The 72089-nt window shown below is 46.2% G+C and overlaps 1 pseudogene; it reads left to right on the top strand.

The window, feature by feature from the left end:
- Positions 1-17345: 17345 nt before the first annotated feature.
- LOC147086884 (NACHT, LRR and PYD domains-containing protein 3-like) lies at positions 17346-67727 on the top strand (annotated as a pseudogene).
- Positions 67728-72089: the final 4362 nt, after the last annotated feature.

Here is a 72089-nt window from a genome sequence, read left to right as displayed (position 1 = left end):
AGGGTGGTAAATAGCGAGGAGGGTAGCCTCAGTCTGCAGAACGATATAGATGGGTTGGTCAGATGGGCGGAACAGTGGCAAATGGAATTTAACCCGGAAAAGTGCGAGGTGATGCACTTTGGGGGGTCTAACAAGGCAAGGGAATACACAATGAATGGTAAGACCCTAGGCAAGACGGAGGGTCAGAGGGATCTGGGTGTGCAGGTACACAGATCCCTGAAGGCGGCGGAACAGGTGGATAAGGTGGTAAAAAAGGCATATGGGATACTTGCCTTCATTAGCCGAGGCATAGAATATAAGAGCAAGGAGGTTATGATGGAGCTGTATAAAACACTGGTTAGGCCACAGCTGGAATACTGTGTGCAGTTCTGGTCGCCACACTACAGGAAAGATGTGATCGCGTTAGAGAGGGTGCAGAGGAGGTTCACCAGGATGTTACCAGGGCTGGAGCGCTTCAGCTATGAAGAGAGACTGGGCAGATTGGGTTTGTTTTCCTTGGAGCAGAGGAGGCTGAGGGGGGACATGATTGAGGTGTACAAAATTGTGAGGGGCATAGATAGGATGGATGCTGAGGAGCTTTTCCCCTTAGTAGAGGGGTCAATAACTAGGGGGCATAGATTCAAGGTAAAGGGAGGGAGGTTTAGAGGGGATTTGAGAAAGAACTTTTTCACCCAGAGGGTGGTTGGAGTCTGGAACTCACTGCCTGAAAGGATTGTGGAGGCAGAAACCCTCACAACATTTAAGAAGCATTTGGATGAGCATTTGAAATGCCATAGCATACAAGGCTACGGGCCAAATGCTGGAATATGGGATTAGATTAGACAGGGCTTGATGGCCGGCATGGACACGATGGGCCGAAGGGCCTCTATCTGTGCTGTATTACTCTATGACTCTATGACTCTATGACTCTAATGGACCCAGTCTGATCAGAGAGTGTGTAACCCTTGGAGAATGGGCCCAGTGAGATCAGACTGTGTGTAATCCGGGGTGGATAGGCGCAGTGATATCAGACAGGGTGTAACCCGGTGAGGAGGGGTCCTGTGCGATCAGACAGTGTATAACCCGGAGAGGATGTGCCCAATGTGGTCAGACAGTGTGTAACCCGAGGACGATGAGCCCAGTGAGTTCAGACAGTGTTTAAACCGGGGAGGATGGGCCCCGTGAGATCAGAATGTGTGTTCCACGGTGAGCATTGGCCCAGTTTTATCAGGCAGTGTATAAACCGGGGAGGATGGGCCCAGTGCGATCAGACAGCGTGTAGCTCGGGGAGGATGGGCCCAGTGAGATTACAGAGTGTGTAACCTGGTGAGGATGGGCGCAGTGATATCAGGCAGTGTGGAAACCGGGGAGGATGGGGCAAGTGAGATCACACATGAATAACCCGGTGAGGATGGGCCCAGTGAGGTCAGACAGTGTGAATCCTTGGAGGAACGGCCCAGTGAGATCAAACAGTGTGTAACCCGCGGAGGATTGGAACTGTGAGATGAGGCAGTATGTAATCCGTGAAAGATGGGCCCGCTGAGATCAGACAGTGTGTAACTCGGGGTGGATGGGCCCAGTGAGATCAGACAGTGTGTAACCCTGTGAGGATGGGCGCTGTGAGATCAGACAGTGTGTAACCCAGGGAGGACTGGCCCAGTGAGATCAGTCAGTGTGTAAACCTGGGAGGATGGGCCCAGTGGGACTCGACAGTGTGTAACTCGTGGAGCATGGGCCTGGTTTGATCAGAGAGTGTGTAACCCTGGGAGGATGGGCCCAGTGAGATCAGACAGTGTGTAATCCGGGGAGGATGGGCCCAGTGAGATCAGACAGTAGGTAACCCTGGGAGTATGGGCCCAGTGAGATCACACAGTGTGTTATCCGGGGCTGATGGGCCCTGTGAGATCAGACAGTGTGTAACCGGGGAGGATGGACCCAGTGGGATGGGACAGTGTGGAACACGGGGAGAATGGACCCAGTCTGATCAGAGAGTGTGTAACCCTTGGAGAATGGGCCCAGTGAGATCAGACTGTGTGTAATCCGGGGTGGATAGGCGCAGTGATATCAGACAGGGTGTAACCCGGTGAGGAGGGGTCCTGTGCGAGCAGACAGTGTATAACCCGGAGAGGATGTGCCCAATGTGGTCAGACAGTGTGTAACCCGAGGACGATGAGCCCAGTGAGTTCAGACACTGTTTAAACCGGGGAGGATGGGCCCCGTGAGATCAGAATGTGTGTTCCACGGTGAGCATTGGCCCAGTTTTATCAGGCAGTGTATAAACCGGGGAGGATGGGCCCAGTGCGATCAGACAGCGTGTAGCTCGGGGAGGATGGGCCCAGTGAGATTACAGAGTGTGTAACCTGGTGAGGATGGGCGCAGTGATATCAGTCAGTGTGGAAACCGGGGAGGATGGGGCAAGTGAAATCAGACAGTGTATAACTCGGGGAGGATGTCCCTAGTGAGATCAGGCAGTGTGTAACGCGGAGAGGATGGGCCCAATGAACTGAGACAGTGTGTAACCCGGTGAGGATAGGCCCAGGGAGATCAGACAGTATGTAACCCGGGGAGGTTGGGCCCAATGGGATCAGACAGTGTGTAACCCGGTAGGATGGACCTCGTGAGATTAAACAGTGTGCATCCCGGTGAGGATGGGTCCAGTGAGATCAGGCAGTGTGTGACCTGGGGAGATTGGGCCCAGTGAGATCAGACAGTGTGCAACCTGGGGAGGACGGGCCCAGTGAGATCAGACAGTGTGTACCCCTGGGAGGATGGGCCAATGAGATCAGACCGTGTGTAAACCGGGGAGGAATGGCCCAGTGAGATCAGACAGTGTGTAACATGGGGTGGATGAGCCCAGTGAGATCAAACAGTGTGTAACCCGGTGAGGATTGTCCCAGAGAGCTCAGACAGAGTGTACACCTGGGAGGATGGGCCCAGTGAGACTGGATAGAGTGTAAATCGTGGAGCATGGGCCCAGTGTGATCAGAGAGTGTTTAATCCTCGGAAGTTGGGCCCAGTGAGATCAGACAGAGTGTAATCCCGGGAGGATGAGCCCAGTGAGATCAGACAGTTTGTAACCCTGGGAGGGTAGGCCCAGTGATATCAGACAGTGTTTATCCGGGGAGTACGAACCCAGTGGGATGAGACAGTGTGTAACACGGAGAGGATAGGCCCAGTCTGATCAGAGAGTGAGTAAAACGTGGAGGATGGGCCCAGTGAGATCAGACTGTGTGATACCCATAGTGGATCGGCGCAGTGAGATCAGACTTTGTGTAACCCGAGGAGGATGGGTCCAGTGCAATCAGACATTGTCTAAACCGGAGAGAATGGGCCCCATGTTTTCAGACAGTGTTTATCCCGGGGAGATTGGGGCCAGTAAGATCAGCGAGTGTGGCACCCGTGGAGGATGGGCCCAGTGAGATCAGACAGTGAGTAACCCGGGGATGATTTGCCCAGTGAGATCAGACAGTGTGTAACCCGGGAAGGATGTGCCCAGTGAGATCAGACAGTGTGTAACCCGGGGGGGGGTGAGGCCAGTGGCATCAGGCAGTGTGCAGAGCAGGTAGGATGGGCCCAATGTAATCAGACAGTGTGTAACCCGGGGAGGATGTGCCCAATGTAATCAGAGAGTGTGTAACCCGGGGAGGATGGGCCCAGTGAGATCAGACAATGTGTTAACCGGGGGAGGATGGACACAGTGAGATCAGACACAGTGTTATTCGGGGAAGATGCGCCCATTGTGATCAGAGAGTGTGTGATCCTGGGACTATGGGCCCAGTGAGATAAGACATTGTGTAATCCGAGGAGGATGGGAGCAGTGAGATCAGACAGTGTGTATCCCGTGGAATATGGGCCCAGTGAGATCAGACTGCGTTTAACCCAAGGAGGATGCGCCGAATGAGATCAGACAGTGTGTAACCCGTGGAAGATGGGCCCATTGAAATCAGACAGTGTGTATCCCGGGGAGCATGGTCCCAGGGAAATCAGACAGTGTCTAACCCGGAGAGGATGGGCCCAGTGAGGTCAGACCGTGTGTTAGCCTTGGAGGATCGGCAGAGTGAGATCAAACAGTGTGTAACCCGCCGAGGATCGGAACTGTGAGATGAAACAATGTGTAATCCGTGAAGGATGGGCCCGTTGAGATCAGACAGTGTTTAATCCGGTGTGAATGGGCCCAGTGAGATCAGACAGAGTGTAACCCTGTGAGGATGGGCGCAGTGAGATCAGACAGTGTGTAACCCAGGGAGGATTGGCCCAGTGAGATCAGACAGTGTGTAAACCTGGGAGGATGGGCCCAGTGGGACTAGACAGTTTGTAACACGTGGAGCATGTGCCCAGTTTGATCAGAGAGTGTGTAACCCTGGGAGGATGCCCGCAGTGAGATCAGGCAGTGTGTAATCCGGGGAGGATTGGCCCAGTGAGTTCAGACAATGTGCAACCCTGGGAGGATGGGCCCAGTGAGATCACACATGTTGTAATCCAGGGAGGATGGGCCCTGTGAGATCAGACAGTGTGTAACCGGGGAGGATGGACCCAGTAGGATTAGACAGTGTGTAACACGGGGAGGATGGGCTCAGTCTGTTCAGAGAGTGTGTAACCCTTGGAGGATGGGCCCAGTGAGATCAGACCGTGTGTAATCCGGGGTGGATAGCCCAGTGATATCAGACAGGGTTTAACCAGGTGAGGAGGGGTCCTGTGCGATCAGACAGTGTCTAACCCGCAGAGGATGCGCCCAATGTGATCAGACAGTGTGTAACCCGAGGCCGAAGAGCCCAGTGAGTTCAGACAGTGTTTAAACCGGGGAGGATGGGCCCATTGAGGTCAGAATGTGTGAACCACGGTGACCATTGGCCCAGTTTTATCAGGCAGTCTATAACCCGGGTAGGATGGGCCCAGTGAAATCAGACAGTGTGTAACCCAGGCTGGATGGGTCTAGTGAGAGTAGACAGTGTGTATCCCGGGGAGGATGGGTCCAGTGAGGTCAGGCAGTGTGTAACCCGGGGAGGATGGTGCAAATGACATCAGACAGTGTGGAACCCGGTGAGGATGAGCCCAGTGTGATCAGACAGTGTGTAACCCGCGAAGGATGGGCCCAGTTAGATCAGATAGTGTGTAACCCGTGGAAGATGGGCCCATTGAGATCAGACAGTGTGTATCGCGGGGAGCATGGGCCCAGGGAGATCAGACATGTCTAACCCGTTGAGGATGGGCCCAGTGAGGTCAGACAGTGTGAATCCTTGGAGGAACGGCCCAGTGAGATCAAACAGTGTGTAACCCGCGGAGGATTGGAACTGTGAGATGAGACAGTGTGTAATCCGTGAAGGATGGGCCCGCTGAGATCAGACAGTGTGTAACACGGGGTGGATGGGCCCAGTGAGATCAGACAGTGTGTAACCCTGTGAGGATGGGCGCAGTGAGATCAGAAAGTGTGTAACCCAGGGAGGACTGGCCCAGTGAGATCAGTCAGTGTGTATTCCGGGGTGCATGGGCCCTGTGAGATCAGACAGTGTGTAACCGGGGAGGATCGACCCAGTGGGATGAGACAGTGTGTAACACGGGGAGAATGGACCCAGTCGGATCAGAGAGTGTGTAACCCTTGGAGAATGGGCCCAGTGAGATCAGACTATGTATAATCCGGGGTGGATAGGCCCAGTGATATCAGACAGGGTGTAACCCGGTGAGGAGGTGTCCTGTGCGATCAGACAGTCTCTAACCCGGAGAGGATGTGCCCAATGTGGTCAGACAGTGTGTAACCCGAGGACGAAGAGCCCAGTGAGTTCAGACAGTGTATAAACCGGGGAGGATGGGCTCAGTGAAATCAGGCAGTGTGTAACCCAGGGAGCATGGGCCCAGTGCGATCAGACAGCGTGTAACTCGGGGAGGATGGGCACAGTGAGATTACAGAGTGTAACCTGGTGAGGATGGGCCCAGTGATATCAGGCAGTGTGGAACCCGGGGAGGATGGGCACAGTGAGATCAGAAAGTGTATAACCCGGGGAGGATGTCCCTAGTGAGATCAGGCAGTGTGTAACGCGGAGAGGATGGGCCCAATGAAATGAGACAGTGTGTAACCCGGTGAAGATAGGCCCAGTGAGATCAGACAGTATGTAACCCGGGGAGGTTGGGCCCAATGGGATCAGACAGTGTGTAACCCGGTAGGATGGACCTACTGAGATTAGACAGTGTGTATCCCGGTGAGGATGGTCCAGTGAGATCCGGCAGTGTGTGACCTGGGGAGGATGGGCCCAGTGAGATCGGACAGTGTGCAACCTGGGGATGACGGGCCCAGTGAGATCAGTCAGTGCGTACCCCGGGGAGGATGGGCCCAGTGAGATCAGGCCGTGTGTAACCCGGGGAGGAACGGCCCAGTGAGATCAGACAGTGTGTAACACGGGGTGGATGAGCCAAGTGAGATCAGACAGTGTGTATCCCGGTGAGGATTGTCCCAGTGAGTTCAGACAGAGTTTGAACCTTGGAGGATGGGATCAGTGAGACGAGACAGTGTGTAATCTGGGGCGGATTTGCCTACTGATATCAGACTGTGTGTAGAACGGGTAGGATGGGCCCAATGTGATCAGACGGTGTGTAACCCGGGGAGGATGTGCCCAGTGAGATCTGACAGTGTGTAACCGGGGAAGGATGGACCCAGTGAGATCAGACACAGTGTATCTCGGGGAGGATGGTCCCAGTGTGATCAAAGAGTGTGTAAAGCTGGGACTATGGGCACAGTGAGATCAGACAGTGTGTAATCCGGGAAGAATGGACCCAGTGAGATCAGACATTGTGTAACCCGGGGAGGATGGGCCCAGTGAGATCAGACAGTGAGTAACCCGGGGATGATGTGCCCAGTGAGATCAGACAGTGTTTAATCCGTGGAAGATGGGCCCAGTTAAATCAGACAGTGTGTATGCCGGGGAACGTGGGCCCAGTGAGATCAGACAGTGTGTAACCCGGTGAGGATGGGCCCAGTGAGGTCTGACAGTGTGTTGCCCGGGGAGCATGGGCCCAGTTAGTTCAGCATGTGTGTACCTGTGGGAGGATGGATCCAGTGAGAAAAGACACAGTGTAACTCGAGGAGGATGGGCCCAGTGTGTTCAGAGAGTGTGTAACCCTGGGAGGATGTGTCCAGTGAGATCAGACAGTGTGTACTCCGGGGAGGATGTGCCCAGTGAAATGAAACAATGTGTAACCCGGGGTGGATGGGCCCAGTGAGATCAGTCAATGTGTATCCCGGGGAGCAGGGGCCCAGTGAGATCTGACAGTGTGTAGAACGGGTAGGATGGGCCCAATGTGATCAGACAGTGTGTCACCCTGGGACCATGAGCCCAGTTAGATCAGACAGTTTTTAACACGTGGAGGATGGGCCTAGTGAGAACACATTTTGCGTAGCACGGGGAGGATGGGCCCTGTTGATCAGAAAGTGTGTAACCCGGTGAGGATGGGCACAGTGAGGTCAGAAAGTGTGTAACCAGAGGAGAATGGGCCAAGAAAAAACAGACAGTGTGTAACCCGGGGAGGATGGGCCCAGTGAGATCAGACAGTGTGTAACCCAGTGAGAATGGGCACAGTGAGATCAGGCAGTGTGTAAACCGGGGTGGATGGGCCCAGCTTGACCAGATAGTGTGTAACCCAGTGAGAATGGGCCCAGTGAGATCAGACAGTGTGTAACCCGGGGAGGATGGGCCCAGTGCAATCAGACAGTGTGTATTCTGTTGTGGATAGGCCCAGTGCGATCAGCCAGCGTCTAACCAGGGGAGGATGGGCCCGATGTGATCAGACAGTGTGTAACCCGGGGACGATGGGCCCAGTGAGATAAGACAGTATGTAACGCGGGGAGGATGTGCCAGTGAGATTAGACAGTGTGTAAACGGGGATGATGGGCCCACTGAGATCAGAGAGTGTTTAACTTGGGAGGATGGGCCCAATGAGATCAGACTGTGTGTAACACGGGGTGGATGGGCCCAGTGAGAACAGACAGTGTGTATCCCGGTGTGGATGGGCCCAGTGGGATCAGACACAGTGTAACTCGAGGAGGATCGTCCCAGTGTGATCAGAGAGTGTGTAACCCTGGGACTATTGGCCCAGTGAAATCAGACAGTGTGTAACCCGGTCAGGATGGGCCCTGTGAGATCAGAAAGTGAGTAACCAGGGGATGATGTGCCCAGTGAGATCAGACAGTGTGTAACCCGTGGAAAATGGGCCCAGTGATATCAGACAGTGTGTATGCCAGGGAGCATGTGCACAGTGAGATCAGACAGTGTCTAACCTGGTGAGGATGGGCCCAGTGATGTCTGAGTGTGGTTCCCGGGGAGCATGGGCCCAGTTCGTTCAGACTGTGTGTAACCGGGGGAAGATGGAGCCAGTGAGAAAAGACACATTGTAACTCGAGTAGGATGGGCCCAGTGTGTTCAGAGAGTGTGTAACCCTGGGAGGATGTGTCCAGTGAGATCAGACAGTGTGTAATCCGGGGAGGATGAGCCCAGTGAGATCAGTCAGTGTGTAAACCGGGGAGGATGGGCCCAGAAAAATCAGACAGTATGTAACCCGTGTTGGGTGGACCTGTTGAAATCAGACAGTGTGTAACCCGGGCTGGATGAGCCCAGTGAGATCAGACAGTGTGTAACCCGGGGAGGATTTGCCCAGTGAGATCAGACAGTGTGTGAACCTGGGAGAATGGGCCCAGTGAGACTAGACAGTGTGTAAACTGGGCTGGATGTGCCCAGTCAGATCAGACAGTGTGTCGTACAGGAAGGATAGGCCCAATGTAATCAGACATTGTGTAACCCGAGGAGGATAGGTCCAGTGAGATCAGACAATGTGTAACCGGGAGAGGATGGACCCAGTGAGATCAGAGAATGTGAAACCCTTGTAATATGGGCCCAGTGAGAGCAGACAGCATGTAATCCGTGGAGTATGGGCCCAGTGAGATCAGACATTGTGTAAACCGGTGAGGATGGGCCCAGTGAGATCAGACAGTGTGTAATCCGTAAAGGATCGGCCCAGTGAGATCAAACAGTGTCTAACTCGGGGAGGATGGGAACCGTGAGATGAGACAGTGTGTGACCCGTGAAGGATGGGCCCGCTGAGATCAGACAGTGTGTAACCCGGGATGGATGGGCCCAGTGAGATCAGAAAGTATGTAACCCGGGCAATATGGGCCCTGTGAGATCAGACTGTATGTAACCAAAGGAGAATGTGCCCAGTGAGATCAGACAGTGTGTAACCCGGGGAGCATGGGCCCAGTGAGTGCAGACATTTTGTAACCCGGTGAGGATGGGCCCAGTGAGATCAGACAGTGTGTAACCCGTGGAAGATGGGCCCAGTGAGATCAAACAGTGTGTATCCCGGGGAGCATGGACCCAGTTAGATCAGACATTGTGTAACCCGGTGAGGATGGGCCCAGTGAGATCAGACAGTGTGTTATGCGTGACGGATCGGCCCAGTGAAATCAAACAGCGTTTAACCCGGGGAGGATGGCAACCGTGAGATGGGACAGTGTGTAACCCTTGAAGGATGGGCCCGTTGAGATCAGACAGTGTGTTACCCGTGGTGGATGGGCGCATTGAGATAAGACAGTGTGTAACCCTGGGAGGATTGGCCCAGTGAGATCAGACAGAGTGTTCACGTGAGAGGATGGGCCCAGTGAGACTGGACAGTTTGTAAATCGTGGAGCATGGGCCCAGTGTAATCAGAGAGTGTTTAATCCTGGGAGGTTGGGCCCAGTGAGACCAGACAGAGTGTAATCCCGGGAGGATGGCCCAGAGAGATCAAACAGTTTGTAACCCTGGGAGGGTGGGCCCAGTGAGATCAGACAGTGTTTATCCGGGGAGGATGGAGTCAGTGGGATGAGACAGTGTGTAACACGGGGAGGATAGTCCCAGTCTGATCAGAGAGTGTGTAACACTTTGAGGATGGGCCCAGTGAGATCAGACTGTGTGTAATCCGGGGTGGATCGGCGCAGTGAGATCAGACAATGTGTAACCCGAGGAGGATGGGTCCAGTGCGATCAGACATTGTCTAAATTGGAGAGGATGGGCCCAATGTGATCAGACAGTGTTTATCCCGGGGAGAATGTGGCCAGTGAGATTAGACAGTGTGGAACCCGTGGAGGATGGGTCCAGTGAGATCAGACAGTGAGTAAGCGGGGGATGATGTGCCCAGTGAGATCAGACAGTGTGTAACCCGTGAAGGATGTGCCCTGTGAGATCACACAGTGTGTATCACGGGGAGCATGGGCCCAGTGAGATCAGACAGTCTGTAACCCGGGGGGGATCGGCCCAGTGACATCAGACAGTGTGCAGAGCAGGTAGGATGGGCCCAATTTAATCAGACAGTGTGTTACCCGGGGAGGATGGGCCCAGTGACATCAGACACAGTGTAACTCGGGGAGGATGGGCCCATTGTGATCAGCGAGTGTGTGACCCTGGGACTATGGGCCCAGTGAGATCAGACATTGTGTAATCCGAGGAGGCTGGGAGCAGTGAGATCAGACAGTATGTAACCCGGGGAATATGGGCCCAGTGAGATCAGACTGCGTGTAACCCGAGGAGGATGCGCCGAATGAGATCAGACAGTGTGTAACCCGTGGAAGATGGGCCCATTGAGATCAGACAGTGTGTTTCCCGGGGAGCATGGTCCCAGGGAAATCAGACAGTGTCTAAACCGGTGAGGATTGGAACTGTGAGATGAAACAGTGTGTAATCCATGAAGGATGGGCCCGTTGAGATAAGACAGTGTGTAACCCGGGGTGGATGGGCCCAGTGAGATCAGACACTATGTAACCCTGTGAGGATGGGTGCAGTGAGATCAGACAGTGTGTAACCCAGGGAGGATTGGCCCAGTGAGATCAGACTGTGTGTAAACCTGGGAGGATGGGCCCAGTGGGACTAGACAGATTGTAACTCGTGGAGCATGGGCCCAGTTTGATCAGAGTGTGTAACCATGGGAGAATGGGCCCAGTGGGATCAGACAGTGTGTAATCCGGGAAGGATTGGCCCAGTGAGATCAGACAGTGTGTAATCCTGGGAGGATGGGCCCAGTGAGATCACACAGTGTGTAATCCAGGGAGGATGGGCCCTGTGAGATCAGACAGTGCGTAACCGGGGAGGATGGACCCAGTGCGATGAGACAGTGTGTAACACGGGGAGGATGGGCCCAGTGCGATGAGACAGTGTGTAACACGGTGAGGATGGGCCCAGTCTGATCAGAGAGTGTGTAACCCTTGGAGGCTGGACCCAGTGAGATCAGGCTGTGTGTAATCCGGGATGGATAGGCCCAGTGATAACAGACTGTGTGTAACCCGGTGAGGAGGGGTCCTGTGCGATCAGACAGAGTCTAACCCGGAGAGGATGGGCCCAATGTGATCAGACAGTGTGTAACCCGAGGACGAAGAGCCCAGTGAGTTCAGACAGTTTTTAAACCTGGGAGGATGGACCCAGTGAGATTAGAATGTGTCTACCACGGTGAGCACTGGCCCAGTTTTATCAGTCAGTGTATAACACGGGTAGGATGGGCCCAGTGAAACCAGACATTGTGTAACCCAGGTTGGATGGGCCCAGTGCGAGCAGACAGCGTGTAACCCGGGGAAGATGGGCCCAGTGAGATTAGACAGTGTGTAACCTGGTGAGGATGGGCCCAGTGATATCAGGCAGTGTGTAACTCGGGGAGGAAGTGTCCAGTGAAATCAGACAGTGTGTAACGCGGGGAGGATGGGCCCAGTGGGATCAGACAGTGTGTAACCCGGGGAGAATGGACCTAGTGAGATTAGACAGTGTTTTTCCCGGGGAGGGTGGGTCCAGTGAGATCAGGCAGTTTGTAACCCGGGGAGGATGGTGCCAGTGATATCAGACAGTGTGGAACCCGGTGAGGATGAGCCCAGTCTGATCAGACAGTGTGTAACCTTCGGAGGATGGGCACAGTTAGATCAGGCAGTGTGTAACCAGTGGAAGATGGACCCATTGAGATCAGACAGTGTGTATCCCGGGGAGCATGGGCCCAGGGAGATCAGACAGTGTCTAACCCAGTGAGGATGGGCCCAGTGAGGTCAGACAGTGTGAATCCTTGGAGAAACGGCCCAGTGAGATCAAACAGTGTGTAACCCACGGAGGATTGGAACTGTGCGATGAGACAGTGTGTAATCCGTGAAGGATGGGCCCGTTGAGATCAGACCGTGTGTAACCCTGTGAGGATGGGCGCAGTGAGATCAGACAGTGTGTATCCCAGGGAGGATTGGCCCAGTGAGATCAGTCAATGTGTAAACCTGTGAGGAGGGGCCCAGTGGGACTCGACAGTGTGTAACTCGTGGAGCATGGGACAAGTTTGATCAGAGAGTGTGTAACCCTAGGAGGATGGGCCCAGTGAGATCAGACAGTGTGTAATCCGGGGAGGATGGGCCCAGTGAGATCAGACAGTATGTAACCCTGGGAGGATGGGCCCAGTGAGATCACACAGTGTGTAATCCGGGGTGGATGGGCCCTGTGAGATCATACATTGTGTAACCGGGGAGGATGGACCCAGCGGAATGAGACAGTATGTAACACGGGAAGAATGGGCCCAGTCTGATCAGAGGGTGTGTAACCCTTGGAGGATGGGCCCAGTGAGATCAGTCAGGGTGTAACCCGGTGAGGAGGGGACCTGTGCGATCAGACAGTTACTAACCCGGAGAGGATGGGCCCAATGTGATCAGACAGTGTGTAACCCGAGGACGATGAGCCCAGTGAGTTCAGACAGTGTTTAAACCGTGGAGGATGGGCCCAGTGAGATCAGAATGTGTGTACAACGGTGAGCATTGGCCCAGTTTTATCAGGCAGTGCATAACCCGGGGAGGATGGGCCCAGTGAAATCAGACAGTGTGTAACCCAGGGAGAATGGGCCCAGTGCAATCTGACAGCGTGTAACTCTGGGTGGATGGGCCCAGTGAGATTAGAGAGTGTGTAACCTGGTGAGGATGGGCCCAGTGATATCAGTCAGTGCGTAACCCGGGGAGGATGGGCCCAGTGAAATGAGACAGGGTATAAACCATGGAAGATGTGCCTAGTGAGATCAGGCAGTGTGTAACGCGGGGAGGATGGGCCCAATGAAATGAGACAGTGTATAACCCGGTGAGGATAGGCCCAGTGAGATCAGACAGTATGTAACCCGGGGAGGTTGGGCCCAATGGGATCAGACAGTGTTTAACCCGGGGAGGATGTACCAAATGAGATTACACAGTGTGTATCCCGGTGAGGATGGGTCCAGTGAGATCAGCCAGTGTGTAACCCGGGGAGGATGGTGCCAGTGAGATCAGACAGTGTGGAACCCGGCGAGGATGAGCCCAGTGTCATCAGACAGTGTCTATCCCGTGGAGGATGGGCCCAGTTAGATCAGACAGTGTGTAACCCGGGGAGGATGGGCCCAGTGAGATCAGACAGTGTTTAACCCGGGGAGGATGTGCCCAGTGAGATCAGACAGTTTGTAACCCTGTGGAGGATGTTTCCAGTACCATGACACTGCAACTGTTTATCTAAAGCACAGATAGCAAATTGCACATTTGCGCCCAAAACTCTGGGGTTATTCAGGAATCCGGACTGAGGATCTGGTGAATGTTATAAAAATACTCGGCCTTCAAATTTAATTTTTAGTAAGCAGAATAAATACTATATTACATTTTTTCACGCTTTCAATATTCTCATTTTCTCCTCTGCTATAATTAGATCTCCCGTTGCATAATGGATTGATTGAGGAAGCTGGAAGTGAACAGAGACTGCAAATTGAGGAACAACAGTAGATGACCAGCACAAGATTGTGAGAGCATCAGCCAGAGAGAACATGTCCGATTCAAAGGGTTCCAGAGATCGACTGGGGATAAAGGTGAGAGAAAATCTTATTGACTCAGGTACACACTGGTCCTGGAGACAGTACATAACGTTTACAAAGCGAGGCAGGTCTTGTGAGAATGAGAGTCTGACCATCGCACTCAATTATCCATCATGACGCCGTGCAATGGAATGTGAAGAGAAATCAGTTTCTGTCTCTAAATGCAGTAACAAGTAAATCTTAAAATAAAAGGGTTTGATCTAAGAGGTGACTCTGAGGCAGAGCCCAGCAGATGGACACGTGTCTTTTTGTTAGGTGGGGCTGAACTCACACCGACACCATCAGATCTCTGTGTTAAAATAGTTCAGATCTGGTGACCAATCAAGGGGAAATATTGAACAGGGAAACTAATCAAAATCAATTCATTGAACATGATTCAGAGACAAACCTATAGCCTGTGACCAGCAGGTATGGAGTATTGTCAGATCGTGATTGCTGAGCGCAGCGTTATTATACAAGAAGGAGGAGCAGGAGTAGGCCACAATGCCCCTAGGGCCTGTTCCACCATTCAATAAGATCATGGCTGGTCATCGACCTCAACTCCACTCTCCCGCCCGATCGCCATATCCCTGGATTCCCCATGAGTCCAAAAATCTATCTATCTCAGCCTTGAATAGACTCAAAGACTCAGCATTCAGAGCCCTCAGGGGCAGAGAATTCCAAAGATTCGCAACCCACTGAGTGAAGAAATTCCTCCTAATCTCAGTCATAAATGGCCGACCCCTTATCTTGAGAACATGTATCCTAGTTCTAGACACCCAGCCAGGGGAAACTACCTCTCAGCATCTAACCTTCAATTCTCTTCAGAATCTTGTATGTTTCAATGAGATCACCTCCCATTCTTCTAAACTCCAGAGAGCAGCGACCCATTCCACACAATCCCTCATCATAAGACAGCCCTCTTATCCCAGGAATCAATCTAGAGAACCTTCTTTGCTCCGCCTCCAAGACAAGTCTATCCTTCCTTGGATAAGGAAACAAAAACAGCACACAGTACTGCAGGTGCGATCTCACCAATGCCCTGTACAATCAAGACTTCCTTACTCTTTTACTCCAACCCCATTGCAATAAAGGCCAACATGTCATTGCCTTCCTTAGGTTTGCTGTACCTGCATGTTAGCTTTCTGTACGATAGCAAAATAATTCGGATGCTGGAAATCCGAAATAACAACAGAAACTGCTGGAAAAACTCAGCAGGCCAGGCAACATCCGTGGAGACAGAAATAGAGTCAAGGTTTCAGGTCGGAACCCTTCGTCAGGACTGAAAAAACACAGGAAATGAAACAGATTAAAAGGTCAGTTTGGGGGCTGGGGAATGACAGAACGAAAGAGAAGTGAATAGTCATTAAGAGGTATTCAAAATGAGACGAGATGGTGATAGGACTAGTAAAGATTCATATGACGGCTCTAGTTTAGGTGTGAAATGCGCTGTCAGACTGAGAGACAGCTGCCATGTGGGAGAGAGAAAAGGGGGAAAGGGCACAAAACAAAGGTTTGGATAAAAGATATATGTAAAAATGTAATGGGACCGAAGTTCTGATCTGAAATTGTTTAGGGTTATGGAACCAAGGCAGGGAGATGGAGTTAAGATAAAGCTCAGCCATGATCGAATTGAATGGAGGAACAAGCTAGAACGAATGAGTGGCCTACTCCTGTTCCTACGTTCCTGCACCTCTATTTATAAAGCCAATGCTCCCATATACGTTTCTAAAAGGCTTCTCGTCCTGTCCTGCCACAGTCAAAGATTTCTGTATATATACCCCCAAGTTTTATTGTTGCTGCAACCAGTTTAAATTATACCAGTTGGTTTAAATTGCATCGACTCATTCTTCCTTCAAAAATGCAGCTTTTCTCACTCCTCTGCACTAAATTTCACCTGCCATGTCACAGAATCACAGAAACCCCACAGTGCAGATAGAGGCCATTTTGGCCCATCGAGCCTGCACCGACACATATCCCACCCGATCCCCGTAACCCCTACACCAACACATATCCCACCCTATCACCCCACGTATTTAATCCCCCTAACACTAAGGGTGAATTTATCACAGCCAATCAACCTAACCTGCACATCTTTGGACTGTGGGAGGAAACCGGAGCACCCGGAGAAAACCCACGCAAACACGGGGAGAATGTGCAAACACCACACAGACAGTCGCCCGAGGTCGGACTCGAACCCGGGTCTCTGGCGCTGTGAGGCAACAGGGCTAACCACTATGCCACCGTGCTGCCCGTGTGTCTGCCCATTTTACCAGTGTCTCTATTTCCTCCTTGTCCATGTCACTGAAATATATCAAAAAGAGCAGCAGTCCTAATACTGACCCCTGGGGATACTGTATACTTCCCTCCAGTATCGGTTCACAACCACTGTCTGTTTTCTGTCCTTTCGCCAATTTAGTATCCACGCTGCCACTGCTCCTTTAATGTTGTTAACCAATCTATTTTGAGGTTCTTTATCAAAGGCCTTCTGAAAGACCATATACAGAACATCGACTGCACTACCTTCATCAACCCTCTCCTATTTCATCCATTAGCTCATTCAAGTCAGGCCTTTAAAAATAATCCATTTTGTCTGTCGCTAATTAACCCATGTTCTTCCAAGTGACATTAATTTTGTTTTGGAAATGTTGTCCCGGGGAATTTCCTCAACACCGATGTTAAGCTGAGTCACCTGTAGTTATTTGGTTCATCACTCACTCCTTCATTCAACAGGGAACTATCGTTTGCAACCCTCCCGTCCTCTGGCACCTTTCTCATATCCTAGGATTGGAAGATTGTGGCAGAGCCGGTGACATTTATAATTTGAGCCCGGTCAACCATTTTAGTACATCGTCCTAATCGATTTATATCCTCTCCAATTTCTCTACCACCTCCTCCTTTACTGTACGATTGGAACCATCCTCTGCTTTAGTGTATACGGATGCAAATTGTTAATTTAGTACTTCAGCCATGTCCTCTGCTTCCACAAGATGAATGCCTTTTTGGTCCTGAATCGGCCCCACCTTTCCTTGAACTATTCTTTCACGCTTTATATGTTTATAAAAGGCGTTAGTGTTCCCTATTATATTACCACTACTCATTTCTCAGACATTCTCCTTGCCCCTCTGTTACTTCTGTGTGTTTATTGCACTACTGGCAGCGTTAGTGAAACAGCAACGTACTGAATATTACAAACACTCAGACTTGTACTGAATTAACTGAATCGCTTTTACATTTCCACAGTGGGGAAAGGAAAGGCCGCTGATTGATAGATTCAATGGACGCACGTGCAAGGGAAAGCACAGAATGGAGAATTATGATTGTAAAAGAGCATTCAACTCAAGCACTTGTACATTCATGGCGTTTTCTGAGATTCCAGAGCTACCAGCGGCTGTGCTGATGGGGGAGGAGCGACCTGATATCATGTTTAACAAGGCAACGTTCTCCTTCTCATTTTAATATTTCCCAGGAACACTCCTATTAATATTATATTTGTTACAGAGCATCAGAGCCTGGGAACGCCTGTCAGCACCATGGCTGAAGGTCCAGACAGGGGAGAAGATCGAACATCTTCAAAAAGAATGAGAATGGAAACAGGTAGGCTCAGAAAATACTTTAAAATACAATTTCTGTCCTGACGAATGGTCCAGATGTATTGCCTGAACCTGCAGCTCTCACATGTCGAGGGAGCAGGACAGGGGCTGAGTACAAAGAGGGGAGTTAGTGACCATCTAGAGGGACACCGCAGTCACAGGTGGAGGGAGCCCCTGAATACTGGAACTGTCCAATATATACCTGGCATTGAGGACTGTAAGGTGGATAGAGATAGTGACTCAGAGCTTCGCAGTCAAAGGTGGAGGAAGCCCCTGAGTACTGGAACAGTCCAAAGATGCCTGGTACTGGAAAGTGAAAGGTGGAGAGAGACAGTGACTCAGAGAATCGTCTTCTTGAGTAAACAGTGTGAAACCAGAGAGCAGGAGGCCACCCAGCGGGGAGAGAGTGAGAGGCAGGTGGGACACAGGAATAGGAGAGCGGTACTGGTGGTAGGTTTTATAGTCGGGGGAATAAACAATCTGTTCTGCAGCCGTGAGCATGTCCCGAATGGTTAGTTACCTCCCTGGTGCCAGTGGGAAGAACATCCTTAACCGGTGGGACCACCTCTGGGAAGGAATGGAGAGCAGAAAATAGCCATGGTCGGAGCCAGTAACCTGGATAGAAATACGTTTATAGAGGGAGTATTAAGACTGAGGCACTAAACTAAGAAACCAGGCCTCAAGATGTTGATCTCCGGATTGTGTTTCACTGGGCTGCTTAAGGAGGGAAATATGAGACTGGTCAATTTGCGGCTGCAGGGCTGGAGCAGGAGTGAAGTGTTCACGTTCTTGGGGCACTAGAGTGAGTACAGTTGGAAGTGAAGCGACGCATGCGACCTTTACCGACGAACAATAATGGTTTTACAGAAAAGATGAATGGAGCAGTGGGAGAGTATCAGGGGATGTGACTGGAGATTGTGAAATATCGGGAACTGAGACTGGAGAACGGTATTAATAAAAATGCTGAAGTTGAAACAGAAGATATAAGAAATACTGAAAAGTTATTGGCAAGAAAAAGGAAAGACGATTTGAAGTAGTGAGAGTTGTAGTTGTGTTTATAAAAAGAAGGAACGAGGACAAGTCAACATTTCAAGTGTTGGAGCTAGTACTGAGTTGTGTGTGAGTATACAAATCATTCCAAACATTCAGAAGCATGAGAGCTGTGATCTAGTATCTATAAACAGGGCCTTGGTTTTCACAGGACTCAGAGGGAGGTGCTTCTGGTGTTAACATTTTGAGGGATGAGCAGAAAATTTGTGGACGCCAGTATTAATAAAGCCTTCTACGACAGTGCATGAACAACAAGAACAAACTGGTGTTTATATAGCGCCTTTAAGGTTGGAAAACCTCTCCAGGTGCTTCACAGGAGGGTTGCCAATCAAAATTTGACACCGAGTCACATAAGGAGATGTTAGGGCAGGTAAAGTTTAAGGAACGTCTGAAAGGAGGAGAGAGAGAGAGCGAGGCGGAGGGGTTTAGAAGGTAAGGGTGTTCGAGGGAGCAATTCTAAGATGGAATCCATATGTACACAGTTCAGCAACAGGAAGGGAGATAGCACAATTCTTTGGTCCATCCAGCCTTTCCCACGCAATTGCGATGCTTTGTCATACTTTGTTCTTGCTTTCCCAAACCAAACCATGGGTGAGGTGAAAAAAAACAGGTAAAAACACAGGCCAATTTGAGGGATTAAAATACGGGAAATTCCTCTTCTACCCATCTAGGCGATTGAAACTAGTCCAGCAGATCAATCTTACAATGAATCCCCGGAAGTGTCTTCCTGTTGTAAGAGGTGATGTCCGCACCAAAGAGGAAAAGGTCCAGCTCTCACCTGAAGGAATTCACCGAGTCAGTGTCCACCGCCAGAGAGGTATCCTGTTCCAGAGGTCGACTATTCTCTGGGAAAAGAACCAGCTGCTGACACCTAACTTAAGTCTGGCCTTGCACAACTTAAAATTGTGACCCCTGGCCCTCCGTAAGCTATGTAATTGGAACAAGCTGTCAAATGGAACACAACCGATTCCCTTCATCATCTTATAAACCTCAATCAAATCACCGCTAAGTCTTTGCTTCTTTAAAGTGTAGAGTCCAAATTCTTATCCTATCTTGATAACTAAGTTGCTTTATACTGGGAATTAGTCTAATGTCCCTCCTCTGCAACAGTTTTAAAGCCTCAATATCACCCACCTTATGTGGGGATCATAACTGAACACGGTATTCCAAGTGAGGCCTTTACCAAGGTCATGTACTGGTACTGGGACAGAATAGGTCGTCTTATACCCTGCTCTCCTATGAATGCACCCGAATACCCCCTTTGTTCTAGCTATGGCTTCACGGCATTGGTCCTGTACCTGTAACAGTTGTATGCACTAGAATACCCGGATCTTCCTTTCTCCCTCTTATTTAATGCCATGAAGGGTGCATGAATGTTGAGCACACGCACTGCCCACAGGCATAACACGGCACTTATCCAAGCTAATCATCATTTGCCAGTCACGTACCTAATCTCCTAACATATTAAGATGCAGTTTTGTTGAGATGTGACTATACAGGTTGATGGAATTTTGTACATGTGGTGTATGTGAGTTAACAGAAGGTGTTTGACAATGTGGTTCACAGGAAGCTGTAGCCTTTTGGTATATGATGAAATGCAGCCACAGTGGATAATGTGTTTATTTTTCTGCATTTGTGTTCACAGATCCAAACTGTGCAATCACTCAGTTCTTGACAAAATGTGATGAATACCAGCTGTTCCGATTCACGAAATCCTACCGGGACAGACTGGAACAGGCGATTGAAGCAGGGGTGAACGATATCAGCTTGTTGTTAAAAAACGAGAGGCATTTCAAAGGACAAGAACATCGGGTAAGTGGGAGGGACACAGAACGAGTCTGGATTATCCAAACATCGCAGATCTGACAGGATGTCAGGTCTTAGAATCACAGAATGTTACCAAATAGAAACTCGTCAAATAGGAAATAAATAGATAAAACTGAAAATATTGTCAATCTGCAACAATGATATGAAGAGGTGAAAATACCCAACGGATCCTTCTGTATCTGTACAAAGGACAGGGGAATGGTTCGGGTATAACTCTTTGTGGACTGAAGAAAAAGGGAACAGTTTTAGTGGGACTGGGAAAAGGAGAGACCAGAGGCAACAGACAGGAATTACAGGGAATGTAAGGAGTTTACTGACCTGGAACCTACTGATCATAAATTAAGGAACCGAGAAATGACAAAATCAACTGTGGAGTAAATGAGAGGCATTTCAAGTACAAAAACAAAATGGTAAAATGGTTAAAATGTATGAGACAACAACAGGAAAACTAACCCCCAAAGAATTAGGTTTGAAAACCCGACGCTGTGCAGATTTTTCCTGCCCCTGCATCACCGGGAGTCAATTCCAACTTCGACAGAGACTCAATACTGGCGGTAGAACCTGTCGTGGAGCGTCACTCCCCGTGACAGCACTTCAGGAATTTACAGCAAGCAGCCTGTAATATTCTGTAATAAGTCACACAACACCAGGTTATAGTCCAACAGCTTTATTTGAAATCACAAGCTTTCGGAGCACTGCTCCTTTGTCAGGTGAAGTGTAATGGCATAGAACTAAATGTAAATGATAATCGGGCAGGGTGTGTAATGGACGGTCGAACTGCTACCAATTTACCCAGTTGATAATCTAGGAGACTTACTCTCATCCGAACCTTCTGCTCACTACACATTACCGTCAATAACCCACCGAGTCTAATCCCAATATTCTGCTCGCTATTTATTACCGTTAATATCACACCTAGTCTAATCCCAAGCTCCTGCTCACTACCCATTACTGTTAGTACACCAACTAGTCTAATCCCAACCTCCTGCTCACTACCCATTACCGTTAATAGTCCACCTAGTCTAATCCCAACCTCCTGCACACTACCCATTACCGTTAATATCCAACCTAGTCTAATCCCAACCTCCTGCTCAATACCCATTACCGTTAATATCACACCTAGTCTAATCCCAACCTCCCGCTCACTACCCATTATGGTTAATATCACACCTAGTCTAATCCCAACCTCCTGCTCACTACCCATTAACGTTAGAATCCCACCGAGTCTAATCCCCAACTCCTGCTCACTACCCATTACCGTTAATATACAACCTATTCTAATCCCAACCTCCCGCTCACTGCCCATCAGCGTTAATATCCCACCTAGTCTAATCCCAAACTCCTGCTCACTACCTATTACCGTTAATATCCCACCATTCTAATCCCAACCTCCAGCTCACCCCCCATTACTGTTAATATTCCACCTAGTCTAAACCCAACCTCCTGCTTACCACCCATTACCGTTAATACCCCACCTAGTCTAATCCCAACCTTCTCCTCACCACCCATGACTGTTATTATCCAACCAATCTAATACCAACCTCCTGCTCACTACCTTTTACTGTTAATATCCAAGCTGGTCTAATCCCAACCTACTGCTCACTACACATTACCGTTAATACCCCACTGTGTCATATTCCAGCTCCTGCTCACTACCCATTACCGTTAATTTCCCACCAATCTAATCCCAAACACCTGCTCACTACCCATTACCGTTAATATCCCACCTTGTCAAATTCCAAACTCCTGTTGACCGCATTATGGTTAGTATCTCAATCAGTCCAGGTGCAATCTTCTGATCACACACCATACTCCAGCATTTCTTTCTATCCATGCAGCAATAGAAATAGATTTTACCAACAAAAATGTCCACTGCTTCTACCATAGCTTGTAAGAAATCACACAACACCAGGTTATAGTCCAACAGCTTTATTTGAAATCACAAGCTTTCAGAGCGCTGCTCCTTCATCAGGAAGGAGCAGCGCTCCGAAAACTTTTGATTTCAATTAAAGCTGTTGGACTATAACCTGGTGTTGTGTGATTTCTTACATTTGTCCACCCCAGTCCAACACCGGCATCTCCACACCATGGCTACCATAGCTTGTGGGATTGAATTCTGCATTCTAACCACCTCGTGTTTAATTAAATTTATCAACCTTCACCCCAATTCTTCGAAATAGCCTACATATATGCCCTCTGGGCAATCAGTGCAAACTATCAATAACTGTTTATTTGATCATAATTCTTCAGAATCAGAAGACTTGCAGCAACTCCTCATTAACCTATTCACCTCTAGTGGAATGAGTCCAATGTTCTCAAATCTCAGTCTCTAATGGTAACTTCACATCCCTGGTAACTCCCTGGGGCAATTGCACGCCAGTTTTTCCATTGCTTTTACATCGTATAAATGGAGTGTCCAAACCTGTACACAACTGGGTAAATTACCTGCCCCTGTGCTCTTGGTGTGGAACGTCACTCCCAAGGGAGGAACATGAGGAAATTGAGATTTCTCAGTCTGTAATTAGCTGCCTCTGTGCTCTTGCTGTGGAGCCTCACTCCCCAGGGGGGAACATGAGGAAATTCAGATTACTCAGTCTCTAATTACCTGCCCCTGTTCACTTGGTGTGGGACGTCACTCCCCAGGGGGGAACATGAGGAAATTCAGATTACTCAGCCTGTAATCACCAGCCCCTGTGCTCTTGGTGTGGGAGGTCACTCCCCAGGGTGGAACATGAGGAAATTGAGATTACTCAGTCTCTAATTACCTGCGCTTGTTCACTTGGTGTGGGACGTCACTCCCCAGGGGGGAACATGAGGAAATTGAGATTACTCAGCCTGTAATTACCAGCCCCTGTGCTCTTGGTGTGGAACGTCACTCCCCGGGGGGGAACATGAGGAAATTGAGAGTACTCAGCCTGTAATTACAAGCCCCTGTGCTCTTGGTGTGGGACGTCACTCCCCAGGGGGGTCCATGAGGAAATTTAGATTACTCAGTTTGTCATTTGCCGTCCGCTCACTTTAATGGTTTGGTTTCTGCACCATTTATTTCATGGAGTGAGTGACTGGGGGATGAATAGTGATAGTTTCATATTTTTGTAATAGGCCAGATTTTGCGGTAGAAATAACGGTGTGGCGAACAGCGCTCACTGTTGTTAAAGTGTAAATTGGACAGCAACTTCCAGCGACTGCACATGCCGAGTTAAACACGAAAATCGTGAAGGTCCTGTCCGAGTTGACCTGCTGCTCCCAAAGCTGGTCGAGAATGGTATCTGGCCGAGAGACTCGCCATTGGAATGCATGGAACGACGTAAAATTACTGTACATACCTGATAGATACACAGCAAACTCGCCAGGAAAAGTCAGGGCTTGCCTATTCCAGTGTAATTATTTGTTTAACGGTCTAAGCAGTCTTAACTAATGCCAGACAACTTCTCTTGCACTAAATATTAACTGTTACACGTGTAGAGTCTCATTCCTTCGGATTTTAATTATTGTTGCAGCTGTACAAAGAAAAATTCAGTAATATTGGTAACTTTTCTTTCTGTCTCTTGTTTCATTCCCTCTGAACATAAGATAAAAGATAATAGCAGGAGTAGCCCATTTATCCCTTCGAGTCTGCTCCACCATTCAATTATATCATTGCTAATCTTTTACATCATCTCCTATCCTGCACTATCTCCATAACCCTTGATTCCCTTAAGGTTCAAAAATCTATCATAGAAACATAGAAGATAGGAGCAGGAGTAGGCCATTCGGCCCCTCGAGCCTGTTCCGCCATTTAATGAGATCATGGCTGACCTTCCAAACTTAGAACCCTGGCACTGCCTTCTCCCCATATCCCTTGATCCCTTTAGCCTTAAGAAATATATCTAACTCCTTCTGGAGTATATTGAATGAATTGGCCTCAATTGCCTTCTGTGGCAGAGAATTCTCCATGTTCACCACTCTCTGGTGAAGAAATTCCTCCTCATCTCAGTCATAAATGGCTTTCCCCTTACCCTTAGACTGTGACCCCCTGGTTCTTGACTCCCCGCCACCGAGAACATCCTTCCTGCATCTAGTCTATCTCGTCCTTTTAGAATTTTATAATTTTCAATGAGATCCCCTCTCATTCTTCTAAATACTAGCGAATATAAGCCTAATTGAACCCATCTCTCCTGATACGTCATTCCTGCCATCCCAGCTGTCAGTCTGGTGAACCTTCGCTCAAGTCCTTCCATGGCAAGACCATCCTTCCTCAGATAAGGCCATCAAAACTGCACACAATACTCAAGGTGTGGTCTCATCAAGGCCCTGTACAACTGCAGCAAGACATCCTTGTTCCTATACTCAAACCCTCTCACTACGAAGTCCAACATACCATTTGCCTTCTTAACCGCCTGCTGCAGCTGCATGCTTATCTTCAGCGACTGGTGCACAAGGACACCCATGTCTAGTTGCACTTCCCCTTCTCCCAATAATCCACATCCACTTGTTCTCCATTATCTATTCTACCAGTTACTTCCTCAAAAATTTCCAGTAGATTAGTCAAGCATGATTTATCTTTGTAAATCCATGTTCACTTTGTCCGATGCTGGCACTGTTTTCCAAGTGCTCTGCTATTACATTTTTATAATGGACTCTAGAATTTTCCCCACTACCGATGTCAGGCTAAGCAGTCTATAATTCCCCGTTTTTTCTCTTCCACCTTTTTTAAATAGTGGCGTTACATTAGCTATCCTCCAACCCATGGGAGCTGTTACAGAGTCTATAGCATTTTGGAAGATGGTCATCGACTATTTCTAGGGCCACTACATTAAGTAACTTTGAATGTAGATTATCAGGCCCTGGGGATTTATTGGCCTTCAAACCCATCAATTTCCCAAACTCAATTTCCCTATGATTTCATTCTATTCCTCACTTTCATTAGACCCTATGTTCCCCGACATCTCTGGGAGGTTATTTGTGTCCTCCTTTGTGAAGACAGTACCAAAGTATGTATTTAATTGGCCAGCCATTTCTTTGTTCCCCATTATAAATTCCCCTGATTCTGACTGCAAGGGACCTGTGCTTGACTTCACCAATTGTTTCCTCTTCACATATCTATAGAAGCTTTTACAGTCAGTTTTTATTTTCACTGAAAACTTACTCTCAAATTCTATTATCCCCCTCTTATTTAATCCCTTTGTCCTCCTTTGCTGAATGCTAAACTGCTCCCAATCCTCAGGTTTGCTGCTTTTACTGGCCAAATAATATGTCATCTCCTTGGATCTTATGCTCGCCCTAATTTCCCTTTTTAGCCGCGGTTGAGTCACCATTTTTTCTTTTTTTGCCTAACAGTGATGAACAAATTCTGTAGTTCATCCATACGGTCTTCAAATGTTTGCCATTGACTATCCACTGTCAGCCCTTTAAGTAACGTTCCCCAGTTCATCCTAGCCAACTCGTGCCTCATACCATCGTACTTTGCTTTATTTACATTCAGGACACTAGTCTCTGTGTCAACTACTTCACTATCCATTTTATTGAAGAATTCTATCATATTATGATCGCTCCTCCCCAAGAGGCCTCGGACAACATCATTGTTAATTAATCCTCTCTCATTACATAATACCCGGTCTAAGATGGCCTGATTTCTAGTTGGTTCCTCGACTTATTGGTCCTGGAAACCATCCCGTATACACTCTAGGAATTTCACCTCTACAGGATTGTTGCTAGTTTGGTTAGCCCAATCTATATGTAGATTAAAGTCACCCATGATAACTGCTGTGCCCTTATTGCATGCGTCTCCAGTTTCCCGTTAATGCCATCCCCAACTTCAGCTTTACTGTTTTTGGTTCTGCATACAACTCCAACTAACGTTTTCTGCGCCTTGGTATTTCCCTGCTCTGCCCATATAGATTCCACCTCATCAGAGCTAATATCCTTCCTTACTATTGTGTTAATCTCCTCTTTAACCAGCAGTGCTACCGCACCTCCTTTTCCTTTTTTCCTGTCCTTCCTGAACATTGAATACCCCTGGTTGTTGAATTCCCAGTCTTGGTCACCCTGGAGCCATGTCTCCGTAATCCCAATAATAACATATCTGTTTACATCTATTTGCACAGCTAATTCATCCACCTAATTACGAATGCTCCTCGCATTAAGACACAATGCCTTCAGGCTTGATTTTTTAACATTCTTAGTACTTTTAGAATTCTTATTTACTGTGGCCCTGTTTGATTAACACAATTGATTTCTCTGCTTTCCACTTCTGCTTTACTCCTTCCTGTTCTTTGTTTCTATCTATGCTTCCCTTTCCTCTGTCTCCTTGTGCAGGTTCCCAAACCCCTGTTATTTTATTTTAAATCCTCCCCAACAGCACTAGCAAACACTGCCCGTAGGACATTGGTTCCGGTCCCGCCCAGGTGCAAACCGTCCAGTTTGTACTAATCCATCCTCCCCCAGAACCGGTTCCAATGTCCCAGGAATTTGAATCCTTCCCACTTGCACCATTCCTCTAGCCACGTATTCATCTAAAATATCCTTCTATTTCTACTCTGATTAGCTCGTGGCACTGGTAGAAATCCTGTGATAACTACTTTGAAGTCTATTTTTAAATTTTCCTCCTAACACCCTATATTCAGCTTTTAGGACCTCATCCTTTTTTTTACCTATATCGACGGCACCTATATGCACCACAGCTGGCTGTATAGCCTCTCCCTCCAGAATGCCCTGGCTGGCATTGCAGATTTGACTGGGCTGGGTGTTATTTCGATGTGTCCAATTCCAATGCCGAATCCGAGCGGTCCACCCAGATTTATTCTTTTGTATCATTCTTTGTAGAGTCTTTCTTGGCCATTTCAGAGGCCATCACATTGGTGAAGGATTGGAGTCACGTATAGACCAGGCATAAATGGCATTTGGTTTTACCACAATCTTTCCAATATCAGCTTTTTATTTCGAAATATTTCAAATTCGGATTTGAATTCAAACTCTTGAAACAATCACGATGATACTTGTCCAGTAACATAACAAACAGGCTATCGTTCTCTACACCTCGCCATCTCTATATCATTACCCGTCCAGTAACAAAACCAACAGTCTATCATTCTCGACGTCTCATCATCTCTGTTTCCATTGTCTGATTGCACCTCTGTGAAGTGCCTTTCGACGCTTTCTTTTCTGCATTAACGGTGTTATAGGTTTTGATGATGAAAGTCCTGATTACACCAACCCCATTGGTGGATATATGTTCCCGGTTACAGAGGTTTCATACCGGCAGCAGATGTGTAAAATAACGGGTGTCAGACATTTCAAATACCGGGGGGAAAAACGATTAGATTTTTCATCATTATTTTTATTGGTCGACTCTCCGACCCTACACATCAACAGTGATTGTTTCTTTTAGTCAGTGTAATTTTTCAGGCAGTTGTATAGCTATTTCTTTCACTTCAGATTCGTTCCTTCCCTGCCACTAGAGTTCTGACTCACTGATTTTTTATTTCTCAGGAAATCACAAGGTGCAGCAGCAGGAAAAAATGTGAGAAACGAGTCTATCATATTGTCAGTCAGTAATCTAAATTCATGTCGGGCACTGAAGGACGGAGACAAATATTCACATTAAATCTGCTGCAGGTTCTCAGTGATTCCTCACTCTCCGAGAACTATAATTCTTCAAATGTCTTTTCCGTTAATGACTGAATCAAGATCCTTACAGAATATTCAGCCCATGTTCAGAATGGATCAGAACCCGGCACAGTGAATGCTTTCTGTGCTCAACAACTGGGAGTTCCCATTAATAAGCAGATCCTTTCCTTCTCATTCTCGGTGTTTATATTTCACTTAAAGCCTCAATATATTCATTATTGTTCTTTATAGAAAGTCACTGAGCTCGTGGAGAAGGGAAACCGGGCAGACAGTTCCAAACTTCTCCTAAATCTGGTGATGGAGAAAGGCTCTCGGGCCCGAAGAGTGATGTGGGAAACCTTTGTGAAAATGCGTCATGGGGTTCCAAAGCTGGACAAAATACTGAAAGAAATACAGGAACTTGGTATGGTAAAATCACCCACTGAATTCAATTTAACATTCAAACACGATTTTACTATAATATTACACAGATCTGATTTCATGAACGCTAATTGTTTTAAACAGGTTCTGATCCATTTGATTACATGAACATCGCACGAGGTTTATCCGAAGTATCCAATCAACTGAGAGGTAAGTGATGAAATGGAGATTTCAGGCCGTTTTTTTCACGATAGAATCCAAATATTTGACTTGAGCCGGTTGTTTAAAGATTGTCAGAATCTGTGAATGAGAAGTTGAAAGGCTAAGGAAATAGGATTGAACATTGTTTGGATTCGTGATTAATCCACAGGTGTTCTGCATAGATTCAATTAACAAATCACGCCCATTTTTGAATTATTGGTAAAATTTCAGGTCTTGAACGCTCCAGTTAATCCAACTGCACATTGTCTACACCTGGCAGGATCCTGATTCACTGCGAAACTCCATACACACCTGGCAGGGTCCTGATTCACTGTGAAAACCAATATACACTTTGGTGGATCCTGATACGCTCTGAAGCTCCATACACACCTGGCAGACTCCTGACACACTGTGAATCCCCATACACACCTTGTAGGATCCTGATTCACAGTGAAACCCCATACAGACATAGCAGGGTCCTGATACACTGTAAATCCCCATACACACCTTGTAGGATCCAGATTCACTGTGAACCCCCATACAGAACTGGCAGGGTCCTGATTCACTGTGAAACCCCATATACACTTTTTTGGTTCCTGATACACTCTGAAAACCCATACACACCTGGCAGGATCCTGATACACTGTGAAAGCCCATACACACCTGGCAGGATGCTGATTCACTGTGAAACTCCATATACACCTGGAAAGATTCTGATACACTTTGAAGCACTATACTCATCTGGCAGCATTCTGATACACTGTGAATCCCCGTTCACATCTGGCTGGATCCTGATAAACTGTGAACCCCATACACACCTGGCAGGATCCTGATACACAGCGAAACCACATATACACCTGGCAGGACACTGATACACTGTGAAACCACTTACACACCTGTCAGGATCCTGATACACTGAGACACCCCATACACACCTGGCAGGATGTTGATTCACTGTGAAACCCCATACACAGCAGCCAGGACCCTGATGCACTGTGAAACCCCATAGTCATATGGCAGCATTCTGATACAGAGTGAAACCCCATACACACCTGGCAGGATCCTGATAAACTGTGGAACACCATACACACCTGGCAAGATCCTGATACACTGTGAAATCCCATACCCACCTGGCAGGATCCTGATACACTGTGAAACCCCATACACACCTCGCAGGATCCCGATACACTGTGAAACCCCATACGCACCTGGCTGGATCCTGATACACTGTGAAACAGCATAAACACCTAGCATGATCCTGATACACTTTGAAATCCCTTACACACCTGGCAGGATCCTGATACTTTGTGAAAGCCCATACACACCTGGCAGGATCCTGATACACTGAAACCCCATAAAAACCTGGCAGGATCCTAATAAAATTTGAAACCCCATACACGCCTGGCATGGTCCTGAAACACTGTGAAACCCCATATACACCTGGCAGGATCCCGATACACTTTTAAACCCGATACACACCTGGCAGGATCCTGATACACTGTGAAACCCCAAACACACCTGACAGGATCCTGATGCACTTAAACCCAAAAACACCTGGCAGGGTCCTAATACACTTTGAAACACCATACACACCTGGCATGATCCTGATACACTGTGAAATCCCATATACACCTGTCAGGATCCTGATATACTGTTGTTAGTTTCGAATTTTGGAGAAAGCAAGGTGGAGATGGAATTGAGGAGAAGTACAGAATTTATTAAAAAAACTGAGAGAAAAACTTCTATACAAGGGAGCGTCACCCTGCTTCCTCAAACAAGAGGTGTACTCACAAAGGAAACACAGTGATTCATTCAAATTATACACTTCTATAAGCAACTCCCACTTTACCACAGAATGGGTCTTGCACATACAAACAGTGTCATAAAAGCTGCTCTTTATTGGTTTATGTTATTAGTCGCTCAGCTGCCGGGTCCACCCTTCAACTGTTGGATCCACCCCCTTGAACTCCAGTACCTTTGGACCATGCTAGTCACAGATGTGGATTGTAACCTTACTCCCCGCATTTCTGTTGTTATCTCTTCTCCGTTGTCTGTTATCTCTTCCCCGTTGTAGGCATGGTGAATTGCTTGAGAAAACATGTTTTCTTCTTAACTGTCGAACAAGGCGGGTAATTGCAAGGCCACAGTGATTCATGTGTTCTGAGACTATCGAATTTAGTTGTTAATTGTACTCTTATCTCCTAGGAGGACAGGGCAGTGTTGCTGTAAACACATATTCCCATCCCCTTATCACTTCTATATATCTTTGATATTTGATATTCGACCTTGCTTCATCCCTGCTATCTGTTCCCAGCTGCAATTGTCAATCTCTGTTCTAAGAATTGATAACCCAACTTTATCTTTAAAAGCTAACATAGTCACGTATCCCAGAATTCATTGCGAACAAGCTGAACCTTTCAATTTAACATAGTCAAGTATCCCAGAATTTATTGGGAAGAAACTGGATCCTTCATTCCCCATTACAAACCCCGGAAAGGACACTTGAAGCGGGGTTTGTAGTGTGTGCTCTCTGCGCTACGATAGTGTGATAAGCTGGTGGCATTATATTATTGCAGAAAAGTATATAGGTTTTCCCCAAACAAATAGCATGAATGATGAAGTGTTTCCTGTAACCCCCCCTCCCAATTTGTTCTATACTCCCCCGCCCCAAGGCCTATGGCTATTCCAGGTATGCCGCACATTTGTTGCATATGTTCTGGTGTGAGTCCTGTCGGGTTGGCTACCCGTCGACGCACCAGGTATGCATCAGATGAGTAAAGTTAATATTTAGTCATTCCCTGATTCATTATACGATCGCTTCATTAATCATACACTTGATTTTTCCAACAAGTTGTTAAAGTCATCATCTGAGACGCTTCGAATAGGAGCAGTACAAGCATTAGCAGTTTTAACCACTTGTTTTGCATTTTGTATTGCCCGAGTCCGTTTACATTTCCTGCATGTCATAAATAACAAGGTCAGGAGAATTACTAACTGCACCACGACTACTACATGTGCAATCAGTAGGATCCATGGATGGATCTCTATATTTAGTCCCCAGACTATCCTTTCTCCTCTGCCCGCTGCTCCTGTTGCTGCATGATATGATCTGGCAGTAACGGCCCTGATCTGATCCCTTACTTAAATCCAATTCACTGTTCCTGTTGCGGTGTTCCAACTCTGCCCCGCCTGGGGAATCCTCTATTCCTTCTATATTTCTAATTCTAACCCACCTGGGGTCTCCTCTACTTTGCTTCGGATCTTCTCTTTCGGTGTGCTGAATTATTTTGATAGTGCTGGTTCATCATGGACATGAGTACACAATTGGCATAAGTATCAAAGTCTAACTACATAGTGTATATGTCTATCGGAAACAGTATAATTACGAGTTGGATAACTACCAGAGCGTGTGAAATAATACGAACACAAGGATGTGCTGATGTATTAAGGCCAATATCCCACCAGTGTGAGTTTTCCTCTATACTGTCCATTTCAATATCTAGTCTCGAGTTGTCTTGCTCCAAAACATAAAAATGCTTTAGGGAGGAGTTCAGTCGCATCATGAGCTCAATGAAACCCTCAAGCAACAGGGGAATATCGTACCTGAATTGTGCCACTTAATTGTGCAGCTCCTACTTAAGTATCTCATTTATTGTCAATTTCACTTGCGCATAGGTTTTGATATTATGTGAAAAGTGTTGATCAGCTCATACTGGATTCTTTCTGGTTTATCCCAAGCTCTGATACCTACAAAACACAATTATTACAGTCACAGTTAAATTCAGTCTTACAATCATTTCAAGCGACATTACCGTTTAACATCTAATCAACAAATCATGGACTTAAAAGATTCTCCAGATCTTTTTTTCCCATATACATCTTGTGAATAATTCTTGCTAATCTGATTTCTCCTAAGCCTCAATTGTCCCAATCGAAATTCTATGTAACTCTCCACTTCAACTTCAATTTCAGTCCCTCTAACATGTGTTTAACCCTATTCTGATTGTTTCATTAAATAGATAGCTTCTAGATGGAGTATGTATCAATGCTTTAAAGGTTGCCTCGCTCTCCTGAGCCACATTAACTGCTTCATGTCCTGCTGTTATCAAGTAACTGCGCATGTCCGAGACCCGTTCGTCAGTGCAGATTAACCAAACTTTCCCTGATGGAAATTGCCTCATACGTGATGAAACATATTTCCAAATCTCAATATCGTGCCACACGTGCCATCCGATACAAGCCTTTCTCGGGCTTTCAGGTTTCTTATCAAAAGATTGTGGTCATCTGGAGATCTTTGCTCATCTTCCACCATATGCCCCCGATGTCTTGGATAGTGGCCAGATTATCAAATTAAGTTGTCTTAAAAAGTTCATTATGGACAAGGACACAAATGTCTCCAATAGAAAGCTATCAATTTACTATTCTTTACTACAAATTTCTGGTTTGGAAAATTCCCATTCAGTTGTTTCTGTTTCAATTTAAACCATCAATCACCTTCCTTTCTCCATTATACACATCCCATTAATTATCATTCATATCTCATTCATGAGTCCTGGATGAACTTTACTGTCCAGTACAATATTTAAGATAGAAAACATAGATCAAACGTTCTCACTTGATCCAAGTTATTGACACTTTTTATTTATCATTATTTTAGAGGATCTTTTATTTTCCCAAAAGTAACCAATATATAGTGCCTGAGACCATTTTGTTATTCCAAAATATCCCAAAATCCAAACAGCAGTACAGTTGAACTGACAGGTTTTGTCAATGTTCAATTTCATTTCTATCAATTTATCCTCCATTTCCAATGTCAGAAACAAGTGATTATCAGGCTAGGTAGCTTATACAGTGTTTTAGCATTAGAGATAGAAGTGCTGCAATTAATTTACAAGGTTACGTACATATAAAAAAAGAAAGAAGATAATCCATTTTGACTCTGCTTAGAGACCAAGGAGTTAATTTATCAAATCATAATTTTCCTTCTGTCACTGTGGGGAAATATTAACTTAACATAATGAGACTTAAATTTAAGAATGACAAATGTCTTAAAAATTCATTCAGTTATACTACTGTTGTTGCTTGGTGAACAAACAGCTGTCAGTGGAAAGGGTTAACACTTTTGCAGGTTTTTAAGAAGGTGGAGCAAAACATTATCAGGCACGTGTAATTGCCTCACTTCAGGTAAATTTAAAAAAGCTTTCCCGATCGAAAAGACAGTTGTGTTTTCACACTTTAACTAAACACGAAAATGGAGGAAATATGGACCGTGAAGGAAGACGGGTTTGAGCAAAGTTCACAAGCTAAGTAAGTCTTTGTAATGGACTCTGCAACTGCAAGATTTTTCTGATTATTGGTAGACCGTGAGAGTTGGCACTGTCCCGTGAATATTTACACCACAAGCATTTGCTTAGCGTTTTGCTACGAAAGAACGGCTACTTTGCCTAAAGAAAATCGCAGAAGCAGTTAAAATGCTGGTGTTTGAGTGACAGTATATTGTTGGCCTTAATTATTGGTTAGCTGCAGTTTATCAGCGTTACTTCACTGATTGTAATAATCCGATGTGTTTTTATCAGGCTAGGGAACTGGTGAATGGAGGCAAGATCCTCCATTCTACTGGTTAAGGTTCGCTTGAAGTCAAAATACTGATTCACTGAATCAGTGAAACGTTAGCACTGGGGTACAATTTTCATTAATAAGTTCAAAACATGTGATACAATACATTGCTGATAATTATACAGGTCTTTATCAGTTTGCAACTAACCACAGATAAGCGCTCTCTCAGCTTATCATCCACTCCTCCCTCACACGGTGCTGTTCCACAAAATTGTGCTCCAGTCAAAAACGAGGTCAGAGGATAACACTTAGTGATTGTTCTGCTAGACTAAACAGACTTATGCATGGTCTGGTAATCCCAGGGCAGGAGCACTTACGAGGGCTTGCTTAACTTTTCAAAATCTGTTTCATGGTCGGGGCCCCTGTCCGCCAACTCCTGGGATGGTTTCCACCCTTTGATAAAATCCTGTAGGGTCATTATCCTCACAACTTTAGCGTTTGTATTTACCCCATCTTCCAGATCAAAATCTGACATTGCTGCTTGTAAGTACGGGAGACTGTAAGAAATAAAAGCACGCAGCCAGTGGGTGCATGCTGCACCTGTTATTTGTCCTCTCGGTCCTAGTGCCCCTCTCATGTGGGCCAAAGTCTGTCGGCAAATTTTGCCAGAGTCTCATTTTCACCCTGCTCTATGTCCGCTATTGCTTTAAAACGATACCCTTTTCACTGTCCCATCACTTGGGCAATCGTCAGCTTCAGCCCCTCATAGTCTCCCGGTAGGAGGCCTGCATAAACACCGGGGCTTAGAGTGAATAGCAGGAAGCGCTTTTTCTCTTCCTCATCCAAGTTGTTCAAACCAGCCATTGGTTCCACCTCTAGATGATGCCATTCTGATTATTTATCACCCGGCTCCCAAGGTACTGTTCTTTATGTATCCTAGGTAGATTACTTCGTCCTTCCCTACCTGTACCTTTCTATGACTTACCTTTAGTCCCGCATTCTGTAGGGCTTCTAGTATCGTAGTCAATTAAATATTGTAGAGGGGCCTGCCAATATCTGATGTTCTCGTGGAGCGGAGTTATCTTATACAATACAGTCTGCACAAATTTACACGAACCAGAATTTCACCGTGGCCACAATGAAAGTCTGCTACTAATAGGTTAATTAACCTCATAACTCTAATTTAATCCAGATAATTTTTTTTTTGAAACTAACTAACAGGGGGCAAGCAACATTAGATTTGGTCCTGTGTAATCAGACAGGATTAATTAAAAATATCCTAGTAAAGGATCCCCTTAGAATGAGTGTCCATAACATGGTTGAATTCGATATTCAATTAGAGGGTGAGAAGGTTGGATCTCAAACAATTGCGCTGAGCTTGAATAAAGGAGACTATGAAGGTATGAGAGCGGAATTGATTAGAGTGGACTGGGAAAATAGATAAAGGGTAAGATGGTACATTATCAGTGGTGTACATTTAAGGAGTGATTTTACAACTTCCAAAAAATATATATTCCACTGAGGAAAAAAGGGTGTAAAAGAAAACATAGCCATCCGTGGCTAATTAAAGTAATTAAGGATAGTATCCGACTAAAAACAAGGGCATATAAGGTAGCCAAATCTAGTGGGAGGATGGAAAATTGGGAAGTCTTTAAAAGACAGCAAAAGATAACAAAAAGATTGATTAAGAAAGGGAAGATAGATTATGAAAGTAAAGTAGCAAAAAATATGAAAACAGGCAGCAAAAGTATCTAGTTATATGAAAAGAAAAAGGGTGGCTAAAGTAAATGTTGGTCACTTAGAGGATGAGACAGGGAAATTAATGGTGGGAAACATGGAGATGGCAAAAACGCTGAACAATTATTTTGTATCATTCTTTACAGTAGAGGACACTAAGAATATCCCAACACTGGACAAACAGTGGGCTCTAGGGGGGGAGGAACTAAATACGAATAAAATCACTAAGGAAGTGGTACTTGGTAAAATAATGGGACTCAAGGCGGATAAATCCCCTGGACCTGATGGCTTGCATCCTAGGGTCTTGAGGGAAGTGACGGTAGGTATTGTGGATGCATTGGTAATAATTTTCCAAAACTCCCTGGACTCAGCAAAGGTCCCGGCAGATTGAAAAACTGCTAATGTAACACCTTCATTTAAACAGGGTAGTAGGCAGAAGGCTGGAAACTATAGACCTGTTAGCCTAACATCTGTGGTTGGTAAAATGTTAGAGTCCATTATTAAGGAGACAGTAATGTGACATTTGGATAAACATAATTTAATAGGACAAACTCAGCATGGTTTCATGAAGGGGGAAGTCATGTTTGACAAATTTGCTTAATTTTTGGAGGAAGTAACATACAGGGTGGATAAAGGGGAACCATTGGACGTAGTGGATTTAGATTTCCAAAAGGCATTTGACAAGGTGCCACACAAAAGATTATTGCTCAAGATAAAAAATCATGGGATTGGGGGCAATATTCTGGTGTGGGTGGAGGATTGGCTTTCTAACAGAAAGCAGAGAGTTGAGATAAATTTTTCATTCTCAGATTGGCAACCAGTAACTAGTGGCGTTCCGCAGGGGTCAGTGCTGTGTCCCCAACTCTTTACAATCTATATTAACGATTTGGAGGAGGGGACCGAGTGTAACATATCAAAGTTTGCAGATGATACAAAGATGGGACGGAAAGTAGTGAGCGAGGAGGACATAAAAAACCTGCAAAGGGACATAGACAGGCTAATTAAGTGGGCAGACATTTGACAGATGGAATACAATACTGGAAAGTGTGAGGTTATGCACTTTAGCAGGAAAAATCATAGAGCAAGTTATTATCTTAATGGCAAGAAACTGGAAACTACTGTAGTACAAAGGGATCTGCGGGTCCTGGTGCACGAAACTCAAAAAGTTAGTATGCAGGTGCAGCAAGTGATCAAGGAGGCCAATGGAATGTTGGCTTTTATTGCTAGGGGAATGGAATATAAAAACAGGGAGATATTGCTGCAGTTGTACAAGGTATTGGTTAGACCGCACCTGGAATACTGCATACAGTTTTGGTGTCCATACTTAAGAAAAGACATACTTGCTCTAGAGTCAGTACAAAGAGGTTTCACTCGGTTAATCCCGGGGATGATGGGGTGGTCATATGAGGAGAGGTTGAGCAGATTGGGACTCTACTCATTGGAGTTCAGAAGAATGAGAGGCGATCTTATTGAAACATATAAGATTGTGAAGGGGCTTGAACGGGTGGATGCGGTGAGGATGCTACCAATGATGGGTGAAACCAGAACTAGGGGGCATAATCTTAGAATAAGCCGCTGGTCTTTCAAAACTGAGATGAGGAGAAACTTCTTCACTCAGAGGGTGGTAGGTTTGTGGAATTTGCTGCCCAGAAAGCTGTGGAAGCTACATCATTAAATAAATTTAAAACAGAAATAGATAGTTTCCTAGAAGTAAAGGGAATAAAGGTTTATGGGGAGCGGGCAGGAAATTGGACATGAGTCTAGGTTCGGAATGGTCATGGCCCTGTGGGTAGTGGAGTGGGCCCAGGGGCCCTGTAGCCTCGTTCTGCTCCTACTGTGCTCTAATTCTGTGTTAGATTTCAGGAGATGGTTTTATTCCTGTTCCTGTCTGGGGTGGAGATCGCCTTTACAGAAGGTAAGTACTGTAGAAAATATAGGGACAGAGTGATCTCCTGGAAGAATTTCGATCGCTTAGATGGGTCGGAGAGGAATTTCCCAGATTTTTTTCTCCCAAATTGGCCATTGGGTCTTTTATCTGGTTTTTCGCCTCTCCCGGGAGATCACATGCGTTCGGGTGGATGGAGAGTGATAGAAGATTTGAGGTTAGGATCAGATCAGCCATGATCTCATTGAATGGTGGAGCAGGCTCGAGGGGCCGATTGGCCTATTCCTGCTCCTATTTCTTATGTTCTTATGTTCTTTTGTAACCATTTTCACTTGAACAAAAAAGAAGGAAGCCACATTAACAGAGAAACAATCACTCATGCTCTGTAAACATTCACATTAAAATTCATTTTCTTCCAGGCACAGTGGAAACTGTAACTTCAAGGCTGAAGCTTATCTTTTGTAGAACAATGAACAGATAACAGTAAATTACGTCATATTTCTTATTGTCCTTTCTTCAGATATCTTTCCAAATTATTGTAAAAACATTGAATATAACTGGAAAAAAATTATATTTTCACATTTAATCAAATCAAATCAAACTGCTTTAGAAAATTTCACCATATCAACCGTGACTACAAATTTCAATCGTAGACTGAAACTTAATCTTGGTTAATAAAATGTTTTTTGCTCTTCTCAGATTTACACACCAGCTTAACTTAAATTGTAGTTCAAAGTTCTTTTCAATTCTGGGGCACAATCTTACAATAAATTGTTAAAACTTCCAAAAAGAGTTAAACGCTTTTAATACAGAGAAGTGGGAGGAGCTAACACACACATAACAGACATTTTTTAAAGACAGACTTTTCAGACAAAAGAAATACTGTAACTTCTTAAACATTCATAGTCAGGAAAACATTCACACTTTAACCCACATTTTATTACAAACTGAAATTTCAGCATTTTTTTAATGTTCCTTTCACTTAGCAACCTAGAGTTTTATTCGCCTCGGTACAGACATTAATAATTTTCATGTCGGTGAAGCTTTAAATTTCTCTTTTGTTTTTCTTTTTTAAATCGGTTTCTCAGCAGATTTTGCTGGCTTTCAAAATCCCTGCTTTTTTTCCCTTTCCGTCGCTGAGTTTCCAAATTGGTTAGCCTGCAAATTAGATCTTTTTCCTTCTTTATCTCTCCGTCTCCCTCCTGCACTTTATGCTTAACCACCTGGCTATGTTTCTCGCTTAACCCATTGTGTTTTCTTTGAGACAGACTTTTCGAAATGAAGTTCATCATATTTTTTCCAAAGGGGACTCAGTCTCCTGTGATTAAACGATCCGTCAACTATGAATTCATGTGCACTCCCCTCGGGGTTTATCCCTCCTCAAGAGCAGCAGCTGATCAGGAAGCTACTTTCGAGGTTGGATCTATTACACAATTGTTACCTATATTCTTATACTGTATCTTATACTGCATTGGCACAAATGTGTCACTTTATACTCAAAATTAGAAATATACACTTATCAAAAATATACACTTATGTCTAATCAATTCCGAGAGTCCGCAGTCTCCATGAGGAATAATTTTGCTATGTGGGTAATTTAATACTGACTGACCATACATGGTTTAGCCCTACTGGTGATGAGCGAGTCCGTGTTCCTCCTAAAAGCCTTCCTCTGCCTTCTCTGCTTAGGAGACGACGCGGACCTGCCTTAACCGCCACTCAGCATATTTTAACCCCTATGGTCCTCTTACCTGCAGTATCCCACCTGACACCAACTGTTAGATTCGAATTTTGGAGAAGCCGAGGCGGAGACGGAATTGAGGATAATGACAGAATTTAATAAACAACTTAGAGAAACTTGTATACAAGGGAGAGTCACCTGCTTCCTCAAACAAGAGGTTTACTCACAAAGGAAAAACAGTGATCATTCACGTTATACACTTCTATAAGCAACGCCCACTTTACCACAGAAATGGGCGAGCACATACAAACAGTATCATAACAGTTGCTCTTCATTGCTTTATGTGGTTAGTCGCTTTGCTCTCGGGTCCACACTTTAACTGTCGGACCCGCCCCCTTGAACTCAAGTACCCTTGGACCATGCTAGTCAGAGAGGTGGATTGTAACCCTAATCCCCACATTTCTGTTGTTATCCCTTCTCCGTTGGAAGCATGGTCAATTGCTTGAGAAACATGTGTTCTTCTTAACCGTCGAACAAGGCAGGTAATTGCAAGGCCACAGTGATTCATGTGATTGGAGTCTATTCGAATTTAGTTGGTAATTGTACTCTTAGCTCCAAGGAAGACAGGGCAGTGTTTCTGTGAGCACATATTCCCATGCTCTTATCACTTCTATGTGTCTTTGATGTATGATATTCGACCTTGCTGCATCCCTACTATCTGTTACCAGCTGCATTTGCCAGTCTCTGTTCTAACAACTGAGAACGCATCTTTATCTTAAAAATCTAACATAGTCAAGTATCCCAGAATTCATTGGGGGAAGCTGGACCTTTCAGTTTAAAATAGTCAAGTACACGAGAATTCATTGGGAACAAAATGGATCCTTCAGTGTGAAACCCCATACATTCCTGGCAGGATCCTGATAAACTGTGAAACCCCATACACATCTGGCAGGATCCTGATACACTGTGAAACCCCATACACACCAGGCAGGATCATGATACACTGTGAAACCCCATGCACACCTGGAAGGATCCCGATATACTGTGAAACCCCATACACACCTGGCAGGATCCCGATACACTGTGAAACCACATACGAACCTAGCAGGATCCTTATACACCGTGAAACCCCAGACAAACCTGGCAAGATCCTGATACACTGTGAAACGCCCTACACACCTGGCAGGTAACTGAAACATTGTGAAACTCCATACAAAGCTGGCAGGATCCTGAGACACTGTGAAACCCCATAAACACCTGGCAGGATCCTGATACACTGTGAAACCCCATACACACCTGGCAGGATTCTGATACACTGAAAACTCATACACACCAGGCAGGATTCTTATACACTGTGAAACCCCATACACACTTGGCAGGATCCCGATACACTGTGAAACCCCTTAAACATCCGGCAGGATCCTGATTCACTGTGAAACCACATGCACACCTGGCAGGATCCTGATACACTCTGAAACCCCATAGACACCTGGCAATTTCCTGACACAATTTGCAACTCCTTAAACACGTGGCAGAATCCTGATTCGCTGTGAAAGCTCAAACACACCTGTCAGGATTCTGATATACTGTGATACTGCATACACATCTCGCAGGATTCCGATACACTGTGAAACACCAGACGCATCTTGCAGGATCCTGATACACGGTGAAAGCCCATACACACCTGGCAGGATCCTGATAAACTGTAAAACCCCATACATACCTGGCAGGATCCTGATACACTGAAAAACCCCATACACACCTGGCAGGATCCTGATACCTTGTGAAACCCCATAAAACCTGGCAGGATCCTGATACACTGTTAAACCCCATACACACCTGGCTGGATACTGATACACTTTGAAAACCCATACACGCCTGGCAGGATCCTGCTACAATGTGAAACCCCATAAACACCCGGTAGAATCCTGTTACACTGTGAAACCCCATACACACCTGGCAGGATCCTGATACACTGTGAAACCCCATACACACCTGGCAGGATCCTGATACACTGTAAAACCCAATACACACCTGGCAGAATCCTGATACACTGTGAAACCCCATACAGAACTGTCAGTTTTCTGATACACTGAACACCCGTACACACCTGGCAGAATCCTGATTCAGTGGGAAACCCCATAAAGACCAGGCAGGATCCCAATACACTGGGAAACCCTTAAACACCTGGCAGCATCCTGATTCACTATGAAACCCCATACACACCTGGCAGGATCCTGATACACTGTGAATCCCCATACACACCTGGCAGGATCCCGATACACTGTGAAACCCCATACACAGCTGGCAGGATCCTGATACACTGTGAAACCCCATACACACCATGAGGATCCTGATACACTGTGAAACCCCGTACATACCTGGCAGAATCCTGATTCAGTGTGAAACGCCATACAAACCTGGCAGGAGCCTGATACACTGTGAGATCCCATACACACCTGGCAGGATCCAAATACACTGTGAAACCCCATTCACACCAGGCAGGATCCTAATACACAGTGAAACCCCATACACACCTGGCAGGATCCTGATTCAGTGTCAAACCCCATACGTAAGGAGTCACACAACACCAGGTTATAATCCAACAGTTTTATTTGAAATCACAAGCATTTGGATCGCTGCTCCTTCGTCAGGGGAAGTGGAGAGATGCCTGTACACACAGATTATATTGTCAGAGAATAATGTCGGATGATTACAGGTAATCTTTCTACTGCCATTTATCTGATACGCTGTGGAACCCCTTAAACACCTGGCAGGATCCTGATTCACTGTGAAACCCCAAACACACCTGATATGATTCTGATATACTGTGAAACCGCATACTCATCTGACAGGATTCTGATAAACTGTGAACATAAGAACATAAGAACATAAGGAGTAGAAGCAGGAGTAGGCCATACGGCCCCTCGGGCCTGCTCCACCATTCAATAGGATCATGGCTGATCCGAATCTAGACTCACGTCCACTTCCCTGCCCTCTCCCCATAACCCCTAATTCCCTTATCTGCTGTTATTATACTCCATGCCCCTCGCAATAAAAGCCAAGGTTCCATTGGCCTTCCTGATCACCTGCTGCACTAGCATACTAACTTTTTGTGTTTCATGCACCAGGACCCCCAGATCCCTTTGTGCTGTAGCACTTTGCAGTTTCTCTCCATTTAGATAATAACTTTCTCTTTGATTTTTTCTGCCAAAGTGCATAACCTCAAACTTTCCAACAATATATTGTATCTGCCAAATCTCTGCCCACTCACTTAGCCTATCTATGTCCTTTTGCAGGTTTTTTATGTCCTCCTCAGTCACTGCTTTCCCTCCCATCTTTGTATCATCGGCAAACTTGGATATGTTGCACTCTGTCCCTTCCTCCAAATCGTTGATATAGATTGTAAAGCGTTGGGGTCCCAGCACTGACCCCTGCAGAACACCAATAGTTACTGATTGCCAGCCCGAGAATGAACCATTTATCCCAACTCTTAGTTTTCTGTTAGATAGCCAATCTTCCACCCATGCCAGTATATTACCCCCAATCCCGTGATTTCTTGCCTTGATCAGCAATCTTTTGTGTGGAACCTTGTCAAATGCCTTTTGGAAGTCCAAATACACTACATCCACTGGTTCCCCTTTATCCACCCTGAATGTTTCATCCTCAAAGAATTCGAGCAAATTTGTCAAACATGACTTCCCCTTCATAAAACCATGCTGACTCTGTCCTATTAAATTATGTTTATCCAAATGCTCTGTTACTGTTTCCTTAATAATGGACTCCAACATTTTGCCAACCACAGATGTTAGGCTAACTGGTCTATAGTTTCCAGCTTTTTGTCTACTTCCCTTCTTAAATAACGATATTAAATTAGCAGTTATGCAATCTGCCGGGACCTTTCCTGAGTCCAGGGAGTTCTGGACAATAATCACCAATGCATCCACAATCCCTACCACCACTTCTCTCAAGACCCTAGGGTGTAGGCCATCAGGTCCGGGGGATTTATCCGCCTTAAGTCCCATTATTTTACTGAGTACCATCTGCTTAGTGATTTTAATCGTGTTTAGCTCCTCCCCCCCCCATTACCCCCTGTTTGACCAGGGTTGGGATATTTTTGTATCCTCTACTGTAAAGACTGATACAAAATATTTGTTCAGCGTCTTTGCCATCTCCATGATCCCCATCACTAGTTTCCCGGTCCTATCCTCTAAGGGACCAACGATCACTTTATCCACCCTTTTTCCTTTTATATAGCTGTAGAAACTCTTGCTCTCTGTTTTCATATTTTTTGCTAGTTTACTTTTCTTAATTAATCTTTTAGTTATTCTTTGCTGGCTTTTAAATGCTTTCCAACCTTCTATCCTCTCACTAGATTTGGCTACTTTATATGCCCTTGTTTTCAGTCGGATACTATCCTTTATTACTTTACTAAGCCATGGATGGCTGTATTTTCTTTTATTCCCCTTTTTCCTCAGTGGAATATATTTATCTTGAAAGATGTTAAATATCTCCTTGAATGTAGACCACTGCTCTTGTACCGTCTTACACTTTAATCTGTTGTCCCAGTCCACTTTAGTCAATTCTGCTCTCATACCTTCATAGTCTCCTTTATTTAAGCTCAGTACGCTGGTTTGAGATCCAACTCTCTCATCCTCAAACTGAATTTGGAATTCAACCATATTATGGTCACTCATTCCAAGGGGATCCTTTACTAGGACATTTTTTATTAATCCTGTCTCATTACACAGGACCAGATCTAAGATTGCCTGCCCCCTGTTTGGTTCATTTACATACAGCTCAAGGAACCCGTCCCTAATGCTCTCTATGAACTCTTCCTCAAGGCTGCCATGCACAATTTGATTAGTCCAGTCAATATGAAATTTAAAATCTCCCATGATTATAGCTGTTCCTTTATCACAAGCCCCAACTACTTCCTGATTTATACTCCGACCAACAGATTTTCAACTGTTAGGAGGCCTTTTGACTACGACCACTAGTGACTTTTTCCCCTTATTATTCCCTACCTCCACCCAAACTATTTCACTATCCTGATCCTTTGACCCAATATCATTTATGACTATTGCAGTGATTCCATCCTTGATTAACATAGCAACCTCTCCTCCCTTTCCTTCCTGTCTGTCATTCCTAATTGTCAAGTACACTTGTATGTTTAGTTCCCAGTCATGATTATCTTGCAGCCATGTTTTTGTAATGGCCACCAGATCAGACCCATGTGTAGTTATTTGTACCGTCAACTCGTCAATTTGGTTACGAATGCTGCGTGCATTCAGATTAGGAACATTTAAATATGTTTCCTGATCATTTATTCCTGCTTTTACCCCTATTACTACTTTAGCTTTATCATTATACATACTGTCCCTTCCTGACATGCTCTGGTTTTTAATTCCCCCACTGCTACCTTGCTCTATTGCCTTCTCCACTGTCATTTTTATTTTTCGCTCTCTTAAAACCTCCACCCGACTAATTAGTGTAAAGTCCTCTCTACAGCCCGAGTTATTCGATTCGCCAGGACTCTAGTTCCAGCACTGGGCAAGTGAAGTCTGTCCAAACGGAACAGCTCTCTCCTGTCCCAGTACTGATGCCAGTGTCCCAGGAAGCAAAACCCATTTCTCCCACATCAGTCTTTGAGCCACGCATTTAACTCTCTAATTTTATTTAACCTAGCCAAATTTGCACGTGGCTCAGGTAGTAATCCAGAGATTATTACCCTTGTGGTTCTGCTTGTTAATTTGGCCCCTAGCTGCGCAAACTCCCTCAGCAGAACCTCCTTCCTTGTCCTACCACCAGACGCATCAAGCAGAATCCTGATATACGGTGAAATGCCATACGCACCTGGCAGGATCCTGATACACTGTGAAATTCCATACACCTGGCAAGATCATGATACACTGTGAAACCCCTTAAGCACTTGGCAGGATCCTGATTCACTGTTATACCACAAGCACACCTGGCAGGATCCTGATACACTCTGAAAACCCATACACGCCTCGGAATTTACTGATACACTGCGCAGCCCCTTAACCACGCGGCAGGATCCTGATTCACACTGCCACCCCAACCATACCTGACAGGGTTCTGATATACTGTGAAACAGCATACTCATCTGGCAGGATTCCGATACACAAGACGCATCTTGCAGGATCCTGATACACGGTGAACCCCCACACACACCTGGCAGGATCTTGATACACTGTAAAACCCCATACACACCTGGCAGGATCCTGATACACAGTGAAACCCCATACACACCTGGCAGGATACTGATACAATTTGAAAACCCATACACACCTGGCAGGATCCTGATACATTATGAAACCCCTTAAACAACAGGCAGAACCTGATACACTGTGAAACCGCATATAAACCTGGCAGGATCCTGATACACTGAATCCCCATACATACCTGGCAGGATGCTGATTCACTATCAAAGGGTATGCATACCTGGCAGGATCCTGATACACTGTGAAACCCCATACAAACCTAAGAATCCTGCTACACTCAAACCCCGCTTACACCTGGCAGTATCCTGATACACTGAAGCGCCATACACACCATGCAGGATCCTGATAAACTGTGAAACCCCTTACACTCCTGGCAGAATCCTGAATCATTGTGAAACACTATACAAACCTGGCAGGATCCTGTTACACTGTGAAACCCCATACACAACAGGCAGGATCCTGATACACTGTGAGACCCCATACACACCTGGCAGGATCCTAATACACTGTGAAACCCCATACACACGAGGCAGCTTCCTAATTCACAGTGAAACCCCATACACACCAGGCAGGATCCTGATTCAGTGTGAAACCCCATAAACACCTGGCAGGTTCCTGATACACTGTGAAGCCCCACACACACCAGGCAGGTTCCTGATACACTGGGAAACCCCTTAAACACCTGGCAGGATCCTGATTCACTGAGAAACCCCATACACATCTGGAAGGATCATGATAATGTGTGAAACCTCATACACACATGGCAGGATCCTGATGCACTGTGAATCCCCATAAACAACTGCCAGGATTCTGATACACTGTGCAACCCCTTAAACGCTTGGCAGGATCCAGATAATCTTTGAGACCCCAAACACACCCGACAGGATTCTGATAAACTGTGAAACAGCATACTCATCTGGCAGGATTCCAATACACTGTGAAACACCAGACACATCTGGCAGGATACTGTTTCACTGTAAAACCCCATACACACCAGGCAGGATCCTGATATATTGTGAAAGCCCATACACACCTGGCAGGATCCTGATAAACTGAAAGCCCATACACTCCTGGTAGAATCCTGATTCACTATCAAACCACAGGCACACCTGGCAGGATGCTGATACACTGGGAAACCCCATAAACACCTGGCAGGATTCTGATACACTTTGAGGCCCAATGCACGCCTGGCAGGATCCTGATTCACTGTGAAACCCCATACGAAGCTGGCAGGATCCTGGTACACTGTGAAACCCCATACACACCTGGAAGGATCCTGATACAGTGTGAAACACCATACACACCTGACAGGATCCTGATACACTGTGAAACCCTATACAAACCTGTCAGGATCCCGATACAGTGTGAAACACCATAAACAACTGCCAGGATCCTGATACGCTGAAAAGCCGCATACACACCTGGCAGGATCCTAATACACTGTGAAGCCCCATACACATCTGGCAGGATCCTGATACGCTGTGAAACCACATACAAATCTGGCAGCATCGTGAAACACTGTGAATCCCCATACAACTCTGGCAGAAGCCTGATACACTGTGAAACCCCGTACACACCTGGCAGGGACCTGATACAGTGTGAAACCCCATACACACCTGGCATGATCCTGATACGCTGTGAAAACACTTACACACCTGGCAGGATCCTGATACATTCTGAAAGCTCATACACACATGGCAGGATCCTGATACACTCTGAAACCACATACACACCTGTCAGGATCCTGATACACTGTGAAAACCCATACACACCTGGCTGGATCCTGATACACTGTGAAACACCATATACAACTGGCAGGATCCGATGCACTGTTAAACCCCATACACACCTGGCAGGTTCCTTTTAAACTGTGTAACCCCATACACCCCTGTCAAGATCCTGAAACACTGTGAAACACCATACACACCTGGCAGGATCCTGATACACTGTTAAACCCCATGCACACCTGGTAGGATCCTGATACACTGTTTAACCCCATTCACCCCTGGCAGGATCCTGATACACTGTGAAACCCCATACACACCTGGCAGGATCAGGTACACTGTGAAACCCCATACACACCTGGAAGGATCCTGATAAACAGTGAATTTCCATACAAACCTGGTAGGATCCTGATACACTGTGAAAGCCCATACACACCAGGCCGGCTCCTGATACACAGAAACCCCAGACACACCTGGAAGGATCCTGATACACTGTCAGACCCCACACACACCAGGCAGGATCCGATACACACTGAAATCCCATATACACCAGGCAGGTTAATGATACACTGTGAAACCCCATACACACCTGGCAGGATCCTGATACACTGTGAAAACACATACACAACTGGCAGGATCCTGATACACTGTGAAACTCCATACACACCTGGCAGGATCCTGATACACTGTGAAACCATATGCACACCTGGCAGGATCCTAATAAAGGGTGAAACCCCATGCACACATTGCAGTATCCTGATACACAGTGAATCCTTATTCACACCTGCCAGGATCCTGAGACACTGTGAAACCCCATACATATCTGGCAGTATCCTGATACACTGTGAAACACCATACAAACCTGGCAGGAACCAGATAAACTGTGAAACCCCATACAAACCTGGCAGAATCCTGATACACTGAGAAACGCCATACCCACCTGGCAGAATCCTGATACACTGTGAATCCCCATACACACCTTGCAGGATCCTGATACACTGTGAAACCCCTTGCACACCTGGCAGTGCCCTGTAACTCTGCGAATCCCCATACACACCTGGCAGGATCCTGATACACTGTGAAACCACATACACACCAGGCAGGGTCCTGATACACTGTGAAACCACACACACACCTGGCAGGATACTGATACAGTGGGAAACCACATATACACCTGGCAGGATCCCGATTAACTTTGAAACCACATTCACACCTGGCAGGATCCTGATACACTGTGAAACCACGTACGCACCAGGCAGGATCCTGATGCACTGTGAAATCACAAATACACCTGGCCAGATCATTATAACGTGTGAAACAAATGCCTTTGTCCCTGATCTGGAAGTTATCTCTGCCCCATGGCTGCTATTCAGCACAAACTGTCGTAAATGTGGTGGAGAATTGTGAAAAGTTTAAGCATTACCATTGTACATCACCTCATGAACAGTAGATAGTGTTTCATCTAACCTGAGAAGATGTTCAGAGTTTCACACAATTAAACATTAACTGAGGAGGAACATGAGGAATAGGTCATGTTATTGGTGATTTGAAGTTGATTGGGCCGATTCCCTCTGGCAGTAAAACAGAAAAAATAGGCTCAGAGAATCTTGTTGTACTGAAAAACCGTCATTTCATTCAGATGGATTTTGAATCCCAATTTACTGATTATTGTAGTGCATGTACTTAGCAGAAGGAACTATATTCTGCAGCCCCTGTATACTGCAGTACAGGTAGTGACCACCCCTGTATATAAGCCTGTGCAATAACATTGCATAGTAGTTCCAGTGTTGTCTCCACTCAGTAAACATCTGTTGTAACCAACTCCTGCAGTCCGTGTCTCAATTACACACGGACGTTACACTGGCGACGAACAGATCCGATGTTACCTAAAGTCTGCACCACCTCATGGGGATCCATCGCTGAAGCGAAGTTGTTAGTGGTCGAGGCAAGAAGGAAGAAAGAAAAAACAAACAAACAGAAGAAACGGGCGTCGACCGTGGGCAACTGCCTCTGATTCATTGGAGTTGAAGATTTGCAGGAGAGGCTGTCGAGAGCGGGGCTTGATTATCCTGTCTATGGTGTTCCAGCTAACTGGGCTGGTGGCAGGTAGTACACTGATCCTTCCTGGGCTGCGGTGGGCTAGAGCTCGATCGGGTGGCTTCTCAACAGGGCCGAGCAGCGTTGTCGGGAAGAGGAGAGAGAGAGAGAGGGTGGAGCACACAGGGCGCGGCCGGTGCTACGAAGCCGGGCAGCGTACAGACCCGAGAAGAGGGAGGAAAGTGTCCCATAGGGTTTGCTCTGGCGACGGGAAAATAAAAGAAATTAGAAGCGCAGAAAGCCGCGAGGAGCTGCAGTTGCTATGGGGACTGCGGAGAGTGGCGTTAGCAGCAGCACGGGGGGGAAATGCGCGAAGACCATAGGGCTTCGCCATCAAGGCATAAAAACGCCAGCAGCAGCACTAGCAGCAGCGGAGAAGACAGAAAGCGCGGGAGGCGCCATCTTAATCCAGCGGGGAAGAAGGCAAAGCGCGGGAGGCACCATTTTGTTCAATCGGGGAAGAAGGCAAAGTGCGGGAGGTGCCATCGTAGATTTCCAAGATGCCAAAGACTGGCAATATCACTGCCTCTGATAATGCAATAGAAGACTGGACCACGTATGTGGAAAGAGTCGAAGTATATTGCGAGGCAAACAAAGTAGCCGATGAGAAAAAGGCATCGGTACTACTAAACTTCATGGTCGCAAGAACATACGGCCTATTGCGGAACTTGATTACTCCAGCCAAACAGATGGCGAAGAGTTTTAATGAAATTGTTGATATCCTACAGGAACACCTAAATCCTACACCGCTGCTGATAGCAGAAAAATTTAAATTCCTCAAGAGAAATCAGCATAAAGATGAGAGCAATGCTGATTACCTTACAGAACTAGGCAAGCTATCAAAGCACTGCCAGTTCGGACCAGGACTTGCAGATACCCTATGGGACAAATATGTCTGTGGACTCCTGAGTGAAGGAACCCAGAAGAGGTTACTCTCAGAGAAAGAGCTGACGCTAGATATGGCTTTCAGCGTGGCATGGGGGGGGAGACCATAGGGCTTCGCCATCAAGGCATAAAAACGCCAGCAGCAAACATAGAAAAGGTAACACAAAATGACCCGACACTCTCCAGGGTCTATGAATACAGCAAAAGCCACAGGAATACGGCACCCATGAAATGACACGGGAATTCGAAAAATGTTATCGCTGCGGCAGAACAACCCATGACCAGAATGACTGCTGGTCCAAGGACAAAATATGCAGGCAATGCGGAAAGATGGGACACATTGCACGAGTTTGCAGGTCTGGGAAGAAGACTAATGACAACAAAAAGGCTACTAAGGAACAGTACAGGAAAGTACAAAAGATGAAGGACAGTAGTTCCGAAGACCAGAAGAGCGATAGTGAATCCGGGAACAAGGGACTAAGCTGTCTCAAACTTCACAACGTAATCACTAAAGAGGATCACCGAACTATTTGGGTCACCCTCACGATAGCAGGGTCCCAAGTCAAAATGGAATTGGATACAAGATCAGCCCTGACCGTCATGAATCGACGAGACTACGAGCGGCTATTCTCACACATACACTTGAAAGAGACATCCATTGACTTGAAGACATATACGGGGCAGAAAGTATACCCCAGAGGGAAAATAAGGGTGCCTGTCGAATACAACGGCAAAGAAATACAGAAATTGTATCTGTACATACTGCAAGATGGTGGACCACAGTTATTGGGACGTGAATGGATCAGAAAGATAAGTTTAGACTGGCAATCCATTCAAGCACTGACTGTGGCTGGTAAAAAGGATGATGACATCACACCTGGACGATTGTCAAAAATCTTAGCTAACGCCAAAGAGGTATTTCAACAAGAACTGGGAACTTTTAAAGGTGCAACCGCCTCGATAAAAATAGAAGAGAAAGCAATTCCCAAGTTTTTCAAAGCAAGACCGATACCGTATGCAATTCGCCCAGCCGTTAAGGTAGAGCTGGAGAATCTGGAGAATGCAGGTGTGTTATCTAAGGTGGACTGGAGCGAGTGGGCGACACCCATCGTTCCTGTCATGAAGAAAACGTTAACCAATAAGTCTGAGGAACCAAGGAACGTTCGCATCTGTGGGGACTTCAAGGTGACGGTGAACCCAATCCTTCACACAGTACAGTATCCTCTCCCGAGGATAGAAAATCTTTTTGCTCACTATCTGGAGGGAAGCGTTTTACAAAAATTGACCAAGCACAAGCATATTTGCAGATGGAGGTTGAAGAATCCTCTAGGAAGTATCACACGATAAACACTCACAAAGGTTTTTACCAGTATAAGCGACTGGTATTCGGAGTAGCATCAGCTCCGGCGATATATCAAAGAGCGATGGAACAAGACCTGCAAGGGATTCTGGGGACTCAGTGTTACTTGGACGATATCCTAGTGACAGGTGAAGATGACAGTGAACACCTTGCCAACCTAGAGCAGGTGCTCACTAGACTAAGAGAACATGGGCTACGAGCCAATCGCCCCAAGTGCGAGTTTTTTAAGAAACAGATATCGTATTGTGGCCACATGATTGATGAAGAGGGGTTACATAAGTCCCCTGACAAAATTGAAGCGGTAGTTAAGGCTCCAGCGCCTGAAAATGTGTCGCAACTGAGGTCCTTCCTCGGATTGGTGAATTACTACCATAAGTTTTTGCCGAATTTGTCCACAATTCTGCACCCACTGAATGCCCTACTACAAACTGGAGTAGCATGGAAAATGAGCGATGAATGTAAGCGGGCCTTTCAGAAGAGTAAAGACCGAATCACTTCAAGAGAAGTATTGGCTCACTGCAAACCATCACTTCCGATATGACTGGTGTGTGATGCGTCTCCCTACGGCACTGGAGCGGTACTGTCACATAAATTCCTTGATGGTTCAGAGAGGCCGATAGCTTTTGCGTCATGGTCGTTAACTTCAGCCGAGCGTAACTACGCCCAGATTGACAGAGAGGCCCTCAGCCTGGTGGGGGGGGGGGTGAAGAAGTTCAATCACTACCTGCATGGTCAGGAATTTACGTTACTAACTGATCATCAACCTCTTGCCTCCATTTTCAACCCTCAGAAGGGCGTCCCGATAATGACAGCACAACGGCTACAGAGGTGGTCCCTTTTCCTAGGGGCACACCAATATGACATCGAGTACAAAGGAACTAAACAGCATGGGAATGCTGATGGATTGTCGCGCCTACCGTTGCCGATGGTGGATGAAGCACCTGCAGTGGATCCTGTGGAGATATTCCACTCGACCATCATCGAATGTCTACCTGTGACGAATGCAAACATAGAAAAGGTAACACAAAATGACCCGACACTCTCCAGGGTCTATGATTTAACGGTGAAGGGATGGCCAGCACATGGCGAACTACTGTTGCCAGCATTCTCGCCGAGAAGAGAACAGCTGTCGGTGTGCAGAGGAACCTTGATATTTGGATCCTGAGTAGTAATTCCACCCAAATTGAAGGATAGAGTGCTCAATGAGCTTCATGGGGGTCACCTGGGAGGGGTAAAAATGAAGAACTTAGCCAGGGCGTTTGTGTGTTGGCCGGGAATCGATAGAGAAATCGAAGAGATGACCAAGAGCTGTACAGGATGCCAGAAGGTCCAAAACGCCCCACCTCAAGCCCCTCTACATCCATGGGAGTGGCCCTCATCTCCATGGCAAAGGGTGCACATTGATTTTGCTGGTCCATTTATGGACTCAATGTTTTTAGTTACGGTGGATGCACATTCAAAGTGGCCAGAGGTGGTAAAAATGTGCTCAACCACCACAGAAAAAACTATCACAGTCTTACGAACCATAATCGCCAGAAATGGGCTGCCTCAACAGATTTGCTCCGACAATGGACCACAGTTTGTGCCTGAAGAATTCCGGAGGTTCTTAAAGAACAATGGTTTTAAGCATTACACATCGCCCCATATCATCCAGTCACCAATTGATTGACTGAGAGGTTCGTTCATACATTCAAGAAGGCTATCAAGGCAATGTGAAATGAAGACATACCCCTACAACACAAGGTGGATAATTCTTGTTTGCCTACCGGAATGCGACACATGCGGTTACCAACCAAACTCCAGCCATGATGTTCTTCAATCGAAGGCTACGATGCCGCTTGGATTTGATTAAGCCAAACATCAGAAGAGATGTGGAGAACAGGCAGTTTCAGAATATGAATGAAAGGCCGACCAGGAGTTTTAAGATAGGTCAACCAATTTTGGCCCGGGACTACCGCACAGAGAAATTGCAGCCAGGAACGATCTGCACACGGCAAGGACCTCTAATGTATACCGTGGACGTTGGAGAGAGCATTGTAAGACGCCATGCTGACCAGATTCTAGAGTCACTGGAAAACGTCAATTCCACACCACGATCCGATACACCTGGTGATGAAACCGAAGTACCAATTTCATCTACCTCAGATTCGGTGATATTGGAAGCAGACGAAACAAACAATGACGTTGATTCCGAATCAACTTTGCCAGAAGAACCTGATACCCCAAAGAGACGTTATCCAGACAGAATCAGGAAGCCTCCTCAAAGACTGAACTTATAATTGCTTAACTTCAGCTAATGTATAGCGGCTGTAATTGTAAATATGTTATTTAGTTATTAATTGAATGTTATGTACTGTTTAGCTAAAAGGGGAGGAATTGTAGTGTATGTACTTTGCAGAAGGAAATATATTCTGCAGCCACTGTTTACTGCAGTACCGGTAGTGACCACCCCTGTATATAAGCCTGTGCAGTAACTTTGCATAGTAGTTCCAGTGTTGTCTCCACTCAGTAAACATCTGTTGTAACCAACTCCTGCAGTCCATGTCTCAATTACACACGGACATAATAATTATTACAAACATAATTGTAATTTTCAATACTACATTATGGAAAACTCGTATCCAAATGCAACGATGGAGTTTAATAATAGTAACTTTTGAAATGAATACTCAGTCTTTTCTACCCTAACGTAATACTGAGTGAAGTGGGTGGTAGTTCGATATCTGATACTGTTCGGTTATCTGATGAGATTATCTAAAAATAATATAAATGTAAAGTTACTGAAAGCTGATCGCATTTTCTGAAACACAACAGGAGGAGGTTTAGGGGAATAAAAGGCCACTTTGGTCCAAACCAGTCTGTCCCTGATAGAGAGGAGCCCACCTGCCCCTCCTCTCAGTTTATCCACAGAAGCACAACCAATTGTCTCCTGTCCCCAATCACACTGCCCCTTAGTGTCCTCCCTGGTAACTGGTCTCACGCTCTATTACTCTTTGGTGAAAAATATTACCCTGATTTCACACAGAAACACAACCAATTGTCTCTTGTCCCAAATTACACAGCCCTTTAGTGTCCTCCCTGGTAACTGGTCTCCCGCTCCATTACACTTTGGTGAAAAATATTACCCTGATTTCCCTTCATTGTCCTGGCGCGTTCGAGTCTGTTTTCTCTTAATTAATTGTGTTCATTATTAATCTCATTCCGGTATTAATTTTGTGACTTCCGTTAGAAATCCTGATCAATTCCTGACACACACAAGCATCTTATTACTCTCTGCACCTTCACCATCTCAATAATATTCTTCCTATGATTAGAAGGGCATACAATACCTGCCAGGGACTGAGAGACAAACGGTGGAACTTCTGTACATTCACAGACTCTCCCTTTCCCAGTGCACACACTACCACAGATAACCTGCACAGGACCTGACACTCTAACGGTTGAACTTCTGTCCATTCACAGTCCATCCCTCTCCCAGTGCACACACTAAACCAGATAGCATGCACAGGACCTGACACACTAATGGTAGAACTTCTGTCCATTCTCTGTCTGTCCCTCTCCCAGTGCCCATACTACCAAAGATAACCTGCCCAGGGCCTGTCACAGTAATGGTGGAACTTCTGTACATTCGCAGTCTGTCCCTCTCCCAATGCCCTCACTATCCCAGATAACCTGCCCAGGACCTGACTCACTAATGGTGGAACTTCTGTCAATTCACAGTCTGCCCCTCTCCCAGTGCGCACACTACACCAGATAACATGCCCAGGGTCTGACACACTAACGGTGGAACTTCTGTCTATTCACTGTCCATCCCTCTCCCAGTGCACACACAACCCCAGATAAATTTTCAGGGCCTGACATACTAACAGTGGAACTTCTGACCATTCACAGACTTTCCCTCACCCGATGCCTGCTCTACCCCAGATAACCTGCCCAGGGCCTGACTCACTAATAGTGGAACTTCTGTCCATTCATGGTCTGTCCCTCTCCCAGTGCCCACACCTCCTCCGATAAACTGCCCAGGAACTGACACACTAACGGTGGAACTTCTGTACATTCACTGGCTGTCCCTCTCCCAGTGCCGACACTTCCTCCAATAACCTGCCCAGGGCCTGACACCCTAAGGGTGGAACTTCTGTCCATTCACAGACTGTCCCTCTCCAAAGGCCCACTGTACCCCAGATAACCTGGCAAGGAACTGATACACTAACGGTGGAACTTCTGTCCATTCACAGTCTATCACTCTCCCATTGCTCACACTACCACAGATAATCTGCCCAGGGCCGAACACTCTAACGGTCGAACGTTTGAACAATCACAGTCTGTCCCACTCCCAGTGCGCACACTACCCAAGATAATCTGCCCATGACCTGACACACTCATGGTGGAACTTCAGTCCATTCACAGCCTGTCCCTCTCCCAGTGCCCACACTGCCCCAGAGAACCTGCCCCAGGACCTGACTCACTAGCGGCCGAACTTCTGTCCATTCACAATCTGCCCCTGCCCCAGTGTGCACTCTAAACAATATAACCTGCCCAGGACGTGACACACTAACGGTGGAACTTCTGTCCATTCACCATCTGTCCCTCTTCCAGTACCCACACTACCTCACATAACCTGCCAGGGCCTGACACACTAATGGTTGAACTTCTGTCCATTCAAAGTCTGTCCCTCGCCCAGTGCTTACACTACCACAGATAACCTGCCCTGGGCCTGACACAATGACGGTTTAACTTCTGCCCATTCACCGTCTGCCCTCTCCCAGTGCCAACAGCACCCCAGATAACCTGCCCATGGCCTGACACACCAACGGTTGTAATTCTGTCCATTCACAGTGTATCCCTCTCTCAGTGCCTACACTACCCAAGAAAACCTGCCCCAGGACCTGACACACCAATGGCCGAACTTCTGTCTTTTCACAGGCTGCCGCTCTTCCAGTGCCCATACTGCTCCAGATAACCTGCCCAGGGCCTGACACACTAACGGTGGAACTTCTGTACATTCACAGTCTCTCCCTCTACCAGAGCCCACACTAACCCAGATAACCTGCCCAGGACCTGACACACGAACGGTGGATCTTCTTTCCATTCACAGTCCCTCCCTCTACCAGAGCCCACACTACCCCAGATAACCTGCCCAGGGCCTGACACACTGATGGCTGAACTTCTGTCCATTCACAGTCTGTCCCTCACCCAAAGCCCTCACTATACCAGATAACATGCCCAGGACCTGACACATAACAGTGGAACTTCTGTCCATTCAAAGTCTGTCCCTCTCCCAGTGGCCTCACTAACCGAGAAAACCTGCCCAGGACCTGACACACTAACGGTGGAACTTCTGTTTATCCACAGTCTGTGCCTCTCCCAGTGTCCACACTACCACAGCTAAACAGCCCAGGACCTGACACACTACCGGTAGAACTCCTGTCCATCCACAGTCTGCCCCTCTCCCAGTGCCCACACTATCACAGATAAACTGCTCAGGAGCTGACACACTAACGGTGGAACTTCTGCCCATTCACTTTCTGTCCCAATGCCCACACTACCACAAATAACCTGTCCACGTTCTGATACATTAACAGTGCAAGTTCGGTCAATTCACAGTCTGGCCCTCTCCCAGTCTACAAACTAACCCAGATAACCTGCCCAAGATCTGATAAACAAACGGCGGATCTTCTGCAAATTGTCCCTCTCGGTGAGCGATCAATCCCGTTTTCTATTGCTGCAGAGGGGAATCACCACTGGCGGTTTCAGAGAATGATTCACTAGATATTCTACTGTCGTATAAAGAGGATCATGCGTGGATTAGTAACGTGATTTCTAAAGCACAGGGCAGGCCGGATAATATTAATCATCAGAGGGAAAATATAAGAACATAAGAACATAAGAACATAAGAAATAGGAGTAGGAGTAGGCCAATCGGCCCCGCGAGCCTGCTTCGCCATTCAATAAGATCATGGCTGATCTGATCCTAACCGCCAATCTACTATCACAGAACCATCTCCTGAATCTAACAGAATTAGACACACGAAATAGGAGCAGGATCAGGCTACATGGCCCCTGGGCCCGCTCCGCTACCCACAGGGCCATGTCTGATCCGAACCGAGACTCATGGCCAAATTCCTGCCCGCTCCCCGTAACCCGTAATTCCCTTTACTTCCAGGAAACTGTCTATTTCTGTTTTAAATTTATGTAATGATGTAGCTTCTACAGCTTTTTGGGGCAGCATATTCCATGGACCAACCATGAGTAGTTCCTCCTCATCTCAGTTTTGAAAGAGCAGCCCCTTATTCTATGACTATGCCCCCTAGTTCTAGTTCCACCCATCATCGGGAACATCCTCCCCGCATCCACCCGATCCAACCCCTTCACAATCTTATAAGTTTCAATAAGATCACCTCTCATTCTTCTGAACTCCAATGAGTAGAGTCTCAATCTACTCAACCTCTCCTCATATGTCCGTCCCCTCATCCCCAGGATTAATCGAGTGAACCTTCTTGGCACTGACTCGAGAGCAAGTGTGGCTTTTCTTAAGTATGGACACCAAAACTGTATGCAGTATTCCAGGTGCGGTCTCACCAATACCTTGAACAACTGAAGCAATACCTCCCTATTTTTATATTCTATACCCGTAGCAATGAAAGCCAACATTCCATTGGCCTTCTTAATCACTTGCTGCACCTGCATACTAACCTTTTGAGTTTCGTGCACCAGTAACCCCAGATCTCTTTGTACTTCAGTACTTTCCAGTTTCTTGCCATTAAGATAATAACTTGCTCTACGATTTTTCCTGCCAAAGTGCATAACCTCACACTTTCCAGTATTGTATTCCATCTGCCAAATCTCTGCCTACTTACTGAGCCTGTCTATGTCCCCTTGCAGGTTTTTTATGTCCTCCTCACTCACTACTTTCCCTCCCATCTTAGTATCATCTGCAAACTTTGATATGTTACACTCGGTCCACTCCTCCAAATCGTTAATATAGATTGTAAAGAGTTGGGGACCCAGCACTGACCCCTGCGGAACACCAGTAGTTACTGATTGCCAGTCTGAGAATGAACCATTTATCCCAACTCTCTGCCTTCTGTGTAATAGTCAAACCTCTATCCATGCCAGAATATTACCCCCAACCCCGTGATTGTTATCTTAAGCAATAATCTTTCGTGTGGCACCTTGTCAAATGCCTTTTGGAAGTCTATATACACTACGTCCACTGGTTTCCCTTTATCCAGCCTATATGTTACTTCCTCAAAGAACTCCAGCAAATTTGTCAAACATGACTTCCCCTTCATAAAACCATGCTGACTTTGTCCTATTAAATTATGATTATCCAAATGTCCTGTTAATGTCTCCTTAATAATGGACTCCAAAATTTTACCTACCACAGATGTTAGGCTAACTGGCCTATAGTTTCCAGCCTTCTGTCTACTGCCCTTTTTAAATAAGGGTGTTACATTAGCAGTTTTCCAGTCTGCCGGGACCTTTGCTGAGTCCAGGGAGTTTTGGAAAATTATTACCAATGCATCCACAATCCCGACCGCCACTTCCCTCAAGACTCTAGGATGTAAGCCATCAGGTCCAGGTGATTTATCCGCCTTGAATCCCATTATTTTACCGAGTACCACTTCCTTAGTGGTTTTGATCGTGTTTAGCTCCTCCCCTCCTATAGCCTCCTGTATGTCCAGTGTTGGGATATTCTTCCTGTCCTCTACTGTAAAGACTGATACAAAATATTCATTCAGTGTTTTTGCCATCTCCATATTTCCCACCATTAATTTCCCAGTCTCATCCTCTAAGTGTCCAACATTTACTTTTGCCACCCTTTTTCTTTTTATATAACTATAAAAACTCTTACTATCTGTTTTTATATTTTTTGCTAATTGACTTTCATAATTTTTCTTCCCTTTCTTAATCAATCTTTTTTTAATTCTTTGCTGTATTTTAAAGTTTTCCCAATCCTCTATCCTCCCACTAGATTTGGCTACCTTATATGTCCTTGTTTTTAGTCGAATACTATCCTTAATTTATTTACTTAGCCACGGATGGCTGTCTTTTCTTTTACACCCTTTTCTTCTCAGTTTAATAGATATTTTTTGGAAGTTGTAAAATAACTCGTTAAATGTACACCACTGATCATGTATCGTCTTACCCTTTGATCTATTTTCCCAATCCACTCTACTCAATTCCGCTCTCATACCTTCATAGTCTCCTTTATTCAAGCTTAGCACGCTTGTTTGAGATCCAACTTTCTCACCCTTTAATTGAAAATGGAATTCAACCATGTTATAGTCACTCATTCCAATGGGATCCTTTACTAGGACATTTTTAATTTATCATGTCTCGTTACACAGGACCAGATCTAAGGTTGCTTGCCCCATGGTCGGTTCAGTTGCATAATGCTCAAGAATCCCATCCCTAATACACTCAATGAACTCATCCTCAAGGCAGCCCTGCCCAATTTGATTTGTCCAATTAATATGATAGTTAAAATCCCCCATGATTATAGATGTTCCCTTATTACAAGCCTCAACTATTTCCTGATTGATACTCCGTCCAACAGAGTTGCAACTGTTCGGAGGCCTATAGACTACGCCCACTAGTGTTTTTTTCCCCTTAATATTCTTTACCTCCACCCAAACTGTTTCATTATCCTGATCTTTTGACCCAATATCATTTCTCTGTATTACAGTGATTCCTTCCTTTATTAACATAGCCACCCCACCTCCCCTTCCATCCTGCCTGTCCTTCCTGTTCGTTAAATAACCTGGTATGTTTAATTCCCAGGCATTTTCACCCTGCAGCCATGTTTCTGTAATGGCCACAAGATCATACCCATATATAGTTATTTGTGCCATTAACTCGTCTATTTTGTTATGAATGCTACGTGCTTTCAGATAGAGAACTTTCAAATATGCTTTGTGACACTTAGTTCCTGCTTGTGCCCTTTTTATTATTCACCTTTTACTCCATACCTTCTGCCCCTTCCTGACACGCTCTGGTTTTTAATTTCCCCACTGCTACCTAAGTCTATGAACTTCTCTGTTGCCATTTTTATTATTTGCTCTCTAGGAACCTCCCCCCCACTAGTTAGTTTAAAGCCCTCTCTAAAGCTCTAGTTATATGATCTGCCAGGACTCTAGTTCCAGCACTGGCCAAGTGAAGCCCGTCCGAACGGAACATCTCCCTCCTGCCCCAGTACTGGTGCCAGTGTCCCAGGAAGCAAAACCCATTTCTCCCACACCAGTCTTTGAACCACGCATTTAACTCTCTAATTTTATTTGTCCTAGCCAAATTCGCTCGTGCCTCGGGTAATAATACAGAGATTATTACCCTTGAGGTTCTGTTTTTTAATTTGACCCCTAGCTGCTCATACTCATTTAACAGAACCGGCTTCCTAGTCCTATCTATGCCGTTTGTACCAACATGGACCACGACAACTGGATCCACCCCCTCCCACTGCAAGTTTCTTTCCAGCCCAGAGGAGATGTCCTTAACCCTGGCACCGGGTAGGCAACACAGCCTTCAGGACTCTCGCTCTCGGCTGCAGAGAACTCTATCTATCCCCCTAATAATACTATCCCCTACCACTACAATATTTCTATTTACTCCCCCCTCTTGAGTGGCCCCCAGTTCCACGGTGCTGTGGCTAGGTTGCTCATCCTCCCTGCAGTCCCTGCTCCTGTCCCCACAGGGAGTAAGAACCTCGAACCTGTTGGACAAGAAGAAGGGCTGCGGCTCCTCGAGCTCTATGTCCTGGATCCCCGTACCTGCCTCATTCCTAGTCATACCGTCCTTTCCCTTACCATGGGCTACGTCTGAATTAATTAACTTCATAGGTGTGACCACCTCCTGATACACAGAGTCCAGGTACTTCTCCCGCTCCCTGATGTGTCACATTGTCTGAAGTTCAGACTCCAGCTAATCAACACGGCGCTGGTGTTCCTGTAGCAGCAGACACTTGTCACAGACGTAATCACCATGACCCTCAATGGGGTTCACCGGCTCCCACATCTCGCAACAGTAATACATCACCTGCTCAATTCTATGTAATTAATTACATTTTTTATTGTTAGTTATGGACACCCTCTGCCCGATTTTAGATGCTAGTATCCCGTTTAATTAATTGGATTTAAATTAAATCAATCCCATAGTTACACCAGTTAAATGGTTTACCAACAGTCACCTTCATAGAAATCTCCATGTTCTTTGAATATAAGAATCAAGTGAGGATTTGAAACTTATCTCGGCCATTGTTCACTTTCAAATGAGGTTTCCATTAACTGAGATTTAATTTCTACATGCACCTCTATTGAAGCTGTGAATTAAACCGTGCAATATTTTACTGAACATTAAATAGAATTGAGAAGTTATTTTTTGTCAATACAACTAACATTGAGACCACTTTCTGTCTGTTCTAATTAAAGGTGTTCAACAGAAACACAAGGAAACACTCCGGGTACAAACTGAAACACTGAGAGTGAACACTATCCTAATAAAGGAGAAGGTTAAGGTTTTACAGCTGGTTGATCGATACGCTGAACTAACGGTCATTTCTACTGTTCGCGATCGGACACTTGTAGAACATGAACTGCTGGCAAGAGGCCGAGACCATGAAGAGTGGAGAAAGAAACACCTCCGGAGAGAGCTGGAAAAAATCCGAACTGATCAATTGTTCCAGAGCTGTTTTTCCCAGAGAGAATCAAAATCAGGGAGTTCAGGAGCAGTGAGCGGAGTCCCAGGGATTGGATAAACAACAATGGTACTAAAGATTGTTCATGACTGGGCCACTGGGAAAATATACCCACACTTCAATTTGTTTTCAGTTTTAAATTCCGGGATTTGAACGCTATTAACTGTAGAATAAACCTGAGGAATCTGATACTCTTTTTCTATCCTTACTTCGGGAAAGTTCTGGGGGAGCTCTGGAAGAACCCAGAGGGATTGCTGATTATATTCGATGGTTTGGATGAATTCAATGACCGGATCGATTTTGCTGACAATCGGAGAAGCACAGAACCGCAGCACACGTGCACAGATCCTGAAGACTGGTGTGAAGTGTCTGACATTGTGTACAGTTTAATACAGCACAAGCTGCTCCCAGGATGTTCAGTGCTAGTGACCAGCCGCCCCACTGCATTACATTTATTGGAAAAGGCTGAGATCAGTGTCTGGGCTGAAATCCTGGGATTTGTTGGTGAAGAGCGGAAGGAATATTTCAACAAGTTTTTTGAAGATCGGGCGGTGGCAGCAGCTGTTTTCAAACACGTGGAAGAGAACGAGATCCTGTACACAATGTGCTACAATCCTTCCTATTGCTGGATACTTGCTCTGTCACTGGGTCCGTTCTTTACACAAAGAGACAGGAATCAGCAGCGAGTTCCCAAGACCATCACCCAACTATATTCCTACTATATTTACAACATTCTGAAAAACCATGGCCGAGAGATTGAAAGCCCCCGTGATGTGTTACTGAAGCTTGGTGAGATGGCCTTCACAGGAGTTTCCGTGAACAAGATTGTGTTTAGAAATGGAGATTTGATTAAGTACAATCTACAACCTTCCCCGTTCATGTCTGGGTTCATGATGGAACTTTTGGAGAGAGATAATTCTGTCCAGAACGTGGTGTACACATTCCCGCACCTCACCATTCAAGAGTTTGTAGCTGCACTCACACAATTCCTGACTCCAGATCCCGGGGACCTCCTGAAACTCCTCAATGAAGCCCACAGCAAGGAAGATGGGCGATTTGAGATATTTCTCCGTTTTGTTGCTGGTCTCTCCTCCCCACAGGCAGCTCGGCCGCTGGAGGAGTTTCTGGGTCCATTTCTTCATCAAACAACCTGCCGAGCGATTGACTGGGTGAAGGAGAAGGTTGAAGGATTGATTGGGAACACAGTGAGTGAAACTGGTAAAAAGAACCTCCTAAACACATTCCACTACCTGTTTGAGTCTCAGAATAAAGCACTGTCTCGGACCACAGTGGGATCTGTGGAAACACTTACATTTAGAGGATTGCCATTGACCCCGATTGACTGTGCAGTCCTGTCTCACGTCATTGGACTCTGTGATACAATAAAAGAACTCGATCTAGGAGGCTGCTCCATTCAGTGTGAAGGACTCCAACGGCTGGGACACGTACTGCACAAATGCCGGGTGTTGAGGTAACTGTTTATTTGTCTCTAAATGTTGGGCGAATTGTAGAACAGTCAGTGATTGTGTTGTTGCTCCGTAATGTAGGGAAACAAACAGTTCAGTTAAACCAGAGAGAAGCAGATTCAATACAAATTTGACCAATAATAAGAGGATCGGTCAGTAATTCCCTAAGGACTGGAGAATCTAAAATGCATCCTTTTGAACAAGTAGGGATTTTATATTTTTTATTAGATCAGCAAATAAAGGTCACTGAGAGTCTGATAATTTAATTAAAATAAATCACTTTTAATAAGGCTGGACAGCGGAATGTAAACATAAAATATAATCCGGCAGTGAAGCTAAAATTAATTAATAATCTTTTCCACATCCACCATTTCAACGAGAAACAGGAGTGAATCCCGAGTTTAAATCACTAACAGTTCGATATTTACTCCAATACCGTGCAGAGTGTGTCCTGTCGAGGGGGTAGTTTCCTGGATTGGGAAGATTGGGGAATTGGGAATTCTTTCAGCACTAAATGCTTACAATTATTCACAGTCCTGAACATTGAGTAAAGATTGATTTTCAGGATCTTAAACCTGCCGGTGAAAAGGTTCCAATCTAACCGGAGTACAGACACACACCGGCCATCAGTGGGGCCTCGCACACAGCGGGCAGCTCCTGAGTAAACCGGGGGCAGTGAACCGGTGAATTCCCCATAACCCACCCCCTGTGTGAGGATCCGCTCGGGGAGGGAACTTCCGAAAATTCCCAAAAAAATTTCGGGCCAGTTACACCTGAATTATATGTAGAGCCAGTTTAATGGGGAACAAAGTGAGAAACTCCACTCCCCTATAAATTAGGAGCTCAGCGACATTTAAAACTTGTAACGGGACTGAATAAACTCTATTGCTGCTATTGACAAACATTCACTATAAGCTCTCTGACTCCCAGAGCTACCTGGAATACACTTCCTAACAACTCGCTTCCTGTAAGGACGCTGGTCCATTCTTCCAGTTTTTTTTGTCCCTGCCGCGTCTGCTCTGATGATGCCACATTCCATACTAATGCTTCCGACATGTCTTCCTTTTTCCTCAACCTAGGATTCCCCTCTACCGTGGTTGACACGGCTCTTGACCATGTCTGTTCTATTTCACGCACTTCTGCTCTCACCCCTTCCCCTCCCTCCCAAAACTACGATAGGGTTCCCCTTGTCTGCATCTTTCACCCCACTAGCCTCCGCATTCAACGAAACATCCTCCGCCATTTCCGCCACCTCCAGCGTGCTCCCACCACCAAAAATATCTTCCCCTCACCCCCCCTTCCAAAATTCTGAAGGGACCGCTCCCTCCACGACATCCAGGTCCACTCCTCAATCACCCCAACACCCCTGCTCCTTCACACAGCACCTTCCCGTGCAAGCGCAGGAGGTATTACACTTGCTCTTTTACCTCCTCCCTTCCCAGTGTCCAGTGCCCAAAACACTCCTTCCAGGTAGGACAGTGATTTACTTGTACTTCTTGCAATTTAGTATTCTGTATTCACTGCTCACGATGCGGTCTCCTCTACCTTGGGGAGAAATATGCAGATTGGTGATCACTTTGCGGAACACCTCTGCTCAGTCCGTAAGTGTGATCCCCGAGCTTCTGGTCGCCTATTGCTTTTATTCTCTGCTCCACTGCCACTCTGATCTCTCCATTCTTGGCCTCTTACACTCTTCCAACAAAGTAAAACATAAGATCGAGGAACAGCACCACACCTTTCAATGAGGCACTTTAAAGCCTTCTGGACTCAACGTCGAATTCAACAATTTCAGACTATAACCTCGGCCACTATTTTATTTTTTTAATATTGTTTTTCCTTTTCGGTTTTTTTCTCTCGAATGACAGCTGTTGATAACTTTGCAATTGCCATTCACACCGCATGTAGATTCATCTTTTGATTTTTAACTTGTCCCATTACCATCTCCTTTTGCCTGCACCATCATCCCTTTTGTCTTTTAATCTCTCCTGTCTTCCACCCTATCACAGACCTTCCCTTTTGTTCTTTCCTCCGCTCCCCCCAACTTTCCCTGCCCCTACACATGCTTAAAAATATGTTACAGCTGTAACTCATTCCAGTTCTGACGAGGCGTCCTTGTCCTGAAATATTTACTCAGTTTCACTCTCTATCGGTGCTGCCTGACCTGCTGGGTATTTCCATCTTTTTCTGTTTTTAATTCAGCATAAATTCTCCTTGTTATATAAAATGCTGGTGGCCGGATTTTACAGCAGCAGATAGTCTTTCACAATATAACTCACCCCGAGATAATAAACAGATTAATATAATGCACAGAGTATATAGTACAGGGAATCACCACTTTATCATTTAATTCTGAAAACATCGCTTCATTCCCATAAAATCCGGGATTTAAGGAGCAGCAGAAATGAGACAACTTTCTCCAAACATGACAGGACCGGTCACTGAGCGCCAGGAGGTTAATTCTGATCATCAGGGAATGAGACCGGTCTGAGGGACACCCGATCCGTTCCCCGGCCGCCCCCCCCACCCCAACCCGACCCGCCCAGGTGGGAAATCGCAGGGGGAAACCAGTGATTAATGCCCTGAAGTACTTTCAGTGATTGCTATAATATCCGAGAGTGAAAAATGTTTCAGGTCCGGGCGTTGATTCAGTTTGTTTCTGTTTGTGTTTAGACTGAATCACAATGAACTGGGAGATTCAGGAGTGAAGCCAATGTTTATGGCTCTGAGGAACCCGGACTGTAAAATAAAGAAACTGGAGTAAGTACCAGACTGTGTGAGATTGTGTTTATATTAACTTGTTGTCTGACACTGTACATTATTATTAGTATCAGTAACAGTGTTATTAATAAACTCTGGGGATTTACTCTGATTCCTGTTATTTCTCTCTCTGATCCCCAGGTTGGATGGTGTCGGTCTCATAGATTCTTGTGCTGAGGATCTCGCCTCTGCTCTCAGTACGAACCGCTCACTGACGGATCTGACCCTGGCTGTCAATAAACTGGAAGATGCAGGAGTGAAACTACTGTCTGCGGCTCTGAGGAACCCGGACTGTAAAATACAGAAGCTGTAGTAAGTACCAGACTGTGTCAGATTGTGTTTATAATAACTGGTGTCTGACACTGTTCATTATTATTAGTATCTGTAATAATGTTATTAATAGATTCTGTTGATTTACTCTGATCCGTCTTATTTCTCTCTCTCTGATCCCCAGTCTACAGGCTGTCGGTCTCACTGATTCTTGTGCCGAGGATCTCGCCTCCACTCTCAGTACAAAGCACTCACTGGCGGATCTGAATCTGAGTTATAATAAACTGGGAGATTCAGGAGTGAAACTAGTGTCTGCGTCTCTGAGGAACCCGAACTGTAAAATACAGAAACTGGGGTAAGTACCAGACTGTGTGAGATTGTGTTTATAATAACTGGATGTCTGACACTGAACATTATTATTAGTATCAGTTATAGTGTTAGAAATAAACACTGGGGATTTACTCTGATACCTGTTATTTATCTCTCTGATACCCAGGCTGGATGAAGCCGGTCTCACAGATGATTGTGACGAGGATCTCGTCTCCGCTCTTAGTACAAACCGCTCACTGACGGATCTGACCCTGGGAGGAAACTCCTTCACAGATGGATCTGTCCCCGCTATCCGCCGCCTCATACTGGCCTGCAGGAGTCTGGAACGGATCCGGTGAGTGTTTGTGTTAAATTTAAATGTAATAAAAAAAATCAATGTGATCCAGTCTGGGTAATTTTTGTCTGTAATTATTATTGAAATATTGAAATATTAACCCCAGTCTCGCGGTTTTTTACAGTGTTGTTCAATCTGTTTATTTCCTGTTTAATCTTTAATCTGTGTCAGGCTGTGGGAGAATCAATTCAGTTCAACTGGAGAGAGACTCCTAAGGGTGCTGCAGGGAACAAGACCCGGACTGAGAGTGATTGTATGAACATTCCTATTGATGACGTCACTGCTCCCATTGTGTGAACATTTCCGGCCGTTGATTTGATTTTAATTTAAGTGTTTCCAGTTCGAGCTGATTGCGTCATCTCCCATTATGATGTCAGAGGCCCAGCCACAGGCTCACCTGTCTCAGCCGCTCCCAGGCTGCACCCCTTTCAAAATGGATGTGAGAGTGTGAGTGTGTGTTTCTGCAAAATGTAGAGACTGTCTGTGTGTGTCTGTATGTGCGTGGGTGTCTGTGTGTCTGCAAATTGCAGTCTGTCTGAGTGTGTGTTATGTTACTGTAAATTTTATTTAAATATGGGTGGGAGAGAGACCGTGTGAGTGACTGGCAAACAGACAGACGTCAATGAGAGCGAGAGATACATGAATTCAGAAAGCAAGCAGCAGCATAGAAAGCCTGTTTCTGTCGGCCACAAAGTGAAAAGATAAGATACAGAAAAGTGTATTTTTGTTTTCAATCTACCAACACAGCAGTCATCGCTCTGCAGGCTGTGAGTGTGTGTGTGTAGAGAGAGCAAGAGACGGCAACAGCTGGTGTTTGAATGAGATGTGGTCTGTTGTCTTATTATCTGCTGCTGCTGTATTGAACCCTATTGATTTCATTCTGGCCTGGTCCACTTTAAATGCTGTTGTGTATCACTTTATTGCATTTTTATTATTTCACTTCACTTTAAGACAGATAGTCAGTCAGTGGGATACTGAAAAATGTCTTTGTGGACTGTCTGACAATAAAAGCTGCCCTGGGACCTTTGCATTGATTCCACTCAAATCAAGACAAGACAGGCAGGCTGGCAGGCAGTGAGAGGGACTCATGAAATTAAGACAACCTGCAGAATAGAAATAAAAACAGAAAATGCTGGAAATACTCGGTATGTTAGGCAGCATCATTGGCGATACAGAGACACAGAGTAAATATTTCAGCTCGATGACCTTTCATCAGATACTTGCCAGAATATGACAAAAGGTAATCGAGCTGAAATATTAACTCTATTTCTATCTCTCTCCACAGATGCTGCCTTACCTGCTGAGTATTTCCAACATTATCTGACTTTATTTCAGATTTCCCACATCCACAGCATTTGCTTTTGATGCAGAAGAAAAAGCCTGTTTCTGTAGGCCGCAAAATGAATAGATAAAATACTGAAAACTGACTGACTGTTTATAAACTGCCAAACAGAGCAGAGCAATGTCAGAAATCAACTTTCTTTCATTGCTGACAGTGATTTGTGGCAATTTTATGGCTGGCCTGTGTGTGTGTGTGAGAGAGAGAGAGAGTAAGGGAGAGACAGCAAAAGCTGTTGTGTATGCAGGGCTTGTCTGTGTTCAAGTTATCTGCTATTTAAGGGGTGGTGTGTCTGGGTCAGTTTTGCCTCTGACTCCCTGAGTGGTTCGAATCGCTCCCACTCCCTTGGTTCTAGAGCTGGACTTATTTGGGGTTTATAATGAAAATGCCACAGACAACTGAGTTGGTGAAAAGAACTTGGGGGGAGAAATTGGGGCGCAATTATCGGCCGGGCGCAAATTTATCGCCGCCTACTGCTAAATCGGTCTCTTTCGCCACTGGAGGTGATTGGAGTGCTAAATCAGGTGCTGCACGACTCTCTTAAGGTGCTAAGCCGGAGGAGCGAGGAGCTAACTCAGAGGGTGGGCGCAGCACAGGTGCTGTCAAAGGGGAGGGTTGATCTTGATTTGCAGCCACACCCTGCGCATCGGAGCACTGAAACTCGGCCTGGACATCCCTATTGCCAATACCTGCAGCCAAGTACCATGGAGAGGGCCAGGGAGCGAGTGCAGTGCTTCATCGATGGAGCCTTGGAGCATCTGGTTTGCACGGTGGAGCGAAGGCGATCTCTCCTGTAACCGGAGAGTGGCAGGAGGCCTCTGCCCAGTGAGTACCGAAAAGCTTGGAGGGAGGAGACTCACAGAGTGACCTCCAGCAGCATGGTGCCTAGGACCCCTGTGCAATGCAGGAAGAAGTTCAATGGCCTCACGCGTGTCGTCAGGCTGAGTGCCTTTTTCAGAAACCTCTTCATCACGCCATCTCGACCTCACTTTATGGCCAAATGGTCTTGAAAGCCCCAATGCCCTGCACTAATCCAACACCTATGTCCCTTTCACGAAACCCACACACACATTCAGCACTTTGCATACAGTCAGGGCTATTCGAGCATGGGAAGCATTTCAGCAAAGTGCATGGCTGCACGCAGTAAGGGCTATTCGACCATGGGAGGCATTTAAGCAAAGAGCATGGCTGCTCACAGTAAGGGCTATACTACCATGGGAGGCATTTCAGCCAAGATCATGGCTGCATCTTTATTCAGACCCCGTCCATTTTCTTGCAGGTCAAGCTGGTGCATAATAGGAGACAGCAGCAATGGACCAGGGGGAGACAGGCCTCACCTTCAAGCCCTGACCGATCTGGAGCAGCGAGTCCTCCGGATTGAGTCAAGCCGGATGCTTGGCCCCATCGCCACTGGAGGCGCTGACACCATTATGGACAGCAATGAAAAGGTCATCACCTTTTTGACCTCTCTCCTTCCACTTGTTCCTCACAACAGCATCCATTGACACTTTCGATCCAAATTAGTACATCGCTGCACTCATGCCTCCCTTGCTGCCATCCTGTCCTCACGCTAAAGCCACTCTTGCACCTCCCTGCTTTCAGATGCCGATTCACCAGGTGAGGAGACGGGCCCTCAAGCTGCCATTGGGAGTGAAGCTGAAGGCGAGGCGGAAGAGGAAGCCAGACCATCAGCGCAACCCTCTTCCGAGGCAGACCATGCCCATACTGGGGGCAGGACTTCCCTGGAGAGGAGCTTGGTGAATGGTCTGATGAAGGTGAAGCTCAAGGACCCAGTGGGCTGCAGCAATGCAAGGGGGTTAGGGAAGCTCGGGAGCGTTCTCCCCGGAGGGAGAGTGTGTTCTCGATTCCTGCTGCACTGAACGCAGACGAGGAGCGGGTCCTTGCTGAAATAAGAGCCCAGGCGGAGCAAAGGCGCACTGAGCTCATGGCTGCAGTGAAAAGGATGGCCGAATTCATTGAGTCACTGGCAAGGAGTGTCCAGGACCTCGGTGCAGCACAGGCAGCTGCCATTCAAATGCTAAGTTCTGCAATGCAGTCAGTGGCTGGTCTCATGCAGAAGCAGATTGAGGCCACGCAAGCACTAACTGCTGCCACCCTCGCTGGATCGGCAAGGTTTCGCCGGGGCACTCACTGCACTGCAGCAGGCCAGCAATCTTTGCTCCAGCAGATTGCTCCGCATGCTGAGGTGCTGCCTCATTGGAGTGCCAGTGTGTCGCTCGAGCACGGAGTTGTTGTCCTCTCTCAGGATGACAGCATTCCTGCTGCCAGCACTGTCACTTCTCCATTGCAGTTGCCACCAACTGTAGGACAGACTGCTGCTGCCCATGCAGAGTTGGCACAGTCAGCAGCCGGGCCCTCCAGGCCCAGAGCTGGTCCAGGCCATCCCTCAAGGCCATCTGCAGTCTCAGTTTCTGACACTCAGCAACCTTTCCCCAGCCTTGCTGCAGCCATTGGGTTCCAATTATGGAGGAGCTGCAGGTTGGGAAGGGGGCAATTTCGCAAGGGAAGCAGATCACCCTCGAAGGGCAAAATGTAGGAGGTGTGGCAAAAATGTTGTAGATTGTTTTATTGAAGGTCAAGGATCGTGCTCATATTGTTGTTACTGTTTTGGATATTGTCTCCAGGTTGTGAGAGCAAGTTATGTGATTGTCATTTTTTTTGTGTTTCTTTCTAGTACTTTGTCATGCGGGAAGGATACACAGTTTGGTAAATAAAGAAGTGTCTTTATTCAAAATGTGCATGTTTGCTCTTTGCAATCATTGTTGCCTTGACTGGCTTAGGGGTTGCGGCATGGTTGCATTCAGATTTTTGAATGACAGAAGCCATTCCCTCAGAGGGGGCCTAGAAGCGACTTGCTATAAGCCTTTGACGGACGGCCCTTGCACTTTGTACCTCCCTCCCGTTTTGGTGCTGCTGCTCCTCCTCCTCCTCCTCCTCCTCTGCTGGTACTCCAATGTCTGGTGGCATTGGCTGGGTCCTGAGGATTGCCAGATTATGCAGCATGCAGCAGACAACAACGAAGTGGGAGACTCGCTCAGGCAAGTACTGAAGGGCTCCTCCAGAGTGATTCGGACAGTGGAACCGTTGCTTCAGCACGCCGATTGTGTGCTCAACGCTGTTCCTAGTAGCTTGATGGCTTTCGTTGTATCGTTCTGCTGCAGGTGTGCTGGGCCAACGGAGCGGGGTCATCAGCCCGGTGCACATAGCATAGCCCTTGTCCCCGGGAAGCCAGCCTCCTCATTGAAGCGGGTCCTCGAAAAG

This window comes from Somniosus microcephalus, unplaced genomic scaffold, assembly GCF_052327205.1.
Source record: "Somniosus microcephalus isolate GS21.2 unplaced genomic scaffold, FLI_Smic_1.0 unresolved_chr7, whole genome shotgun sequence".
NCBI classification, from domain to species: domain Eukaryota; kingdom Metazoa; phylum Chordata; class Chondrichthyes; order Squaliformes; family Somniosidae; genus Somniosus; species Somniosus microcephalus.
This window is presented reverse-complemented; position numbering and strand designations above follow the sequence as displayed.